Source organism: Podarcis melisellensis, assembly GCF_964234715.1.
Source record: "Podarcis melisellensis genome assembly, chromosome: 5".
NCBI lineage: Eukaryota > Metazoa > Chordata > Lepidosauria > Squamata > Lacertidae > Podarcis > Podarcis melisellensis.
The window spans coordinates 72,429,241-72,501,329 of NC_138537.1; the positions used below are offsets into that span (position 1 = coordinate 72,429,241).

At 42.1% G+C, this 72,089-nt stretch overlaps 1 long non-coding RNA gene across 1 annotated transcript; it reads left to right on the forward strand.

Moving 5' to 3' along the window:
- Positions 1-13,723: 13,723 nt before the first annotated feature.
- LOC309371269 lies at positions 13,724-40,959 on the forward strand. The gene is made up of 4 exons (XR_014168993.1): positions 13,724-13,762; positions 37,568-37,629; positions 39,606-39,722; positions 40,626-40,959. It is a non-coding gene; the product is annotated as an uncharacterized lncRNA (long non-coding RNA).
- The last annotated feature ends 31,130 nt before the right edge of the window (positions 40,960-72,089 follow it).

The following is a 72,089-nucleotide window of genomic DNA, read 5'->3' on the forward strand; positions in this document are numbered from 1 at the left end:
ATGAAACCAGATTCATGGTGTGACAGGTGTGTAGTGTGATTAGTTGAGTTCTCTTCCTGCGTTATGCCCTCACATAAATACACTCCAGTGAAGGGCAGAGGGGTACTCCCTCACTCCAGCCCATTGCCAATCTTGTGCCCCATTACATGTTGAGGACTGAACATCTGCAGCAGGGAGTCTGCTCTACTCACATAGGATCCCCGTGTGACTTAGTGTCAGTCTGCATTTCTTAGTACAGAAAATATTGGTCTGATGTGTAGAGATCTTTCCTGTTTTGCCTAGTTCAAGAGGGTTCTGGAAGGTTTCTTGTCCATGTGAAAGAAGGTTGTTGGGTTATTCCTTCTGAGAAGCTGAGTGCAGCTGGTTTAAACTGGTTCTGTTATCTTTCTGTCAAGATCATGCTGACTAGAATAGTCAGGCCAGAAGGAGCCTGGGTTTCACTTACTTTCCCTTTCTATCTTTTTGTTCTGGTGTGGTGTTCTGTATATAGTGTTAAGGTTTCATCTTATTATAAGTTCTTGTTAGTAATGTAAGTGTGCTGCAATTGGATTTCTTATGGACTGTGCCAATCCTGAATGTATTGGATTTGTGACCATTATGCTCATTTGCCTTCAGTAGCAGTAAAGCTCTGCTGGATGAAGTACAATTGCCTCTGGTCTATTTTTTGGGAACTCTGCAACGTGTTTAAGTTTTTCCTCCACACTACCGACACTTAAGGGACACAGGTGGCGCTGTGGGTTAAAGCCTCAGCGCCTAGGACTTGCTGATCGAAAGGTCGGCGGTTCGAATCCCTGCTGCGGGGTGCGCTCCCGCTGCTCGGTCCCAGCGCCTGCCAACCTAGCAGTTTGAAAGCACCTCCGGGTGCAAGTAGATAAATAGGGACCGCTTACCAGCGGGAAGGTAAACGGCGTTTTCGTGTGCAGCTCTGGCTCGCCAGAGCAGCGATGTCACACTGGCCATGTGACCCGGAAGTGTCTCCGGACAGCGCTGGCCCCTGGCCTCTTAAGTGAGATGGGCGCACAACCCCAGAGTCTGTCAAGACTGGCCCGTACGGGCAGGGGTACCTTTACCTTACCTTACCGACACTTAAAACCCTGGAAGATCAGAGCTCTAAATTGCACTGGTAGTTTACTTGAATAGAAAATATTCCCTTCTGATGGATTGCAACCCTCAGTATGTAGACGGCTGGAGGACTGGTATCCATGATACAAGAAAGCGAGACCAGGAGAACACCTCTGATCTCTTCCCTCATTCACATGAAAGGGGAAGTTACAGATAGGTAGCCGTGTTGGTCTGCCATAGTCAAAACAAAAAAGATTCCTTCCAGTAGCACCTTAAAGACCAACTAAGTTAGTTCTTGGTATGAGCTTTCGTGTGCATGCACACTTCTTCAGATACCTGAATCTCCCCCCTCCCAAATTGTAGGCAGGGCGTACACTCTGAGCTATTTAACCCTGTAAGCTCAGGTTCTCCTTACAGTGTGTAACCTGAAGCATATGTAACCAGAGGTACCATTGCATTTTTGTATTTTAAAAGAATGATGCACCAATTGCCGGAAAAGTAGGAAAGATTATATCCCATCAGCAAAATTTCCCACCTGGTTCTTTTAGCAGACCATCCTTTCAAAATCCATGTGGCATTTCCATTTTAACTGGAAAATATCTGCTCTTAATATCTGCTCTTTCATGCAGCTAAGGCCCAACGGTGTTTTGGGCTCACGTGCTAATGAGCATGCAGGGGGGAAGGAGTCAAGATAAGTGTCTAGCATTTCATCCATCTAGAATACCAATTCCCAAGGGGGGAAACTACTACAAGAATTACTGATGTAGAAAGCAGAGACCACCATTTATGACAAGCAGACATTATGTGTGAGCAAAGAGATGTCATTTGTTTCAGAGAGGCAAAATGAAGATTAGCATTGCAATGACACAATGTTCTCTGGAGCAGTTATTGTAGAAAGCATTGATGACAAAATATATGCTAGCTTGCTTTGGCCCTTAGCAGCCATGCCTAGGAGTGACAGGGCAGCCTAATTAATTGTGTTTAAAATGCATAGAGACTGAGGGTTTAAAAAGTCAAGTGAAAATCTTTTTGAACCCAGAAGGAAAGGAATCTGGCCAAGACGTGCTGATTAACCTTCTACAATTGACTGCCAAAGTGAAAAAGGACAACTACCAGTTTATACTCAGCCCTAACAAGTGTAAAAGACCCTCTCATCCCCTGTCACTGGTCCAGGGACAAAGAAAATGAAACCAGGGAGATTTAACCCTGTAAAGGAAGAAGTTAGGGTCAAAGAATTGGAGGCAAATGATGGTTTTTTCATCAGTATGGGGAAGCTGGTATGTGAGAGACATTAATACTCAAGCATGCAAACATCCCGTAGGCTGTGTTATATTTCATATTATTGATGTGCACTGCTTTGAGAAGCCTGCATAACAGGCAGTGTAGAAACATATAAAGTAATAAATAGTTTAAACCTCCAGCAGAAAACACTTTTTTGCACCCTTCATTTGGTAAGCAGCATTGGCCATGTTAAATACTGGCAGTAGTACATTAATGTTTCTTCCAGTAGCACCTTAAAGACCAACTAAGTTAGTTCTTGGTATGAGCTTTTGTGTGCATGCACACTTCTTCAGATACACTGAAACAGAAGTTTCCAGACCCTTCTATATAGTGAGAAGGTGGGGAGGGGTATTACTCAGAAGGGTGGTGGGAATGGGTGATGGGCAGATGATGGGTGCATCATCAGAGATCTACAACCTCTCCTGGACAATGACAGTTCTCTTTCTCAAGCTCTGGGAGGAAGACCTTTCATTGCCTACAGACAGCCACCCAATCTTAAACAACTCCTAACCCACAATAATACTACAACCAGACCTAACACGGACACTGGCACCAGAGCCTGCAATAAACCCAGATGCCAACTTTGCTGCCACATACACCCGGACAACACCATTACTGGCCCCAACAACATCACACATACCATCTTGGGACTATTTAATTGCTCATCGTCTAACATTGTGTATGCCATCAAATGCCAACAGTGTCCTTCAGCACTCTATATTGGACAAACAGGCCAGACCTTACGCTAAAGAATAAACGGACATAAGTCGGACATCAGGAATCACAAGACAGAGAAACCAGTAGGAGAACACTTCAATCTCCCAGGACATTCTATACAAGATCTCAAAGTAGCTGTTTTACTACAAAGGAATTTCAGAAATAGACTGGAAAGAGAAGCTGCTGAATTGCAACTTATCACCAAACTTAAAACCATGGAGAAACCTGGTCTGAACAAAGACATTGGATTCTTATCTCATTATACATGACAAAGCCACTTTTCACCTTCTCACCCCTATCTTTTTCCTGTAATACCTATTGCAGTCGTTAAGAGTCGTCAACAGGCTCATCACAGCTATCTGCCCATCACCCATTCCCACCACCCTTCTGAGTAATACCCCTCCCCACCTTCTCACTATATAGAAGGGTCTGGAAACTTCTGTTTCAGTGTATCTGAAGAAGTGTGCATGCACACGAAAGCTCATACCAAGAACTAACTTAGTTGGTCTTTAAGGTGCTACTGGAAGGAAATTTTTTTGTTTTGACTATGGCAGACCAACACGGCTACCTATCTGTAATTAATGTTTCTGTTCATGGAAAAAGTTTTCTCCTGCAGGAGAGCAAGCAGTATTACCTCTGCTGTGGTCAAGGGTGCCAACTCCTGGTGGCCAAATCCTTTTGGGCCTCCTCCAATATTTGTTTGGAGGGCTGCCTCCAATGTTAAAAAATAAAAGTTGTGCCTGCTTGGAGGAGCCAGGAATGTGGCAGCAGTGTGACTTAATAGCCCGCGGCTCCTCTTCTTCTTCCTCCTCCTCCTCCTCCTCCTGCCACCACCACCGCTGGGGGCTGCTGCTTCCTCCCTCCTTCCCCTCTGCAGCAGGAGAAGGAGCTGCCAGACGTTGAAGCTGTGCTGCTGCCGCATTCCTGGCTCCTCCAACCTGATGCAACATTGGGATGTCAGGATATCAGCATGATGCTTGCTTATGTAATTACCCAAGTCCAGCAAACTAGAAACTCCAAAAGGGGTGGACTCCTCCACAGAATCACTGTGGGTGATGATACTGGGCCTCAATAGTAATTTTGCATTGTGGATGTGCTATCATATCACTGATCAAAATGATCAGGGAGAACTTGAGATTACAAATGAAATCTAGGAAGCATCTAAAGAAGAAGAAAAACCCCAAACTGTTATTATCACAGGACCAGCCAATAACTTTTAAAAAGCTTTAAAAAATAAATAAATGAGTGTATGTTAGAGGCCACACAAAAAAACTTCTTGGGAACTGGATATGGCCCACAGTTATTCACCCTTGCTTTAAGCTTGTTCTTTTAGAATACTTTATAAAGTTTCCTGGTCAAACTAGCCTCTGATCTTCCCAGTATGAACTTTGCTTTAAAGGTCTATGACCCAGTACATAGCACGTACCTAAAATAGTTTCTGCATTTGATCTGGGGCATTTGCAGATATGTGTTGCATGCCCAGTGCAGTGTCAGCAGACATTTGACAAGTACTTTTTGCCCCTTTTAAAATGTGAAGTAGAGAGAGCAAACTTGGGCAATGCAATGCACACAGGACATCAGTGGGAAATGGACTTAGAAATCAAATAAAATTGTTATCTCTGCGCATGCACACAAGTGAATAGCAAGAAGCAACTTTGGCTCACCCCGGCATCCACCATACAATCGGCAATGAGATAAACTCTTCAGAACTTTTATCCTGTTGAGTAATTGGAACCGAACAGCCAGCTTTAAATTCAGGAAATAGCAGGAACTAAAATGCAACAGCGTGGAACGTAAGACACACAACCCCTGACACCTTTATGCTGGTGATATTTCACTAGGGCAAGCTGAACCTATGAAAATGATGAGTGTCTATAGAGCCAGACCCTATATTAAAAGACCTAGAAGTATGCCCATTCAAGGAGTGGGGGGGACGGGACTCTGCTGTTGTACAGAGAAAGAAAAATCTCTGTTCACATGCAGTACTTAAATAGTCCAGAGTAAATGGAATATTAGTAGGAAAGAACATGTAAATAAAACCCCTATTACCTCCTTCTACACCCCTTGTCTTGTACAAAATTAATCAGCACTGCCACAATCACGGTGCCCAAGAACAGGGCTCTCAGCACGTACCAGGTACTTCCTTTGAAGTTGCATTTTACTTGCATTAAGAGTCTCCACAGGAATACTAATTAGTATTCTAATAAATAAAGAGGCAGGAAAGGGAAAAACACCATTAAATAATCATAGTATAGAAGGAATAATGGCTCAGGCCAAATATATTTTTTTCTGCGATATTAATGACTGGTTCTCGTTAATGGCCCTCGATTACACTTCAGACGATCAATTCTCAAAGCCGTCATTAATCTCCAGGAAAACACTGAGTTTTGATCATTATTGCTTAATTACATGGAAAAACAGACAGATTGTTAATATTAATTTGCATCACACAACTGGTCAAGTGGGATGTTTGCCAAGACATCCTGAACACACTCTGCTGACACCACTCAACATGGATACAAGGAAGGGGAGGGGAGGGGGACAAAAATAGCCATTTATGGAGGCCATGTTGATTGGCATTGTGAAATTTCTACCCTATTGAATTTTGTTCCTCTGCATGAATAGCAAAGTGTGAGGATTTTTTAAGCAAACAAAGCCAATTTGTACTTCCCAGACTAAAACACTGATTGATACACAGTTACCTGTTGGGTTTCATACTTCTCTGAATTTTGCAGATTTCAGCTCAGAAGAGCACCAAAAATGGGTATCTTAGAATACAATGTACACAAAAATAGTGCGAATTTTTATGCAGCTCTTTTTAAGTCACAGATTGATGGAACTAACAAATGAACATACGTGAAACTGGCATGAACTGGAAACCAGCTGATCTCTCCATCCATGAAAGTAGCCACCTAAATGAAAACCATTAAAAGCTTCATGTACCAAAGTTTATTTTTAAAAGAACACAACTCATAATGCAGCTTCAGCCCTAATGTATGCAATTTGTTACTGGTGACTGCATGCAGAATTGCCTCAAGCCACAACAGAGCTCAGTCAGTACAGCATGAGAGTCTCAATCTCAGGGTTGTGGGTTTGAGCCCCACATTGGGTGAAATATTCCTGCATTACATGGAGTTGGACTCAATGGTACTCATGGTCCCTTCCAATTCTACAATTCTATGACTCTAAAGCATGCAGAGTCAAAAGGCACAGCTGAGTGGCAAAGCCTATACTACAATGCATACAAAATGCTCCAAGGTTCAATCACAGGCACTTCCAGTTAAAAGATCTGAGGATCAGTGGCGTAGTGTGGGGGGTGCAGGGGGGGCCGGCCGCACCGGGCGCAACATCTGGGGGGTAGGGTTAGGGGGCGCAAATCCACGGGTTAGGGGGCGCAAATTACTTGCCTTGCCCCGGGTGCTGACAACCCACGCTAAGCCACTGCTGAGGATGGGTCTACACAGGGGGGGGGAGGGGGGATGGACCCACTATAAATAAATCACAAATTAAATTGTTTAAACAAAATTTTTAAAACCCTTCTGGAAAATCATGTTTAAATATGTCCTGCTCACTGGCATCATCTAGTGTTACATGTTTATAGTACATTCAAATCATTGTTTCTTTACTAATGTAGCTGAGTCAGAGAGCAAGGTTAGGAAGAATCCCTTTCTGAGGCCAGCTCTAGTCCAAGTAGCCAGTAGAAAATAGTAGGCTAGACCATTTATGAAGCTTCATATGTACAACTTATTTGAATCCTTGAAATGCACTACAACATCGGTGCTGTTTTTTAATTGTACTAATATTAAAAGGCCTAATTTCAGAAGCACATATGAATTGAATAATATGAACCCTGAAGGTTTGCATCAAATGTAATATTTATGCAAATCTAATGCGCTTGTGTTGCAGCTTTTCTATAACAGGCAAAGCAAGGTAATTTGTGAGACTAAATATTCTAGGTTTTTTTTAATAAAGGGAAACCGTTAAGATCAGTTTATTAAAATCCCCCTTTGAAGCCAGTTTAGGAGAATCTATGGCAGAGCAAATGAATTACAGTGCATAGCAAGGAAAGAAGAGTGGCAATTTGGATAGCAGTGGCTTGGATAATGAGCCTTACTGAGAAAAAGAAGGCTGAAGTGTTATACCCCAGTATCGTAGAGTAAGTCCCACTGAATTCAGAAATGGAATGCTTCAAGGAGGGTGTAACCCTTTGCCTCACCATGTGGAGACCCCTGAAATATTCTGTGCTTTCTGAATAGGCTGTGCTCAGTTTGGAGTTGTGAACCACAAGAACACGCAGGCTATCATTCTACAGGACTGCAGAAAAAGAATAGCATATGGTATTGTATACAGAACTCAGCTAATTGAGAATGGCAGCTCCTTAAATAAATAAAAATTGTCAAGACCCTAGCCTTTATTCAATATCTGCTTGAAAAGGTGGACAAGCTGGCTAAAAGCTTCAGTTCCCCATATAGGTCCCTGCCTTCAGAGTTGCTAGAGGCAAGCAGAGAGAGAGAGAGAACCTAGTTGTCACAATATTGATGCAACTTTCTTATAATGGCCAGTGGAGTAAGTAGCAGGTCTGGCTGGTCTGGTGGGGCAATCCACCTTTCTGACATCGGCATTGCTGCACCTTACCTGGATAGCTCAGCATGGGATAGAGGGGGGTGAGCTATTCGTAAGAGAAGTTTGCCTGTTGGTTCCGGTTTTCTCGCTGCAAAATACATGATACACTTTAGAGGAACTCCAGAGTTTCTTGGTACAGATTTGAAAAATCACAACACTGCACCATACCATGGACTCTAAAAGGCAACATTTTCCTTGTCACATTCTAGATCTGCACTAATTAGGCCATTATAACCAGTTTGTGCTTCCAGGAGATAATCTTCTGGACCTGTTGTTCCCTGGCTTGCTGCAGTCCTTTGTTCACAATAATAAGAGAGTAGCCTTTTGCATTATTGATATCTCAGTCCTCCTCATTTTCTGAAGGACTGCATGCCTGTACACATCACCTCCTTACCCAGTAAGTTAAAAGCAAGTTGCATTCATTTAGCAAGGAGAAACAAAACAATACATCTCTAGAGGGCTCAGCTCATTTAATTCAGGTCAGAAATACACGAGAGTTTGAAATATGTGCAGATGATTTTTGTGACATGAAAAGTAATGAAAAACTGACAAGATGGAATGAAAACCCCTCACTATTACAAGTTGGGCTGACAAGTCCTTGGGTCACATTGTCTAGCATGGCTGGGCTTTGAAGAAAGAGAAAACTTTTTGCCATTCCGAGGAAAGCCACTTTTTCTGGAATCTCAAACAAAATTCCAGCAGGAATTCCTTGTCAAAATTCCACCCTTAGTTTCCTTGTCATCATGACCTTGATCACGTATATTAGGCCCCCTCAAATATGTACACTTTGGCAAAATGTCAAAACATTTGTAACCTATCTCTGGAGTTTGAACTGACAGAAAAAGAACAGTATACATGGTTTGGGTAATGTAAAAAAAGAGAAGAAAAAAACACCAAAAACTATGCCATTATGAGCAGAAATAGCAAATAGAAGGGAATGAGTTTAAAGGACAGGTGAGTGTGTTATTTTGGGGTGGGGGGATGTTACAGGAGAGGCGAGGGACACGTCATGCTACTTCTGGGGTAGTTTGTCCACCTTTGGTCCCCACCTTGCACTCAGCTCTACTTGTGGCTCCTAAAAGCTATCAGCATGTGACAGCAGCCACATCCTGGGAATGGCTACAACTGGCATCTAAACTAGATGAGGGCAGCAATGGGTCTCAACCATCAGTGAGTTCAGGACTTCCCCTACACGTGAAGACAGGCTCCAGCAGGTTGAATGGATGCGACCAATAGTGGTCCAAGGGTCAAGAAGGCAGTTTCTGCACATGCTGTAGAGGGAAGTGATGGGGCTCATCAACCTGGGAAAGTAGGCCATCTTGGAGAATGAAAACTGATCCTAAACCTCTGCTGCCTTGCGGGATATCTCTGGGAGAAGAAAAAGCTAAGGAGTAAACCCTACACATATCCAGAGTGGAGTCCCTAAGACGGTTGGATGGCACCTTGTACACCTCCTTCCGGAAACTCCTGCAGCCAAGCTGGTGCCAAACGTATTGCTCTGCTTTCCTTTGGACCACATCAGTGAGGCCAAGAGAAGGGTCTTGTCATCTGGGCAGCCCAGGACCTCCATACACACTGCCCAAGCTTGTGTCCTAAGGAGATCACTTTGGTGCTGCTAACACAGCAGTTTGACTTCACCCCAGAGATGCACTTCATTGTCTCTCGATACAGGAGAATGACATCAAGTGATACGTCTGTATACATTGTTCTAGCATTTTTCCAGCCTAACTAAAAACAGCCTCAAAAATAATTTTTAATACTTGTCAACTTCGTGCCTCTGTTGACAGAGAGTCAGAATACTGACAGCCAGATCAGATTGGAATGCAGGGAGGAGGCAGAAAAGGCAGGCTCCAGCAAAGAGCAAAGAGTTCAAGGAAAGGAAGGAATGCAACCTGGCAACTCAGGCTCTGGATCAGAGACAGAGAGACCGGATGTGATCTCTGCAAAAAATTGTTGCGCTACAAGACTTCACAAGAAGCATGAAAAAGAGTGGAAGAAACGGGGGGGGGGATTCCTTGTTGGAGGAGGGGGTGGAGCTCAGTCTGGGCAACTGCTAACTTGGAGGATGATGCTAGCGACTGAGCTCCATAATGATTTGTGTGTTTGAGCAATAAATCTGAGATAATTACTGCCGGAGTTGTCTCGCATTTATGGGAGAGACCCAAGCCAATGCAATACTGTATGTAAAATAAACAGACATAAGACATTTTTTAAAACACACACACAAACACAAACACACAAGATTAAGATATGTACCAAGAAATAAGATACATATGCCTACCTGCGTCTCATTAGTAAAATCAAACATAAAAGTGGTATAGCACATGCTTAAGGTGCTCATGCTTGGGTGACCTTCTGAGGGGAAGAGAGAGCCCCAATAGTGGAGCAGTCCTCAAAATGGCTTCCCCATGACATGACCTGGTTCACTGGTTACCCAAGTGGAATGCGGGCTGCTTTTCTGTAATCTGGTCCCACCACATCACTTCCATAATTTCTACTCTAAAAGATCACATTATTCCTTTCCACGATCTCCATTTTTAATGATGAATAGCTGTGCTGATGATGATATATTGATATAGATGATATAGATTATTGGTGTTACAACTACCCCTTGAAAGCCATGCTGAGAGTTCCCTGGGAACACAAGAATAGGGTGTTTAAAAAACCTAAATAAGATAACAAATATTTTCATGAGAAGGAACTCATCTTGTTGCCAATTTATGTGAGAAGCAGCTACAGTAATGTATGAATTGTATCTCAGTATGCTTATGATCAGGCTTAGTATGAATAATTTACAAAGTACTTTTTAGCAAAGCAAGTATTTTAAATCCTGATCATTCTACTTTGCACTAACACAGAACCTTTATTCTCAAAACAGCTCTATCTAGTAGGATCCAGCTGTCAAGTACGTCTTTAGAGGGTGCATGTCCTTGTCAGATAAATTTGGTTCACAGATAGTTCAGTTAGAGCTGTACTCTATAGTGCACTGGTTGTTACAGGAGAGAAAAATTACTAGCTATTGTTAAGCCAGTCAATGGAGATGATATAGTGTTGCTAATTTTATCATTGTATACATATCTGGTTTAGAGCATAGGACAGAGTATTTTTGTGACTATTGAAAGTAATAACAAAGACATGCATCAGATCTCTGAGGAGCCAGTGTTAGCACAGTGGTGATTGCTCCAAGCACGTTAAAACTTGGTTAGATTTGCATCTGCCCTCGTGCACCTTTATACAAACATTCCCCACAAAATTACTTAGGCTAGAATAAATCACTTTGAAAATAAGTGAATATTTTACTCACAAAGTTTCCAGATCTCTGTTGACAGTAAAATTAAGATAAAAAAGCCTCCAAATAACTTAAAAAGAAAAGAACTTGGTTTCCTTACAAAAAAGGATGATGTGATCTTTGGGTTAGTAAAGTTGCAGGCTGTAAAATCTTCTTTTACAGAGATTCCTTTCACTTGCAGGGAGCCATGGCCACATGGCTTCTTGCTTATTATTATAATTTATGTATTTATTTTTTAACTCTGTCTTTTCCCCTGACTGGACTCAAGACACCTTACATAGGAAACACAAAGAGAGGAGAGGCTGAGAAGAGGAAGCAGAGGCTGCTAAGAGCCTGCTTAACCATATACACTCTGGTAACTTGAGCTCAGGACTCAGGTTAACCCTTTCATGCATGTGAATCAGAAACTATATATCACAACAGTCTGAACCAGGAGCTGTTCTTAGCATTAACTATGGTTTAGTTAGTGGAACATGCTTGAAGTTGGCTTGTTTCACTAAACCCTAGCTAATACTAACCACGGTTTGTCCAGGTTCAATAATTATAATTGGAAATGGAAGTGAAAGCTTCCAATCTCCTCCTTACTGCTGTAGCAGAGAAGGAGAGGTGTGGTGAAGCCAAATGGGTCTCTCCCACACACACCAGATGACTCCAGCAGTTATTTAAGATTTATCGGTTTAACAAAAAGCCCCGGTTGGAACTCCGCTAATTTCAGTCTTCCTCCGATGCCACAGTTGCCTGGACTGAGCTCTGCCCCCTTCTCCCCCAACAGGAAAACCCTCACCTCCTCTTCCTGTAATTTTTGCGCTTCTCGGCTAATCTCCTGAGTCTACGCAATCAGGGTGATTGCACTCTCTCTATTTCTATTTCTGTGTCTGGGTCACTATCTGAGCCTTGCAGCTGAATTCCTGCTCTCTGTGTCTCTCAGTCTCTCTGTGTGTGTACAAAGGTTGAATTCCTGTGGCTAACTGCTTCTCCCCACCTCTTCCTCTGTGCCTGTTCTTTCGCTGGTTGTCAGAAAGTCCAGTTCTCTGACACCAAAGAGGTAAAAAATGGCCTTAAGTTTCAGTACTGGAGATATATTCAGAACCCACTAGCAACAAGTCTGTTATTAGAAAGCAAATAATGTAGCAATGAAAATGGGTTAAAGCAGATGCCTTTCTCCAGCATCTGTTCCTTCTCTTAATATATAAGAACTATTTAACCGTACACAGAACACAAAAATATATGAAAGTCTGTATACCCATTAAGTTTGCATCTACAGTAATTTATGACAGTACTGTGTTGCATAGAATTTGCTTATTTAAAATATTTATATACCTTGTCTACTAACCAAAGTTCTCAAAGTAGCTTACAAAATGCTTGAAATGCAATGGAACAGACAGCCAGGGTGCTAAGAGCTCTGGAGTCAAAACTCCAGGTATGTGTGTGAACAAGAGAGAAGATTTAGAACATTATTTGGAATAGGAGTAAAAATATAAAAAGAGTACGAACAGAAGAGGCAGTGTCATGGGACCTAGTATGCAAACTATAAAACAATGTTCATCTAATCATTAATCATATGTTAACGACCAGGAATTGAACACTGGGTTAATGAAAGGTAACAATTTGTTGGGGGGGGGGGGAATCAAACCAACCACATTAATTAAGTCTTTGTTCCGCCATATTTTTCAGTAAATAAGTTTTTCATACTGTTTGGGGGAAGAGCATTGCTTGGATTTTATTGCATTTATTTTTCATGTTTCTCTGCCTCCAAAATCTTTTTCTCAAGCCATTTAGGAAAGGAGTTACTGTCTCCTTTTCCTCTGTTTAAGTAGCAGATTTATAATACAAAATGTCTCTGAAACAGGTCTGAGACTTGCGGAGGATTACTTTCCTGCTCAGATAATTATTGACCTTTAATCAATAGGCCTTCCACACATTATAATTACACCTGAAAAATCTGTTCATAGCTGCCATTGAAGAAGAGATTAACTGCAGACACCTTGAGCTCTGACACAAAAGCACACCTTGATTTAGAGGGGCCAAAAGGTGAAAGCAGATACAGAGTAAGCATATAACACAGCAACCCAAAACCCTAATCGGCATGCTGTACAGGGTTTGGATGCAACAGAAGTGACCTTTTTTGTCTGGACCTGTTCAGCTACATTGGTCAGTGGGCTCTGTGAAAGTCGTTGCTAGGCCCACTGAAAGTAGCCAGCAGAAATACCCAAAACAGTCATCTCTGGGGTGGGAAGGGGCAGAGTTAGACTGGATCCTAAAGCTGGCCCAGCTAATGGCAGTGGTCCCAATCTGGGCCTCTGTTCTGCACCAGCCTGGAGCAGGCATGGCAAAAGGCGGGGTATCTGTCATAGATGCTTTATTTGGGATTCCAGTGTTGCTGGGGGTTGAACTAGATGACCCTCAGGGTCTCTTCCAACTCTACCATTCTATGATTTTATGAAAACCCTACCTCTCTCTCTCACACACACACACACACACACACACACACACACACACACAAACACCTTCTGCCTTGGCTGACATGAAATGTCAAACTCCTGATACAGAGATGCCTTCCACATTCCCTACAGATCTGCCACTGGGCAGATAGGAGTTAGGATTGTTCCCTAAAGAGTGGTGATCACAGCTGATTACTCAAGCTGTAACCAGTCCTTGAATGGCCACAAATAAAACACTGTAAAATAAACCAAGAGTATATGCACTCATTTTTCTCTCTATTCCAGATTTACACCATTTACAAAATTACGGTAGATGGAACATTCCGGGCTTTACCATTTCAAACTACAGGTGGGAGATCATAACACTGATTATTTTGCATTGCAAAACCAAAAAACACCTCCCTGTATGTAGACACTAGCCCTCTCCCTGATAGTTTACTACTTTCAGGTTTAATATGGCTGGGCAATCAAAAATATGGCACACACCCCACTTGCAATTCAAAGTGTTACAATCCACAATCATGCGATCACTTAAATTTGCATACAGGTAGATGAACTGTATTTTATCCAACGAGAATTTACAATGAAAATCTGTCATTCTATGGACTGGTACCTTGACTAGTAAGGATAACCCACATGCAAAAAGCTTTCTGTGCAGGATATCCTTCCTTGCTGGATTGGATCCCACACAAAGGGAATGGGGTAAAAAGAAGCAAACCTATAGCCATGGTTGTGTATTCATGAATCCATGTTGGTTTAGACCAATATGCCTTACAATGTGCTTGTGTATCTCCCCCCCCCCCCCCGGTGTGTCATGCTGAACTAGGTCAAGGTAGTGCATATTATTACTGAGCTAACTTCAAAAGACCTTATAATACAACCCTCTCCCGATGGTATTGTGTATTCAAAATTAAATCAAAATCATCTTGCCCTGCTGCCTTTGGGATCTTCCAGCTCATTCTACGGGATGGGAATCCCGAACATTAGCCCTAAAGTCCTGTCCTGACAGCACTCCCTATGAGACCGTAACTTCAATCTGCCTCCCGCAGAATTTCAGTCTATATGTTTCACCTTTGTCCTAGTTTCTTTCACTCTGTAGTGGGGATGGAACAGAGATTCAATTTCAGTTCACATTTAAAGGCCAATCTACCAATTTGCACTTTCCAAAATGCAACTGTTCTTTGAAAGTCACACTTCTCTGAATTTTGCAATACAATTCTCCAGTGGGGCAATGTATGCAAAAAAGCATGCACTAGGATAAAGTGTGCCTAAAAATGCACACATTAGTAAAAACAACATACTAAATATATTCTATTAAGGGATACTGTTTTACAAGTATGTCTATATTAAGCTAAAATGCATGCAAAACTGTCTATATTAGGAGAGGTTCACACTAAAATGCTGATGAATTTCCAGCAAGTTTGTGCATCACTATCCTGTACTTACTTTGTTTACCCCATAGGTCTCCTGAAATGCCATTTTGACAAATCTTAAAATCAATTCATCACTGGAAGGGGGAGGGAAACCGAAGCAGTTGTTTGCCTCACCTTTTGAAAGCATTGCCCTAGTTGAAAATGAATGGAATAGAAGAAAGTACTGCCAAAACAAAAGACTGTTGACATTTTAGAAAGGGATAGTTACACAGTTGTTCAAAAAATATAGCCTCAATTTGACCATAACAAAAAGAAGACCAAAAAAGCCCCATTATACTAAATCTTTCCCCATCTGGAAAGAACTCCACATTGTGAAACCATCAAAAAAAAAATCCATCATACACATATCGACAAAATGCGGAGTAATATAAAACTAACAGAGGAACAAGAAACATAAGTGAACTATTGGGAAAGTGTTACATGCCAAAGGGTCAGAAGAAATCTTCAGGACATTTTGTGAAACATTTCTATTATCTTCCTAAGTCAGTAGCACACAGGAAACCATCAATAAATGTCCAGAGGTGTTTTATGGGGCAGCTGTCCTCAGCCCATTTCAATTTAAACCAACTCACGAAAATAAAGTGAGTTTGGGTATACGGCCACCTAGGAAAGGAGTTGCAAAAGTTCTTTCTCCTAAAGGAAAGAGTGTGGTATAGCTACACATTCATACGGCATTACAAAGCACATGTCTTGGCCTCAGCAAATGCGGCCATTGGGAGGAGGTTCCTTCACAGGGTTCGAAAACCATAGGACATGTAGTACCCCTCCCTAGTATGCAATATTTTTCCATATCCTGAAGGATCTTTTTTTTTAAAAAAAAAATACACCTTACTCTACCAGAGAAAGCAGGAATATTCTAGCTGGGATATGTCCTGTTTCAAGAGAGAGTCAAGACATTGAAGCCACCTCTGTTTCTGTGCATATCAGCTTCTCATGGACTATAGACTCCATGGAAAGTGTGGGAGTGGTGCATACAAAATGCTATGGAAAGAGTTAATGTAGTATATAATTCGGTGATGTCACCCCAGTAGGCAGTTTTTCAGTTAGGTCTGCTATCCACTTCAGAATATTAGTTAGTGAGTCTTACTGTGAGAGCAGCAGGAGTCTGTTTTATGCTGCTATGTGCCTCAGAAGAAGTCTGTAAAGTCTCAAAAGTCTGTCAGTCTCTCTCTCTCTCTCTCTCTCTCTCTCTCTCTCACACACACACACACACACACACACACACACACACACAAAGACACATGTAAATGTTTTAGTATTCCAAGTACAGTAACATGTTATGTTTAAACTCTAAACAGAGATTACGGTATTGTGCAGTCTTTTCCAGGACAGAAAAAGAGAACTTTTTTAAAGCGTCAAATGACCTGGGGCAGTTTTTGCACTTATAAATACCACAGAAAGGACATAGTTAGGGCTTCCTGGGACTGCCTCCTTCCTTTCAATTCAAATTTTCTTACCTTTTCAGTGTGGGGCCTGCTATCGGGATGTTTACCAGAGTTTAGCCATGATGGCTGCCCAGCAGAGTGTTTCCTTTCCATTTCGGGAGGAGTCCCTCCTTGTTCCAGTATGGCCTGTGAATTGTGGAGACCTTCCCCTGCAGAGCGGAGTCAAGTTTCAAGAAGTCCTGTCCCCTTATTCCTCTCCTTCAGATACCCTCTGTAACTCTTACAAGAACAGGGCATTTATGGTAAATTCCCGTTTTCTGTCCCACAAGAAAAATAAGTCACTGGAGGGAAAAATCAAACTGTCATAAAAGCTGAGATACAAGCAATGCCAGGAGCTTGCTGCCTATTATCTAAGCACAGAGAGCCTGGGAGCTTAGGAGAAGCCCCAACCCGTAGTAATATATTTGCTGGGGACCCTGCCTGTCACCCAAGAAGAGGTACGTCCCAGGAGAAAAAAAGGTGCCCCACCCTGGAGCAACTGAAGGAAGAAAGAAGTGACTACCGGCTAATTCTGGTTGCCATAGGAACTAGAGAATGCTGAGAGGCCAAATAGAATCCAGGTGTGGTGAGAAATAAGCAGCTGCCAGGTTTTTCCTCTTGTTGCCAGAGAGCCTTCTAAGCTTACATGACAGGAGAAAGGGGAGCTACCATGGGAAGGTCAAGTAGGGCTATCTTCACATAGGCCCCAGCCAATCCCCCCTCATCATGGCCCCAGAACCCAAGTCCTTAGGCTTAGAGACCCCAAGCAGTAGCAGGTCCAAGGAGGTGGTGGATTCGTTCCCCATCCCACCCCCAGTAGGCCTGCCAACACCAGATTCTTCGCTGAGACTCCTAAACCCTGAAGGTGTAACTTTGACTTCCAGCTTCTCAGAGAATCAAGAAAGTCTTGTGGAGCATCCACTGACCAGGTCCCTGTAACCCCCAATAACCACCATGGGAGGGGGGGGAAATCAGGTAAGCGTGCATTTAAAGCCAAATCTAATAAAATTAGCACTTTCTGGAACAATGTGTGGACACAGTTATCCTTTGATATTTGCACTTTTGTGATAGAGTTATCCAATGTTTGCAAAACTGCATACATCGGGGAAAGCGTGTATAAAAACAAAGGTATTAGTAAAAATCTCACACAAAAACGCATTGCGGTGGGGAAAATTGCTTTGCAAAAATGTGTACGTTAGTCAAAACTGCATATAAAAATGTGTATGAAGAGAAATTCACACTAAAATGCTGATGAGGAGTCAACATCAGCACCAAAGGATACTGACTCTTAAGTGACAGGGTAGCATTTAATTGGCCATCATGGGACACAGCAAGCCTAGGATGTACTCTGTGGCCCATACCTCTTTCTCGGAGATATAGCTTGGACTTCTTTTTATGAACACAGGTAAAGGGTGGGGTTATACAATGACTGTGCCTCATCCTGAACACACGATAAACCCTGCATCAGCACTAGTAATAGCAAGCTATGGGCCCTGGCATATGCTGACCACTGGCACCAGGCTTAGCAACAGGCTACCTATAGCCACTAAGAAAGTGGGGAGGGGCAACAAATACCCCAGGTCACCCATCCCTGCTTCTATACATAAACCATCTTACCAGTTTCAGGGGGAAATACCAGGTTGTCTTTCTCCATCCAGATAGATATTCCTTTTTAGTCTGGGGAGGAACTCATAAGCAGCATTGTTTCTCTTTTCCTGTTCTTAGCATTTCACTCCCTTTTTTTATAGAACAGCATTCTTTTAAACATTGGTTTGCAGGACAAATCTTTAATTAAAAGCTTGGAATAAAAGTGTGCACTTCCAAAGGTTGAGAAAATGCCCAGTCTTATAGACTGGCCCTTTTATTGCCTTTGAACACTTTTAGCTTTGAATTTTTGCAAATCATTCTAAAGTGTAAAATTGGGTTGCAATTATGAATATTGCTGCCACTGCCGTTGCTGCCGCTGCTGCTGTTTTGCTATGCAACTTGGATGGGATCACTTGTTTCTTTGATATTTAAGAAGCTACGGTACGCAGAGTCAACACTTTCATCTCAGAAGAAAGGAAGCAGGTTCAATAGGCAACCAAAATAGCAGCAGCAGCAACTTAGTATAAAAGCTGGAAAGAAGGAAATGAGTAAACAAATCTGGCAAAACCCAATCACATTAACAAAAGCTACATACAGCAAAGAAAGTGAGGTCCCGATTTCTAATCCTCTCCCTGCATAGCTGTGTCTCCTTATTGTTCTACATACCCTGTATGTTGTATTCCAAACATTTGTATTTCCCTGAAGTGCTGATAAAGAAGAACAGGGACATTTAGAGTGAAAAGTCATATCCCTTTATCTTTATCCGAAATAAGAATGTGGTTGAGAACAAAGCAATCTCTCCACTGTGCTTTCAGGCTTCAAACTTCTTGTCTTTCTTTAGCAGCTCTTTCCTAAGCTTTTTGTACAATACACTTGAAAGGCTTACCTTTCAAAGGATTGCCCCCGTAATATCCAGAGTACAGATCAGGGAGGTTTTGCAACAAGTCACAGCATCTGAGATCAAGCACTAGCATTTTCACCACCAATGTTGAATATGGCTTCCAAGTCACATGGGACATACCTTCCTAGATCTTACCAGTCAGCATAACAAAATTCAGCAGTCTGGGCCCATCACGCAAACTGTTAATGGTAACCCAACAAGAATCTTTGTGATTGCCTGCTCCATTTTTCACTTGGGCAAATGAGGCAGCACCTGAAATTCTAAAGTAATGGCTCACCCCACGGCTTAGTTTTAACAGAGATGATTTTCAAAGCCTTTTCTGCTGAAAGGTTACTGCCATGTATTTTATCCTTCCAGGTAGCATTTATCTGGCAAAAGAGGAACAAGATTGCTGTCACTTAGAAGTTGTTATCTAGACCACTATTGGCAAATAATAGTGACAGGAAGGTAACAGGAACACTCTATTTCCTTTCTTCTCACCTGTGTCAAGGCCAGTAATATTGGTATCTGCATGAATAGACACAAACTCAAATGACCATGAGTCCAGAGTTATAGCTTGACTTTCAATATATTACTCAATATTCATTGGAAACAAAGAGAGACAATCTGTCCTAAAAGCCAGGTTGAGTGAGTGATGAGAAAACAAAAAGAACCTCTAAGTTTACCTTTTTCTACTGCAACTTTCCCCAGCCTGGTGCCTAGGCATCGGAGAAAAATCTGATTCAGTTCACAATTAAAGGTGAATTTACCTAATTCACACGTTCTGAAACAATACACAAACGGAAGCGCAGCCATCTTTTCAAACTGGCAGTTCTCCAGAGTTTGAAACACAGTTCTCAAGCAAAAAATGCATGTACAACAAATGCATATACTAGGGTGAAGTCTACATGAACATGCATATATTAGTGAAAATAACACACACAAATACATTTTATTAGGGAAATTGCTTTACAAAAATATGAGGCAAAATTGCATGCAAACTGAATTCACACTAAAATGCTGGTGAATTTTCAGGAGGACTTAATAAAATACAAAGTAATGTGTAATGATGGATGACATTGGAGGCCCTGCCAGGCCTCTGAACACAACTTCCAGTAGAAACCGGAAGTCACATCAGAGGTCTCGCGACGCCTCAGACATAACCTCTGAGACCCTGTAAGACCAAGGAAGCACTGCCGTGCCATTGACACAACATGACGTCATGATGCCATGACGCCACATTATGTCACAGGCACCATTGGGCACCCATAGCCTGGGACCCAAGTCAGTGCCTCTGTCTAGCCCTATATACTTTCTTTTTTTAAAAAAAAATATTTCTAAACTTATTTTATCCAAAAATGGGCATATTGGTACATTTTTAGCCAATAATTGCACTCCAAAATTTAGAGATGTACAAAATCTGAATAACTATGCTCTAGAATCTGCACATCAGTCTAGAGAATGCAAATTGGGTTGGTTCGAGTTGGAATTTACAAAGATTGAATTCTACAAGTACCTCTGCTTCACTCTCAATACAATGACTGCTCTGTGTTCTGTTTCTACCATCGAAGGCAGAATGCCTCTGAATACCTGTAGCTGGGAATCATGAATGGGGAGAGTGCCACTGCGTTCAGGTCCTGCCTGCAGGTTCCCCTTAGGCATCTGTCTGGTCACTGTGAGAACAGAATGCTAGACTACGTTGGCTTTTGGCATGATCTAGCAGGACTCTTCTTTCATTCCCTATAATTTAATCTGTTCACCACTGGCTCTGTGGCAATAGCAAAACATATTCATTAGAATTCTGAACATTGCCAAGGTCAATTTCCCCAATAGGTACTTCCAACAAAATGTTTGCTTCTTTCCCTCTAATAAGAAGGCGGCAACTGGCTTCCAGGCACATCGAGGCAGGCCCCCCTGGCTGCTGTTCATTTTCTGTAATCATACATTGCTTCAGGTGCCACTTATTTCCATTCTCTGGGTTTCTGTTTATTTGAGCTCATCGTACTTGCTTAGCACAAGCCTGTCTGACATTGATCAATCATTCAGATCTTTCTCAGATTGACAATCTAATGTATGTTTATCATTAAATTACCATTCTATTCGGGGGGTTTCTATTTGTGTGTTTTTCTTCTTTCTTTTCTTTCTTTAATAAATTTGCAATTTTTATTTAAAATATGTATATTTCTGTTTTGTAATAAACTCCATATTCTTCTGTTCTAAACTTTGGCCTGCCATCTTGTGGCTTATTCCCCCTTCCTTGCAGAATTTGCTCTGTGGCACACCATGACTCCTAGCTAAAGACAAAACATGTTCTTCCAGTACATGCGTATTTCTCAACATATGTGGACAAAGATACACAGTAGGAACATAAAACAAGATTAAACACCTTCACCACAGCACCAGTTTCTTGAGCTGATTGTCCCTCCATCCTACATAGCAGCACTGAACAAAACAAGTGTGAGATGCAATCATAGATCTCAGTGTCTTGCCTATTTTAACTATGAATTCATTTCCTTGCACACAATGAAACTCTAGACATTTTAATTAACATCCACTGAGTTCTGCTTTCAGCCCAATCTATTCCCACTTTCTCTCCCACTACTTCATTAATTCCGATACCTTTAACACCTTTATATGGGTGACCAAAGCCTCATATTTGGTTCAAAAAGCCGTGTTGCTTATTCTGCAGTTTAATGTGCCTACGTGCATTAATTATCCACATGTATTTATTGAACAATCAATATTTAGCTTCCTCCCCCAATATACTCCAAATATGTTATACTGCAGTGAAATTCTCATTGTTTTATGTAAATGCAGTAACCAAGGAGGAAGAGATTTTTAATATGTTGGGGTGTTAAATATATTGAATTTTAGCACTTTTAAAAAAATCTTACTTGCTTCCAAAATCATAAGAAGAGGCTGCTGGAAGAGACCAATGGCCACTCTCCCTTCTTCCGCCATGCAGCATCAGCATGAAATCACAATGGTGCCTCAGTGTGACTGAAAGCAGATAGCAGCAGCAGTATGTAGGCACAATCTCTCTCTCTCATACACACACACACACACACACACACACACACACACACAGGCATATAGTTGGCTATATACAAGAGCATGTAAAACAGTTTCCAGTCCACAGATATGGAGGTAGTTCTCAGGGACAAGTTCAACCAGCAATTTCACATTTGAATTCTTTGAGATCTCTCAAGTGGATGCCCTTCAGATCCAACAAATTTCCCTTTTTTATTTTGCCTATTAGGCCCAGAACCTTGTCTCTCATCACCACCAGTTCTTTAAATACCCTTCTAGCAAAAGTTAATTCAGGCATAAGGGCCTGCCTTATATCTTCTGCTGTGAAGACTGATGCATAGAATTCATTCAGCTTCTGTTTCTCTTCCTTTAACACACCTTTGATTCCTTTGGCATCCAAGGGCCCAAATACCTCCTTGGCCAATTTTCCTATTAAACATTGAGGTGTATGGTGTGTTAGCGGAGAAGCAGTATCTCTGGTGGGGGACATGACATGCTCCTTCTGGGGCAGCTCACCCACCATTTGTCCCCCTCCCTGCATTCAGCTCTCATCTGTGGGTCCTAGAAGCTGTCAGCTGACAGCGGCCATACCCCAGGAACCTTCTATGTCCAGCTAAACCAGGTGAGATTAGCTGATGGGTCTCAACCCTCAGTGAGTTAGGGACTTCCTCTGCATGCAAAGACACACTTTGGTGGATTGAGTGGACGAGACCAATAGTGGGTCCACAGGTCGATAAAGCTGTTTCTGCATGTGCCATAGAGGGAAGTGAGGGACAGATGGAGCTCGTAAACCTGGGAAGGTAGCCCATCTATGAGAAGGAAGACTCTGGTCCTAAACCTCTGCAGCCTTGCAGCTACACTAATACATGACAAAGGCTTCAGGAGTAAACCTTGAGATAAAATATGTACCCTGCTGCCTTGCAGGACATCTTTAGGAAGAAAAGGCTAAGGAGTAAACCTGACACAAATCCAGAGGAGAGTCACTAAGATGGTTGGATGGCATCTTCTATGCCTCCTTCTGGCAACTCCTGGAACCGAACTGGTGCCATATGTACTGCTTTCCTTTCGTTTGGCCCACATCAGAAGGGGAGAGAGGGGGGTCTTGTCGTCTGGGCAGCCCAGGACTCCCATACGCACTGTCCAGGCTTGTGTACAGGACAGGTCACTTCCAACAGCTTGACCTGACCCCCAAAGGCGCGCTCCTCCATTGTTTCCCAAGACAGATAGATGCCAGCTGGTTATTACACACTGCTATTTGTTATTGATAAAAAGAATCTCACAATTCACTTAACATTTAAAAGATAAATCAAACCCAGCATTCTCAATTTAAGCAAAAGCCTGCTAGTAAATAAGAAAGCAGCAGCAAAGTGGTGATTTTCTCCCCCTTATTTCTAAAGGAAAAAAAATATTCTTCTGAATTATGTGCTGCATCTCAAGACACCTGTGGAGGCTAACAATATATATTCCTTCAATTTAAGAATCTCACAATACTTGCTTGTTTTCTTGAAAAATTAAGTAAGCTATTGCTGAGCCAATTTCTCTTTTTCGCTCTTTTCCATTACGCTTTCAAAAGCTATGTTACCCTTTAGCTATTATTTTTGCAATTATAATCAGAACCATGGACAAGTCCATGACAGCAATTCCTTCAGAAGCATCCAGGCATTTGGAGTGCTATATTTAATGTTGCAGCTTTTAAACTTTCCAGGCATTGGACCCATTTTTAGGCTAAATCTGCAACCAACTTTCATTTTTTACACTATATTTATGGGCTTAAGCTGCAACGCTAACGGCATCTACACAGAGGCAAGTCCCATTGAATTCAGTGGTGCTTACTCCCAGGTAAGTGGGGTTTGGATTGCAGCCTTACTTACTTACTTACTTACTTACTTACTTACTTACTTACTGAACATTTGTAGAGTATGTTTCATCCATCATGGAACCCAAGGCAATGTGTATGTGGTTCTGCATGGGTCACCCTACCCAGACACTGACCAGATCCAGAACTAATTAGCTTCAGCAAGGTGGAAGCCTGATGCACCTTCAGACCATACCCTAGCATGTTTCTCTTGTATTGTTGTTCTCTTTCTTCCCTTAATAAAGTGAATGGTTGATCAGCTGATTTGACCAAAGGTACGTGGGAGTGACCCATTTGTGAATCCCCCAACCTACCAGTTGAAGGCGAATGTCTTAGGGAAAAAATGACAGTTCTTATTAAGACTTGCCTTTCTCTAATTTTGTTAGACCCTGCTTTTTTCTGCCTCTTCACTCTGAGTGATATGAATGGTGCCACTGCTGAAATATTTAATCAAACTGCCATGTCTCCCTTCTCCAGTTGTTTTCCCCATTACAAATGGCTATTCTTTGCCTTCTAAAGTTCGAAAGTACACTTCATTGCTTCTCATTGATCACTCAAACTGGAGAAAATAAATCATTATTGAGCTCTCAGTAAATCACTCAGAGTGTACAAGAGGGCTTGAGGAATTTACAGTGCAGAATTGCAAAATAGAGAAATAGATTTCGGAAGTAAATTCTGTTCCCAGTCTGGGACCATGGAGAAAGGAAAGCTCAGGATAGGAGGGCAAGCACAGAAGAATGTCTGAGACTTTCATGCCAGTATTAGAGACTAAAAGCATATTTGATAAGATGAGGGGTGTGTGGAAATTACATCCTTTTTCTGGGTCAGCTAAACCAAGACCGCTGTAGGTCATTATTTGCTCATTCTGGAATCAAATATTTAAATATTTCCATACATAACTTTTGGTCTGGTTTAAGTGTGGGGAACCTTTGGCCTTCCAGATGTTGCTGAACTGCAATTCATCAGTACACACACAATGTTGCAGTTTTGTAGTCCTCATTTAAGAATTTTTTTTTAATACATTTTTATTCAGGTTATGCAAAAACAAACAAAAATAAAAAAGAATACAAAAGAGAATATAACAGTATAAGTACATAAGTTATTATTTCCCTTCCCCAAACTATACAGGAAAAAAAATCATCCTCATTTAAGAATTAGAAAGGCAATCACAACTGAGCCACCAAACAGAAGATGCACCTATTTTAAGTACCTCAATTAACACCCCCAATTCTGGGAGTTTGCAGCTTAGTCCCCCCTGGGGGAAATCCAAAAAGAACGACCAGTGAACTATTTTGTGGAGTATGGGATGAGGCACTAGTTCACCAATCCTCCTTTAATATGACCCTCCAGGAGAAGTAACCAGATCTCTTCAGACTACTACAGCTCTGCTGTAGTATATATGACACTTGGACAATTCATTTCAGTGGGATCAACGCGAGGTTCTTTCATATCTCATACCCCATAAAAGTTGCTTTATTTGCCCAGTATTGCCTATTATGACTGGCAGCAGATCTCCAGCATTTCAATCATAGGTATTTCTCATCACCTGTTCCCTGAGCTTCTCATAACTGCAGATGCCAGGTTCTACCACTGAGCCTCCATGCAACTCACACACACCACAGACACATATCCAAACCTCACATTAGACACTCAACTTAATATGATAATTTAATTTCAAACCAAAAGAAGTCTTCTTTTTGACGTTTCAAATGCCACTTTTCTAATTACAAAACTACTCTGCACAAAATGATGCTGTCTGAGGCAAGCCTAAATCAAATGTATCACTTCTGTGAAGCCATAAGTATGCAGAAAAATTCATCAAAGGATAGAAACCTTTTATATTTCCTAATGATGGGGAGAAAACACCACAAGGCTGCAGCAAGAGAACATACATTTTCTTCCCTCTCCTTTATTGAGCAACTCTGCCTGGAATAATAGCTAGAAGTGCTCCGGTGACCCAGCCCATTCTGTATTACTGCTCACTTCAATTACTTGTTCCATGTGTCTTCATCTTACAACCCATTAATTCATAAGTTCTCAGTTTCACTGAAAAAGTCTCAGCTAACAAATGGACTCCTAGTTCCGTGGAAGTCAATTCCACACCAAAATGATTCTGAATTCCTTATATGTAGCATTTCTGCATTGCCCCCTCAAGCTGAAACAGTATTTTTTTTGGGGGGGGGAGAAGGACCAGCTGCTCCTCAGTTCTCCAAAAATCAACAGGTGATACTTATATAAACTGGACAAGATCTTGTGTCATCTGGCCACCTGCAGACACTAGGAAAGTTAGGATGTGATCAAAATATTCTCATGCAATTTCATTAAAGGCCATTGTTCTACATAAGGTGATTCCTTTGTTGGTAACCTCAAGACTTGACTGTTGCAATTACCTCTGTCTCTGTCCGACCCTTGGGCCTAGTCTAGAAACACCAACTGATACAAAATGCTGCAGCTAGATTGTTGGCAGGGCAGAAAACTACTCGTATGTAACCTCAGTGTTTAAAAACTTGTACTGGCTGTCCATATGTTACATGGGCAAGTTGAAGGTTCTAATATTAAATTAAACATCCCTTAACAACTTGGGTCCACGATACCATAAGGACTGTCTGATTTTTCATATCTCTGCCTGGACATTGAGAAGTCTCTGTTTTAAATAGCCTTTTCAAATCTCCTTTTTGTTCTACATTATTCTCCATGGGTCTCTGATGCTTTCTCTCCTTAAGCCAGGGCTGCTAACCCTTCAGTGCTGTTCGTCCATTAGAGAAACGACTGACAGGCAAAAAGCAAGAATGGCACAGAGAGGGAATGGTTACCAACAGAAACCAGAGGGCAACCATTCCATATCCCAGAGAGCTCTGATGGATCATGGTGCCCTCCTGCTGCTTTTAACAGAAAAACAGATGTCAGGAGATCTGCAGTGTGAATATTAGCCTTAAGTAGCTACCCACTTAAATACTGTAACTTAGAAATAATTAAAATCATACCATACACAGTCTTCAGTGATAAGATAACTAAAGATGTCAGTCAAATGGAAATGTTTGGGTTGTAACTCGTTGAAGACTTCAGAATTCAACACTTATCCCAACTTCATGACTATGTCGGAGAAGGATCACCACTCTACTGAAAGTACAGCATATGCTTTGCGCTCAGAACATCTCAGATTCAGTCCCTGCCTTCTCCAGGTAGGGATAAGAAAGACCCCTGCCTGAAGCCCGAAGGGACCAGAGTGTTGGCCGCTGCACTAGATTGGTTCATCTAGTTTAGACTGACTTTAGGGCAGCTTCCTGTGCAATAAGGAAAACAGAACATGATGAGAGTAGTCATAAATCTCCCTGCATAACTATGGTATAGACTAATGATCTGACTCAGTATAAAGCAATATCTGATGTTCCTAAGCTTTGCTCCAATGCAAAGAATAAAGTGATAGCAATAGGAATATCATCAAAGTGCAGATCTGTCATTGTTTGCACAGCTTGTAATCATGTCTAGATCTCATCATAGTGTTAAACTTACATGAGGAATATTGGGGAAAGTACAGGTTCACTCTCATCCCATGATGATTGCTTAGCTTTGATGAAGCAACATATGATAACTAGACTAATACATGGTTTTCACGGTTTTACTAAGTAGGCAAACACAAACGATATTTGTTGCCACCAGGAAATGGCATTCAGTATAGCAGCCACTGAGGTGACGGAGGTGCAAGCTCTCAACAAACCAGAATATTATTTTCACCTGTCAATATTCAGCCTTGCACTTCATTACAAGGTTGCAGAGGAAATGCAGTACCTATGCTGAAGTCACATTAGCAAAAAGGAGAGACTTCAGGATGCTACTCCTGCCCAATTTGAAAGCCACTGACTCCACAAATGCCTCTAATGTCGTCGCAGAAAAGAGCTACTGTCTCATAATATCACAAAGAAGAATGAAGTGCTGGAATACCTTGCAAGTGGGGCGGGGAATAAAAAAAAATCATTGCAGAATGTAATGAAGCTACTGCCTTGCACGGTTCAGCTGAGTTTTTTCATCGTTTCCATGTGGAAACGAGTTCTAAAATTATCTTGTATGTCATCAGTGCCACAGAGACGGTTCCCCTCCCCCCACATGCAGATGTTTTAGTGCTTTCTGCAAGACTGTCCAAAACTACTGTAAAAAAAAATTCTTTCTTATTGCCGCTAGTGAATCAAAACATTTCCTATTCCTCAGAGGTATGTTCCTACTGCTCAATTCATGAAAAGCTACTGTGCTCCCAGATTTCCATGCTTTTTCATTATAATGAACCAACTGTATGTAAGACATATGATATACCTATACATAAAAATCACTTTGGGATGCCTCAAAGGAAGTTAGCTTTAGGCACCAGGCAAAAACGTTCCTCTTTAGCCAGGCCTTTGGCTGACTGACACCTGACGCACTTTTAAATGTGTTATAGAAGTCCGCTCACCAATCTTGGTGTGGCATCATTGCCGGACAGAAGAGGTTTTACTGGGGCCCCAATGGTGGAATTCAAACGGCAGTGCCCTTCCTAATAGGCGGAGGGGGCATGTGCCCCCACTGCCTATCAGGAGCTGGATCTTAGCCTTCACCCTGCATTGGCAAATGGGGATGCAGACTGGAATGTGGGCGGAGCCAGTGGAGCCGACGGTGGGCTTCCCTCTGATCCACCCCCTGCCCATTTAAGCAGCCCGCACCTGGGACACAGCCTGTTTGTTCCTGCGCCGGGTTTCTCTCCCCCCCCCATGGTTTACCCTGATAGGCAATGACTTTGCTGTGGCTACAGTGGTCGCCGTTCTTTATGGGGCCGGGTAGGAATTTGCCCACCAGGATAACTGGCTCTTACCCAATGGTTTTGCCTACTTCATAGCAATTCATCACAACTGGTTGAGCATAGGGGGAATCCCTTGTTTTGGATGGAGGGGAGGTTGTAGTCCCTGCCTGCCTCTCCAAACACTGGGGTATTCCGTTAAAGAGATCTGGGGGGAATGGCCATGTCTGTGTGCCCAGGGGGGCCAGAGCCGAAGGCACTCCCCCAGAAGGAGGTCCCTGCGATGTAGGTCTTAGGAATCCCCTGGATTGACCACGTGTCACTTCCGGCGGGTGGGCCAGAAGTATTTAGATTGCCCCATGCTCAAGCCAAACCTCTTTCATCTGTATTCAATACAAAACCCAGTCTTATTGGTCTCTTATTTATATGGGTTGGGGTATGGGAAGTCTGATGCCTTGTCCCGCAAGGGAGGGATTATTTGTCTTTGATCTTATTTTTATTATGTGTTTTGTGTTTTTCATATTGTAATTTTATGTTGTGAACTGCCCTGAGATCTAGGAGTATATGGTGGTATACAAATGTAATAATAAATAATAATAATAAATAATATTCATAGATAAATATAATAGCAGCAGCATTGTAGATGTATTTCAAGCATTGGGTTTTGTACATATTTCTTGAACATATATAATTGTTATATAATTGCTCTTGCTCAATTATATCACAAATTACATTTGTGAATGAAAAGATACCTAACTTGATCTAGTTCCAATTGTCATGATGTCCACCAACCAAAAGTACTCTGAAGGGAATGACGCCATTGAACTCTGGTTCTGTTGATTATTTTTAATCAAATGACACCTCCCTTTTCTATCAAAAGCTGCCCATGGAATTATATATGTACCCAATACTGACATCTTCAACAACAACAAAATCCTGTCTAGGCTTCAGGGTTGTTCTACAGTGGAAGTCAGTTTAGAGGCAGAATACAACAAAAACGTGTTTTAACAACAGGAACAACGACGTAGAACAAGATGCTACACATTACTAAGACTGATGCTTGTGGTTATTTACTTCCAGAATTAGCCTGTAGGTATGTGTATTTGAAACTTAGCAAAGGAACACTATACACAGGTTTTATACTAGTTTAACAATAATAGCTTCCCATAATCCAGGGTTCACCAACCACTTGTGGGCATATTTGCAAAAGGGAGAGATTGTCATGAGAAGCACACACCACAACGAAGCACACATTGAAACCTCTTCTATTGGCTATAACAGAATGCTACTTTCAAGCCTAATTTCAGTGGTGAAAGCAGAATGGACCCTGTGGGCACCATGGAAAGCCACCATAGACACATTTGGACCCACAGGCACCATGCTGCTGACCCCTGCCACAAATAATCCTGATATCCTATTTTGTTTCCCTAGCACCCCTCAGAGTTTTCCAGATCTTCTGGCAGAACTACAGGCCATAGAGCTCCCTCTGGAGACCAGACTCCTCCAGCATATCAACCATCCTGTGCAGTTTTGGGCAATAGTTGGGAAATTAGAAAATTGGCTTGGACTAGCTCTTCCTTTTTCTTTACACTAATTCAGAAAGCCAGAGAGTGAAAGGAACAGTGGACGGCTAATTTGCTTAAAGCCTGCTGTTCTGCAATATCCCTTTTCAAGGAAAAGCTGGGAAATAGCATTTGACATCCAGAAGCAGCTTATATCAATTGAGATTGGTAAGAGCAAAATGTGCAAAAATAACAAACCATGTGAAATCAACACAATTGAATCCCTGCTTCCAACCCCATCTCCTGCTTCCACCCAGCCAAGGAAGGCAAATTTTGGATAGTTAATTCTTTATTGACAAATGCACACACTTACAGCTGCTCCTAAGCTGCAACCAAAGCACACACACACTCCTAGAGGTCTCTTTGTTGTTGTTTAGTCGTTTAGTCATGTCCGACTCTTTGTGACCCCATGGACCAGAGCACACCAGGCACTCCTGTCTTCCACTGCCTCCCACAGTTTGGTCAGACTAACGTTTGTAGCTTCGAGAACATTGTCCAACCATCTCGTCCTCTGTCGTCCCCTTCTCCTTGTGCCCTCCATCTTTCCCAACATCAAGGTCTTTTCCAGGGAGTCTTCTCTTCTCATGAGGTAACCAAAGTATTGGAGCCTCAGCTTCAGGATCTGTCCTTCCAGTGAGCACTCAGTGAACACCATTTCCTTAAGAATGGATAGGTTTGATCTTCTTGCAGTCCATGGGACTCTCAAGAGTCTCCTCCAGCACCATAATTCAAAAGCATCAGTTCTTCGGTGATCAGCTTTCTGAGTCCAGCTCTCACTTCCATACATCACTACTGGGAAAACCATAGCTTTAACTATATGGACCTTTGTTGGCAAGATGATATCTCTGCTTTTTAAGATGTTGTCTAGGTTTGTCATTGCTTTTCTCCAAAAAAGCAGGCCTCTTTTAATTTCGTGACTGCTGTCACCATCTGCAGTGATCATGGAGCCCAAGAAAGTAAAATCTCTCACTGCCTCCATTTCTTCCCCTTCTATTTGCCAGAAGGTGATGGGACCAGTGGCCATGATCTTAGTGATCCATGAAGGAGAGAGTTTTCTTAGCTGGCCTTAACTCTTCCAGGTTCATGCCCCATGGAGCAGCTGAAGCAACAGTGGCACAATGCCCCCTCTCAGGCTTATGCACCCTCATCTGTCAGAGAGCACACATGCAACCTGAGACTTCTCCTGCTTAAAAAAGGTTGCTGCTCTTCCCTCTTCAAGCCCCTGCCAAATCTAGGAGACAGTGGGACAGGGGATGGCAAGGTTTCGGTCAGCCCACCACTCACCTGAACAGTCTCTTCCCCCACTTCTAACCTGTCTTGTGCTCCCACCTTTGTCTCTGACTGCTCCGACCCTTCCTCTCCGCCCCCCATCCGGGCTCCTGTCTCATGGGTGGCACAAAACCCCATAAATCATTGTTCCCCTCTTCTGGGTCAGTATCCAGTCCCCTTGCCTCTGCCAGAGCACTGCCAGTCCCTGACACCCTATCTTGCTTTACCACACTTGCAACGGTTCTAGCTGGGAGAACAGTTTGGCTAAGTAAAAGGGAAAATTGGACGGTTGCCATTAATAAGTTGCCATTGCACTGTCCCAAATTATCAGGCTTCTAGCTGAGAAGATGATTCCCACAGACTGATGCAACAATAGCATTCTTTGGGCTTTTAAGAAAAACTTTTCTATTGAAAGCATCCAAAATCAAAACAGAGTTCTGTCTGGAAAATGTTCACAAGAAGCCCTGTCTCTTCAAATAGATGCTCTTGCATACTTAAGTACATGTAACATCTAACAACAACAACAACAAAACACCACCAGCTCATCTTAAACATAAAAATAATCTATTAATTCTGACTTAAACCTATGTATTTACCGTATATAAGCAGTCCATATGTCCAAACAGATATCCAAACAAAACTGGTACATGTTCAAACATAGAAAAGGCAGTGAAAACTTCAGACCACCAAGTGGTGGATGATGTGATTTTTATCCTTCCAGCCTTTGAAGTATTTTTTGCAACCATAAGGGCTTAATAGGATCCACCTTTGTTGTCCATCTGTTAATCCCTCCATTGCAGGAATACAATTTAAAAATGTGTGAGCATCTGCAAATATCGAGAGTTTTCCAAAACAAAGGTAATATGAAAAATAATTTCTGACCAGAAGGAAAATGCAGCATAAGGAACACCCACATCAAATCCTTCAAAGAGGCATTATCAGCATTACATCATAGAACTGTAGAGTTCGAAGGGACCGTGAGGGTCATCTAGTCCAGCCCCCTGCAATGTAGGAATATGTGCCAGCACCTATCTGATCTAGTCAATTCCTTCCTATAGAGGTGCTTATGTAAAGCGTGTTCTCCTTCATGGAGAGCACGTGTTGCGGTGGGGGCCACCAGGACACTCCAAAGTTGGGGGCGGGTGTAGGTGAGGTGGTATTGGAATTCACCTGTGGCAGAGAGTCAAGGGGACTGCTTTTGCAGGACGTAACTTTATCCCCTTCGGAGGTGGTCCTGTTTATCTGGAATTCGAAGACAGACCAGTTAGGCAGGGGTGCCACTCTTAGGCTGCCTGCCACTGGGAATAAGGGTCCTTGCCCGGTGGAGGATACCTCCAGGTATTTGGATCTCAGGCCACGGGGGAGGGTCCATTCCTTATTCATGAGGATGGCGCCCCATTGGCTAGGCATCAATTTGCTAAGGAGATGCGGAAAGCGATTGCAGCTTGTGGTTTGAAAGCAGCAGGTTACGCCCCTCATTCTTTCCGCAATGGTGCTGCCACTACAGCAGCTCATTGGGGACTGTCTGTAGAAAGAATTAAGAACATGGGCCTTTGGAAGTCCAATGCATTCTGTGGATATGTGCATAGACATCGTTGATCACCCATACTTAATTTTGCTTGTCTTCTCTTAGCTGTGGCTGCTGTTCGCATTGTGGGCTACAGCATTGACTACTGGGCCGGTATCAGAGCAAGGGAGTCTAGACTTGGACTCAGTCTTGGCCTTCCTCAACACGCGCAAGTGTCTTGGCTGTCCAGGCGTGGAGTGCTGTGGGCCGAATTGCTTCCCCTTGTTCGGAAGCATGTGAGGTTGGAGGGGCCCCCTACAGCTATCGTGCTGCAGTTAGGGGGAAATGATCTGCCTGCCACGGACTGTTGTTCTTTACGTTTTACAGTTCAAAAGGACCTGGCTGAATTGGCAGAGTTTTTGCTGGGTGTGAAAGTTTTTTGGTCCCAGTTGCTGCAGAGGCGCACCTGGCGTGGCAGTCGCTGTCCAGCTGCCACTGAAGGAGCCAGAAAGCGCGTTAATAAGGTGGCAATGAAAACAGTCATTGCTCATGGTGGTTCCGTGATTGCGCACCCCAATATCACCTTCAAGGAGGCCGTCCTTTTCAGGGACGATGGTGTGCATCTTTCCCCGTTGGGAAATGACACAAGGTTAAATTCTGTTGTGTTGGGTTTGAAGGTGGGGTTGCAGCTGTGAGTGGTTGGCGGCGAGCTTGAGTGCTCGGTGGCGGTTAGGCATTGGTTTATGGTTTGGTTGGTTGAGGGGCATGGATTGGCTGTGCCTGCCCCTCTAATGCTGCTGCTGCAAGGGATTCCGTTAAAGGAATTGGGGGCTAACTATTGCTTGTCCACTCTGTCAAGGGGGTTCGGGCCATAGCAATGAGCTCCTGGTTGCATTTGGGGTGAGGGCAGGTTCCCTGCTCCGCGTAACCCCCAAGTGTATTCCCCCATTCTGACTTTCACATCGTGCGGAATGTCAGTCTGTCCCCCATGGTGGGGGCAGATAGTCGCAACCAATGCCTGGTTGCATTTGGGGTGAGGGCAGGTTCCCTGCTCCGCGTAACCCCCATTCTGACTTTCGCATCGTGCAGAATGTCAGTCTGTCCCCCATGGTGGGGGCAGATAGTCGCAACCAATGCCTAAGCAACCACTCACAAATTTGTATTTTAATAAAGTTGTGGCCAAAATTATGCCAAAAACCTTAAACAAAAATTCTGTGTGATGTGTGAGTTATTGGGGTGGACCTGGGGACCTCGACACGCAACTAACTGCATGTTGCATTGATTGTGGGACTGGCATCCACATCACAGGATTCTTTTTCAAATATGCAATCGTAGATATAGGGGTGGGGCAGAGATTTCCGCAGGGACCATAGTGTGGAGAGAGGGGAGGCTGGACCCTTATCTCTGTGTCTAATTGTTGACATGCTGCAATCAGCCTTATGGTAGGGTTGCCGTATTTCAAACAGTGAAAATCTGGACAGAAAAGAGTTGTTGAGCTTTTTTTATGGAAAAGTGGCAAAAACGGCACTGCCGAGATGGTATGTCCAGGAAATTCCAGACATATGGCAAGCCTACCTTATGGGCAAAAGCTACTGCTGGCATGCCACCTCTGGCCAGCTAGTCCAATGGGGAAGTGGTGCAAACCTATACATCCTCCTCTTCTATTGAGTACAATGGGGCTTCCTCCAAGGTACAGTGGTACCTCCGGTTACGAACTTACCGTAATTTGTTCCGAAGGTCCGTTCTTAACCTGAAACCATTCTTAACATGAGGCGTGCTTTCGCTAATGGGGCCTCCCACTGCCGCCGTGCCACGTGACTTCCGCTTGCATCCTGGAGCAAACTTTGCAACAAGGAGCATCTACTTCCAGGTTAGCTCATTACACGAAAAGTTCGTAAGAAGGACAGTACATAACCCAAGGTTCCACTGTAAATGGGTTCAGGGTTGCAGCCTACAAATATAAGGAGGGAATTTGAAAATCACTTGCAGAAGCCATATTTTCAGGGTGAAATGCTATACTATGCACTGCAGCAATGACAAAACCGCAATATTGTAACACTGCAGGAAAAGCATGACATCTTAGAGCACATTCAGATTTATATTTTGAATTCCTGCTGTTAAACAATCTATAGCACTTGATGAATTTGGATGGAGGAGAAGGAGGAGAGTTACATCTCCATCTGCATCCACTGGCTACTAAGGGCTTCTCCAGATGACCTCTTTATTGAGCACACATCCTGATTTCCTTACGCAGAAATTAGATTAAAGCTTTTCTTTATGAATCATTTGTTCCGATTTGTTTGTGTGGAGGCTTTATGACAGTGAGTATTCGCCATGTATTCATCCTCCATTTGTTTTGTAAAGTTGATTTATTGTGCTGCAATTTCAGGGCACTTTAAATCCACCTTAATGGTGAGAGCCTAAATTTCCCAGTTTGTGCTTGAATCCCTCTAACTAAACACTGACAGTCTGCAGGCACCCTAAGAAAGGGAGTTTAGTATTCTGGGGAGATGTGGATAATTACTGATCTGCGTACATAATTCCATGTCACTGCTGCTAATCTTATGTTTAACCTACACCAATAAAAAAAACAGCATTTGCTACTGGCAACTCAATAACAAAAAGCCCCTATCATTTGCCAGCTCAACCCTACTGTTTGTCAAACCTATTTGGGGGGGGGGGGATGGTGTCATTTACAGCACTTTTCATTTTGTGTTGCCCTAAACACTAGCAGCTGGATTGAGATTGCTTTTTCATAGTTCACAAGGGACATTTACAGCTGTCGGATCTAAGCAAGTCTTAACAACCATTTCTCAAAGCAAGATTTATTTGAGGGCTAGCATCTGGTGACAAACGCTGGCAGAATAGAAATATACCTTGTACACTGGGTGCCTTGACCTCCTCCCAGTTTATTAATGTTCATCTCTTCTCATAACTCAAAACTATAGCTCTAGCCAGTGCAGAATGCTTCCCATTGTGGACACACAGAGAAATTTGTACTCTCTTCCTTGGCCTCTTCACATGACAAAAATGCTTTCATTAAGAAGGAACACACCTGTTTTCAACAAATACATAAAATATTTTAATTTTTCTCCTCATAGAAATGGTATTGGACCAACTAGCTTAAACCTTTGCAAGATCTCGTTTAGACAGAGCCCGTGCATAGAGAGATGGATTTGGAAATGCAAAAGAAAGAAAGCCTTATTATGTCTCTGTGGGTTGTCGGAGAATTCCATTGGAAATGGAAATGAGAGTGTAAATTGCTTCAATTTGCATGTTTGTCTGAGGTCAGGAATGGAAATTATGCAAGAGAATATGAGAGGTATCGCTATCATTGTTTTTCAGTCTGCAACTGTTATATAAATAATTACACTGTTTTCTGAATTGGTTTTGACATTGGCATGCACTGAAATTAACCACATAATTAATTACATTAGTTCCGTGGATAGCAAGACAAATAACGTAGGTGTTACCAGAAACTGAAATGTGGAAGAATGGAAACCGTGCGACAAACACAAGATGGAGTGGAAATTGCTGCTGCCTTTTACCTGTCCACCTGACTGGGGTGGTGTTCGTAGAATGAGGAGGCAGAAGTGAAGAGTACAGGAAATGAGACCTTGTTTACATTGCTGTCCACTATGGCAGGAAGCAGCTAGGAGGATTACAAAAAAAGGAGATTGTTTCAGATTTCACAATTTGGATTTTTCTGATAAAATTTGGCCTTTAATTCTGAAATGCAGGATTGAAATTTAAACCCAAGTTCAAAATGTGAGATTCAATTGTTTTGAGGCAGTGTGTGTGTGTCACTTTTTAAAGAAAAGCTTTCCTTATTTTTCATTGGTTTTTAAACAAATACAATATTTTCCTAATTAGCTGATGGATGAAAGTTAGTTGCTTGTCAAGTACACATATTGGCAAATATCCCATCTGCTGCTCTAGGCAAGATGAACAGCAACAGATATAACCAAGGAAGGAAAGTGATCAGTCAGACACACATCTTCTTCCCAAAGGAAGGCAGGCGTGGGGCAGGTAAGCACTAAGTCTGTGCGGACAACCAAAGTAAGGGAAGCCTCAGGGTTCTGTCCTTCAAAAGGGGCCTGGTTTGCATTAAGACACTCATTACATGCATTCTCACCTTCAATTTTACTGCTATACACAATGCACTTGGGCTTCATCGCTGTGACTGTTAAATGTGCATGTGTGCAACTGATTTCAGTAAAACATCTGACCTTAACAGTGAATGCTATACCTTTGTTTTCCTCACTTACTCCTCTTTAGGCACAAGCTAAAGCTACCTCTAGGTAATAACACCAAATAGGTTAGTGAGTCTATCAGAATATTTATTTCATGTGCAACAAAGGGCTTTAATCTTACATTTGAGAGCCGTGGCAGTGCTCCTTCTTCCTGCGATCCTGGGATAATACAAGATGCCACAGGGCATATAGAAAGAGTCCACACCCATGCTAACTTCCCCATGCTAACTTCATCCCTCAGAAACTTGAAGTGGCATTGGCAGTATGAATTTGTCCAACGTGCCCCACGGATTCTAGTGCCATCATGATGATGCCAACGTAATATGACATTCAAAGATCACCTCTTAACTTAAACTGCAATGGCTGAGTTAGTGTTGATGCACTTTATTGTTTAATGTATCTGACTGGTTTTTATTTTAGTTCTGACTGATAAATGTACATCCTCTAAATGAAGTCATACATTAAAATAGCAAATGCTTTCATTTTTAACATTTGTGGAAATATGGTACATGAACGTGCTATTCCACACTTATTCTTAAATCTTGATACATAAACTATTTTAAAATGCCTCCTCTCTCTTTATTTCCAGGTTGATCTTTCTTGTTTGATAAGCAGCCTCCTGTGTCTTTTCTACTGGACCCTGAAAAAATGGTGGGATGTCAGGAAGAGTAATGCCGTAATTTATGGACCATTAATATTTATTGTGTGCCAGTCGCTGGCATTTTGAACACGGCAGCTGTAAAGAAGTTAATAAAAGTGGAGGGGTGGGAAGCTATATATTTAACAGAGCTGTGTAAAATAAATTTATAGTGAATAATTCATTTGATGAATTTATCACTTTCTACTGTTGACAAAATATCTGGATGGCAGTGCCCAGATCGGTAGATTTTATTATTCAGGATCTGCAAAGTAAAGTACTACAAATAATTTCTCTTTCATGTTGCTATTCAAGCAGATTCTGCTTTCCCCAACTTATTTGTAACACATGAGCCATCCGCTCCTCAGACAAAGGGCAAAACAGAGGAATAAAATTATGATAAACTCCATCTTCTAGCTGGTCATTAAATCTTGCAATGGAATAAACTTATAATTAAGCAGTCCAGCATTAAGCAGCAAAAATACAAGGCAGAGAGATACTGCTATAGTAACCAGGTTACTCCTGGTTGGGAATGAAACCAGAAGGGAGGACATCAGATATCTCACCCCTCACAGACATACCTCCCTCTCCCTATCACACTTTAGATTGTGGCATCCAAAGTCTTCTCCCCAATCTCTTCAATTCCTCCTCTCTGCCGAAAAAGCCTGCACCGACACTCACACTGCCAAAAATCTAGAATCAAACACCACAAAGCCAGAGAGCTTTGAAAAAGAAATAAATCCAGATTGTTAACACAAGGACAGAAATTATTTATTTATAAAAGCATTTATATATTGCTGTATCATGCGTGTGTGTGTGTGTCTACAGCGCTTTTTTTCTAAAAAAAATGTTTAGGGGTACTCTCATTTTCCTAAAAGGTAAAAGGTAAAGGTACCCCTGCCCGTACGGGCCAGTCTTGACAGACTCTGGGGTTGTGCGCCCATCTCACTTAAGAGGCCAGGGGCCAGCGCTGTCCGGAGACACTTCCGGGTCACATGGCCAGTGTAACATCGCTGCTCTGGCGAGCCAGAGCTGCACACGAAAACGCCGTTTACCTTCCCGCTGGTAAGCGGTCCCTATTTATCTACTTGCACCCGGAGGTGCTTTCGAACTGCTAGGTTGGCAGGCGCTGGGATCGAGCAGCGGGAGCGCACCCCGCAGCAGGGATTCGAACCGCCGACCTTTCGATCAGCAAGTCCTAGGCGCTGAGGCTTTAACCCACAGCGCCACCTGTGTCCCTCATTTTCCTACTCCTATTGAAATACTGCCCCTCAATGAGGCCAAACTTAGATTCACAAAATGTTTAGGGATATGCGTCCCCCCAGAAAAAAGCACTGTGTGTTTGTGTGTGTTACAGAGGTTTACAACAATATAAACACATTATCTAGTCTGCCCACCTGAAAGAGGCTACTCTCAGTAGCTCATTCCCAGGTCATTCTCTCACCATGGACTTGGCTCTAAGCAATCCATCGAGTGTACACCATCTCTTCCCTTCTTCACAGTGGGACAAGGATCCCACTCTCTTGCCAAGAAAAATAGGACACTCCTGACCTTCCCTTTAATAGCATCTCCTTTGGGCCCCACCTGCAACAGACCCTGAAAACCCCTATCCCAGAAGTGGAAGGATGATCGATTCTGACTTCCCCCACCCTATGTGCTTCTGAGTAGACCAATGTTATACTCAGATGTAAACCCACTAAAATCAATGAGTTGAATCTGCTTTATAAGATTTCTGAAAGGCTTCAGTAAAACTTTCAGATGACTGCGCAAATGAAAACAAGAGTGCAATACCAGAATGAATAAATTATCCCCTGCGGAAAACTAAAGTGCACCTTATGCTCAGCAGCAGTCAGTCACAGGCTTTCAACTTAGAAAATTAGAAAAATTAAATGATTAAATCAAAAGATAAAGTGTGACCACATGCTGAAGGATACAGTTAGAAGAAATGCAAATATTGAATACCACACCCAATTGTGTTTGTCTTTTTTAGGATTCCAGAGCATGTTTCCCGATAGCAGAGGGAGTTATGAAATGCTGGGGCTGAGGGATTTTTCAATCCAGGTGAAAAGCTGCAATTTAGTTTGCCTGGATTTCCATATGTTGACAGGTATGTACTGACAATTACACAAAACGAATAACAGAATATGTGTCAAGATGTTCTAAAAATCCCCCAAATACTAATGAAAGCCTGCTTTGCATGTATTTACAAATAGACTTTTAATCATACTCCTAAGTACACAGAGAAAAACATGTGTTGTGGAGAATGACAGGCCTGATGCTGTACCTATGGGATCATGAATCTCAAAGAAAGTAACAAACTCAGTAGCGTGAGCAGCTGTCATTTAGCTTTTCTAGTCATTTAACTAGGCAATGAATGCACAAAATCAGGATTGCTGATGTGAGTTGCATTTTTAAAGGCAGATGCAATGCAACTTTGAGTCTGTCACATCCTGGATGGTTGTTGCATTGATCATTAAAATGACTCTCCCAAATAGTTTCTCACCCAAAGAGCCTGTTTGCTCCACCTTCAAAGGGACCTGCTTTAGAAATCCCTTTAAAAAATAATAATCAAGGTACATTACGATATGCAAAGAACATTTCTATAAAACAACCTAGCTCAGGAGGTAGGTCTATGCTTGTCCTGTTTGGTCTTTAGATATTTATGCACTAGAGCCCTTTTGCTTACATACGGTTGCCATATTTCAAAAAGTGACAATCCGGACACAAAAGCTGTAGACTTTTTTGGGGAAAGTTGGTGAGCTTTTTGAAAAACAACAACAACGACAACGTGAGCTATTTTTAATGAAAATCTACAATTCTGACATGGGCTGCCATATGTCCAGAGTTTCCCAGACATTTGAGCAATCTCTGCCTGGACACTGAATACCAGCTATGTCTGGGGAATTCTGAACGAACGGCAACCCTAGCTTACAAAAGGGAGTTGGATAGATGGGATGGGAAAACTTGTTCTAATTATCAAGTAAGTTTTTGAAGGGTTTTTTTTTTTTAGTTTATCAGGTCTGTGTGCACATTTTTAAGCATACTTTGAGGGAGAAGAGCTACTCTCTGACATGGAGAAGGTCCCCAACTCTCCAGGTCAGGGTCAGAATGCTCCCTGTCCGAAACCCTACACAGCTACTACCAAAGAGTGTAGGCAATACTGAACTAAATGAGCCCCTGTTCCAACTCTACCTGAACAACTATGGAAAGGTAGGATAGTTCTTAATAAATGCTATGCATATTTTCAGTTCTATAAGAATTCAATTGCCACATTTCTTCCCTTTAATTTCTGAAGAAAAGTTATAGATTACATATAAACTTTAGATACTGAACTGGAATGATGTCTACAGGTATACCTAGCTCAGTTCACTGATGCAAATGTGAAAAATGCAGGAAACTGTGACTGGCAGTTCAGAAAAACCAAAAATTCTGAGAAACGTAAAAAGCAAACAAAACTGTGACCGGTGTTTCAGGGAAACGGACAATTCAGAAAAAGGTGAAAGCAGGAAACTGTGGCTGGAGGGTCAGGAATACCCAAAATTCCACAAAATGGGGGAAAGGCACAAAACTATTATCAGTGGATTAGGAAGACTGAAAATTCAAAGAACATATGAGAAGCAAACAAATCCATGGAAAATGGGTCAGGAAAATGGAAAATTCCAAAATATGTGAAAAATGAACAAAATGGTGACTGGTGGGGTAAGAAAAATGGAAATTCCAAAAGAAAGAAAGAAAGAAAGAAAGAAAGAAAGAAAGAAAGAAAGAAAGAAAGAAAGAAAGAAAGAAAGAAAGAAAACCTGAAAACCTTGACCTGCAGGTCACAAAAATTGAAAATTCTGGCAAAACTGAGAGCAAACCACACCATGACCAGAGGATCAGGAAAATGGAAAATTCCTGAAAACTGAAAAGTGAGGTCAGGAAACCTCTCTCCCATTAACCCAGACTATTGACGATACTGACTGGGCTGAAGGATGTTAGAGTTCAGCAACATCTAGAGAGCTAAACATCTCCTATTGCTGCTGTACATCTTTAGAAACGAGTACAAGAAAATGTCTTTGTGCTGGCAAAGGGGATCAGAGTTTTATTGAGCCTCTGATGTGTCTGATGGATACATAGCTCACATATTCAGAGGCTGCATTTTGCTTGATGGGTTAACATTCTGCAAGGTTGAGCTACCTATTCATTTGTCTGTAGATTTTGCTTACAAAAAACAGTGCATTAACATTTTTTGGATATTCACAATGAGATGTGGACTGAGGTACCAACTCCTCCTACATACTCATCAATCCCCAGAAAACTTCTGCTAACAGCCATTGCTACTCAATTGATGACCTTGAAAGAAATTGCTGCAATTTATCTTAAGGCTATTTCCTATGAAGCAAAAGTTGTTAAGGCTAAGATCTTGCTACAGATGTGGGAGAATAATATTCTGTCTTTTCAAAGCGTATCATCTGAAAATGCAAATACATTTCAAATGAACAGTTAATTAGATTCAGGGTGTCACTAACACAGAAATACAAGGTAGCCAACTTCTAGTCTATTATTACCAAATATGTTAAACTGAAAATAGTATTTCAATAAAATGTAAGATTCCTGAGGTCAGATGAAACAAGAAAAGAAGCATAAATCAAAAGCATGCATTTCAAATGAACTGTGAATCTCTTACACTCTTCAGTAACATGTTTTGGGTAGATTTCAGGCTGCGAAGTTGACTAGACTCCTTTACAACTAAAATGGTAAGATATTCAGTGCAGAACTAACAATATGACAGGCAGTGGATAATCTGATCTAACAAAACTGTTCCATTTTGTCAAAACATTGCTCATTTGCAGTACAATCCTATACAGGTCTGCTAAGAAGTAACTGCAATGGGACTTGTTCCCAGACAACTATATAGAAGATGGCAACCATAATTATGGATGCAATACTATACACCAAACTAAGGCCCGGGGGCCCGGATGTGGCCCACCAGGCTCTTTAATCTGGTCCACGAACCTTGCAAACCCTGCCACCCACTCGGTCAGTCCCCATACTAAACTGGAGTGGCGCGGAGGCCTCACTGCGCGGGGACTGACTTCCGCAATGCTGGTGCAGCTTTGGATTGGCCGCAGGAAGCTCCTGTAGCCAATCTGAAGCCGCAGATGCCTCTGGGCGATGCCCCTTCCTTCCCACTGAGGTGGCCACATATGGCCAAGAGCCAAGCGGGAGGAAGCAGCGGCGGGGAGGCTGCCTTCACCGCCCAGGTCAGCGGCATGGGCTCTGTGCCCCACAGACCCCTGGCCAAGGCAAAGGACGACAATGACGCTGCCGAAGATGAGGCGGCGGTGGGGGTCTTTTCGGCAGGGGGGTGTTAGGATATAGTTTCGTTCCACCTTAAAAGGGAACAGGCTGTTGTGTGTCACATGCCTGTTTATTTCCAGCTCTCGCTTGGAACAGGGGGTGCTTTCGGGAGAGGGTGGGTCCAGCCCCCCATAAGGTGTGAGGGACAGTGGATCGGCCCCTTTCTGATTTTTTAACATTCTAAAAACAAATTGTGGCATTCTATTCAGCAGAAGGACTGGCATAAAGTGAGACAGTAAGGAACAGGAATGGGCAATACAGACATGGGTAGGCATGAATAAAGCAATATCTATTTTAAATAACTTTTTTGCTCACGGATGCTGTCACCAAAGAAATTTTGTTCAAAAGGTGGGGAAGGGCCCCATGGCTACAAGAGATTTACAAGTGGAACTAGTAAATGCTTGAAGAACTATGTGGTTGTGGACCTACCCCCCAACCTATGCATGCTTCCATGGAAGTACTGAGTGCAATGGGGCTTGCTCCCAACACTGAACGACAGCCTGCTGGGTCTCTGGCTCTATAGTCAAAGGAGTTTGAGGCTTTTCTACTGGGCTCCTGACATTTGAGTTTGAGGCCACAGCACCTACAGCTGAAGGGCAGGAACCTGCAGAACAGCAAAACTGGAGCCACGACCCTCACAAGCATCTTCCCTTGAGCCCAAGAATCACCATCCAATGGCACAGGAAGCATGCCAAGCAGGAAGTCACATTGAGAGTTGCCTGCAACCCGGGATGCTGGTCCTTTAAGGGTCATCATCCTTCAAAGGGGCTTGGGGTGGACTGGAAGCAGAAGCTCACAAGGCTTCAGTTCACATCCAGTCTCCATTGGCTTACCTTGTTTGATAGGAGCTGTCCTTAGTGGTGTGACTAGTGGTCACTTTGCCTGCATCGCTGGTGTGCCTCATGAGTGCTAGTCATGGCAAAATTATTACATAGCCTTAGACTTTTGCGGGCTTAGCCAAGTATAAGAGAAGCATGAGCTGCCTCTCCTGCTATTTGCTTCACCAACCCATTTCCACATTCAGAATTTAAAACTGCTGACATGTAGCTGCATTTATTCTTCTGAAACAGCATGCAAACAACTTTGATTTGAAAACATGTCATGTATCACTCTGCTAGTGTAAATTGCCAAGGCTTTGCAATTTACCATTCAACCAGAGTATAAAATTTGTCATAAAAAAGAGAGAGGAAGACCAGCTGTAAAAACATAGCATATCTCATCTATAAGTATGGCCTCTGCCCTGGCTGGCAATTATGAAAAGGTTGACATCAACAAAGCAATGTGAAATTATTAGCTAGTAGGTCACTAGGAACTGCTAAAGAAATAACATACTTTTCAACACAAGGACAAGAAAATCATGCAGTATGTTAAGAAAAATAAGTCTTGCAGATCAGACACTAATTATTTTCAGAGGTAATGCTGTACCTAGGCTGTAACACAGCATGTCCACTGAATGAACTGCTTTACAGTTGACACCGTAGATTCTGGCTATCATTAGAAAAACACAGGTGGGCTCAACAAAACTTTATGATTGCATCATTTTAGTCAATTATGCAAAAGCAATCTCTCCAACATTTTTTCTGTCTTTGCCTCTGGAACTGAGGCAGAGACAGAAAACCTTCCTGGGAATAGCAAAATGATGGACAAAGTGTTGGACAAGTGTTAAGACATTATTGACCCCCTACAAAAAATCTAGAACTGATGTGTGACACAGTGACTCGGTTTGCATGTCACACTGAGCCAAACATACCTTGGTTATAGTTTGCAGTTAGTCTGGATCAGAGCAGTCCAATTTTTCATACCAAGTGGGCTGCAAGAGTACTTCGACACGGAACTTGTGGGCCACACTGCTGCAATGTTTTTGTCTCGTTTACGCATTTTTGCAAGCAATTTCTCTGTGTCAGGATGCAACTGCCCAGACAATTCTCCTTGCATCATATTTCTCTTCTGTGCATATTCTTTACAGCCAAAGCCTATTTTAAAACAACACTCAGCAAGCAAAGTTCCGATCAGCGTATTAGCATTGAAAAGCCTTGCCGCAAAGCTACCCAAAACAGTATGTACATACTGCATGAATGGGGGAAAATAAGAAACCATTCTTACTTGTGGTGCCGAGATGCTGTTGTTTTCTCTCCAGGTGCCCGTCCACTACCTGCTACATGTCCCACACTGTTCTATCTTTCTGCTTCTGCTCTTGGCTTTTATGTGTCCCTGGCTGACTGGGCATGGGAGCAATCAATACTCAATCAGCCAGTGAGGCACTGCCCATTAGGAGGGGCTCTGACCAGTTTAATTTGACTTTTTGGAGGGCAGTCCCACCCTGCGACCTGGCTGGCCAGGGGAATTCCTAAATGGCCGACCCAAACCTGTATGCTCAGGGAATGGTGGCCAAACACGAGGGGCCACAATTGCCGCCCATCTGAGAAAGGGGTAAGCCGTTCTGCACATATTATTTATAGCCAAAGCCTATTTAGAAACAACACTCACCCAGTATCCATTCCCTGTTCATATTTATTTCACCAGGCTGTCTGCTCATGGTGCTTTTCTGGAGCCCAGTCTAACAAGACTGTCAGAGTCCAGGGACAGCTTCATTTAGCTTGACAATTATACTGACAGTCCGTATGTACAAATGTCTCACTCCTGATGTTCCAGACAGGACCAGCTTCTCTGCGTTTCTTTCCCTTAGGGAGGGGGTGTGTGGAACTTGAAATAACCTTTAAAATAGAAACAAGTGATGCTAAATCCCTACCCCACACCCCTCAGCCGCTGACCTTAAAGTTTGAGTTCATTACTCAATCAAGTTTAAACTGCCATGGGTAGATCCTTTATTTATTATTTCCAAAATTATAAAGGCAACTGGCAGGCTTGCTTTACAAGTCATTCATTTCATTAGGGAGCAAAAACTCACATTACTTACATGAGCAACCAGCTCCAAAAGGTTGCTTTTTCCTTTCTGTATGACGATGTACATTTAAACTATTTTAAGAGTGCAATTCAATTTAATTTATCTGTTAAGTCCCACTGAATTCAGTGGGGCTCGCTTCTGAATAGGTGGGCATAGGAATGCTCTGAAAAAGATCAGAGTGCAAAGATTGTCTCCATTTAGCAAGACGATCTGCCATGAGCCAGCCATCTAGGATCCCAATCAAACCAAAGATGTCAATTCTTGAGGCTATAGTGGCAGTGATTTTACAGCAGGTGTGTATGTAATAAAAACAGCCATGTCTTATTCTATAGGATGCTTTTACACCACAAATTTACTTCACTGTATATGAGCAGCTACTGTGATGCCTTGGGAAGATAATAAATGACTGTCAATGCATTTTTTCCTATTCTGATTTAAAGGAGTGTAAATGGAGTTGTTTCTTATTACTAGTTTCAGCATTAGTGCTTCTATATTATCATAGAATAACTCAAGGTATGGGTTGGGGGGGTGGTTGGATTGTTGGGATTTGCTTTGGTTCAGCTATGACGTGGTTTATTTTGGTGGCTGCTTAGAAGCCTATGGTAGGGGAAAGGGCTGTATTCTGGTTCAATGGGGCCGTGGGTTAAACCACAGAGCCTAGGACTTGCCGATCAGAAGGTCGGCGGTTCGAATCCCCGCAACGGGGTGAGCTCCTGCCACTCGGTCCCTGCTCCTGCCAACCTAGCAGTTCGAAAACACTAAGTGCAAGTAGATAAATAGGTACCGCTCCAGTGGGAAGGTAAACGGCGTTTCCGTGCACTGCTCTGGTTTGCCAGAAGTGGCTTAGTCATGCTGGCCACATGACCCGGAAGCTGTACGCCGGCTCCCTCGGCCAATAAAGCGAGATGAGCACCGCAACCCCAGAGTCGGTCATGACTGGACCTAATGGTCAAGGGTCCCTTTACCTTTTACCACCATTAATTCTCTTTAGGTTTAGAAATGGAATTTTAGTGGTGGGTTCATGTTATGCCTAAAGTTGAACTTAAATTCTTTTGTTGAGTAGCCAGCTATCACCAAACTCAATTGGTTTTTTACCCCTCTTTATAGGCCTTCCCACCCTTTTGCTACAGGGACGTGTGCACTCTGATTTAGCGCTGCCTAAAAATAGCTCGCTTGATTTCGGGAGGTCAGGCTAAAGGTTCTCTTTGTCTGATAGTGTTTTGCTAGACCATGATGCAGGAGGTACAGCGGTTTATCTTTGCTATGTGTTGCTTAAAGTTTTTCATTATTCTTTCATTGCTCCCTTGCGGTACTTATAAGGCTGGGTGGTGGTGTTTAATCTCATTTACTTTACTAACCTAGGTAAATGGTTTGGTTTAATGTATAGTTAGGTGGTTTTGTAGGGGTTTAGTCGACTTATTTTGGGGCTCAAAAAAGTCGTGGTTGTGCGACATTCCCTAGTTGTAAGCTGGGTGCTTCAAATAAGCTACTTTTTGTTAGTCCAAGCACACCTTTTGCTACGCTTACCATGTTACAACTTACCTCCTCTGTTTTACTACTTTTAGTTTATAAAGGTTGAATTTGGTTGTTGAGGAGGGTGAGGGGTGGTGTGCGTGCATCCCAGAGCATTGTTAAAAGAGATACTCTTTATCTATTTTACTACTAAATTTGCCTTCATGCAGGGTTTCATAGTGCTTTTCGTGTTTTTTTATAATTAAAAATGTAACCAATCTCTTCCCTCACATTTGCTACACCTTGACCTGACGTATTAGCAGTGGGGCTATTGTGTCTACTATTGTGCCCTTATGGGGTAGACTGTCGATGGCAGTATATAGGCTGATGTGGTCGATATGGGCACCCTTTGAGTTTCAAGTTTTTCACTTGTAGTTCTCTGGTGGAAAGCACTGTATTATGGCTCATCAATGGAAACCCAGCGAGATGGGCGGGGTATAAATAAATAATATTAATTATTATTGTTGTTGTTATGAATGTAAGATTATGGAGGGTAGTGATTGGTGGATATTCATGAGTGTTTACAATAATGCATGAGATAGATATAACATTCTTAAATCAAATAAATAGGTTGATAATACGTAATTAATAGTCATATGGTATATAATATGATGTACAATAAACAGTTGTGTATTATGTAAAATTTATAGATACCAGTTATTAGAGAATGAGCTCTGTTGAGACAAATTGGTGGGCCTTTTCCCATCTAGGATGTGGAACAATAGGCCAAGGGGAGCTTTCTGTTTGTTACGTTTTGGCTGATTCTGGAAGCTGGAAACACAGAAGGCTGTTTTGCTCTATGCTAGACCCAATGCTGTATAATGTCAGCATTGGATGGAAGAGCACACATCATTAATAGACTCTAACAGATCTTGCCTCCACATCAGGTTTCCAGGGAAGCCTTAAGGCATAGCTGGAAGGTACCCACAAATATCATTCAGACTGACACTGCAAACCTGTAATAACAGTAGCAGTGTGGAAGTACAGACTGTCTCCTCTAAAGAAGGAAGAAATGGCAGATTCCAAGAAGGGCAAGCAATATGATTTGGGTACAAAGAGCAGTTCTGTGGCTCATGAGTGATGTGCCGGTGATGCCAAACACTCCAGTCTAGTCACTGCTTCTTCTCATTGAGTCATAAAGCTGAGGAAAGTGCATTGAAACCATGGTTCCATTAGAGCTGAGAGTCTGTTCCTGGAAAACTGAAATGTATGCAATTACCTTCCTTCCCTGCTGCAAAATTCTCCTAATGAGACCTGCATACACAGAGCGGAAGAAGAGCAGTCCCGCAAGCAATGTTTGTAAAGACAAATAAACAGACCTTTTCTTCCTTTCCATTTCAACACATCTGTCTCTGATCAAGGTCTATTTTTCATCTGTATGCCACGCCAACTCCCATTCCCCTGTCAAGTGTCAAGTACAAGTAAAATTGTGTTAGTCCAGTGTCAGTGTGCTGGAATTATGATTGCTGTACAGCTATCAGTATACTGAAATCTATACACACACTTCACAATGGAACATTTGGGATCTTTTCAGCTTAGCAAATGATAGCAAAGGGACTGATGAGCCAAGCTTTATATAAGATTATTAGCTAAGAAGGAGGAAGATTAAAGATAATTAATGTGCTTAATGCATTTGCAATATGAAAGTTGGAGCACTCTGAGAGGATGGTGTGGAGTGAGTTAATTGACCTAATTGAGGAACAAGCATTCAAGAGAAGAAGGCAAAGTCAAGGGGGAAGGCCTGCCTCAAACTAAGACAGCAGGTGAAACTCAACATACCAGGGGGTGGAAAATAGTGTTAACACCGGCTAGCTCAGTCAGTAGAGCATGAGACTCTTAATCTCAGGGTTGTGGGTTCCAGCCCCATGTTGGGTGTGAGATTTTTAAAGGTTCATGGGTGGCGCTGTGGTCTAAACCACTGAGCCTCTTAGGCTTGCTGATCAGAAGGTTGGCGGTTCAAATCCCGTTGCTCTGTCCCAGCTCCTGTTGCTCTGTCCCAGCTCCTGCCAACCTAGCAATTCGAAAGCATACCAGTGTGAGTAGATAAATAGGTACTGCTGCAGCGGGAAGGTAAACAGTGTTTCCATGCGCTCTGGTTTCCATCACGAAGTTCAGTTGAACCAGAAGTGGTTGAGTCATGCTGGCCACATGACCCGGAAAGCTGTCTGTGGACAAACGCCGGCTCCCTCGGCCTGAAAGCAAGATAAGCACTGCAACCCCATAGTCACCTTTGACTGGACTTAACTGTCCAGGGTTCCTTTACTTTTACCTTTACTGGTAGCAGAGCATGTGGGAAGCTGAAGTAGGAAGCCCAGAAGGATTAGGATTGCATACGACATTGGAGCAGTTTCACAGGGGGAATGTTTGATGGACTGACTTGAGAGCAAACCAGAATCAAAACTGAAAATTCCACCTGGAAGGGAGTTAGGACAAGCATGAAAACAGCAGGGCAAAGAAGTGGATATGGGGAGAGAGATGGGGAGGGAGAACAGGCACACAGAGAAACTTGGAACACCTTAGGGAGTCACAACCAAGGCCAGAGTCTGTTGCCTAGGCAAAGATCTGGAAATATTTGTAGCCAGGTCACATGGAACTAATGGCCTGCTTATGCATGTTGCAGTCATGCCAGGATTTGGAAGAACAAAACTGCCTCTTTCTTATCACTTTTACCACCTTATATGGACAATAATTCTTTTTCTCACAATCCTTGCTTGACAGGCCTGTCCTCCCTTAAAAGACATACCACCAAAATCTAAAATGACTCCTCCACAGTAATAAAAGGCCACCAAATAGAGATGCTGAGTATTTCATACCTAAATATGTTGCTAGAGTATGCTAAAAGTCCAACTTCCAGTTTGCCTAGATGCAACCAATCACCTGGATCCCATAACTTCCAAGTGCGAAGTTCACAATTCCTTTGAAGGCACCACAGGCTCTGCTTTGTCCTGGGACACACTGATTTGGCACAACCTGCAGATGGGGGGCTGCAGAATCAGCTCCTGCGGTGGCAGCAGGATTGAGGAGGCATGAGAGCTCCTGCCCTTCCCCACCAATATGACACCCTTCTTCTCTACTACAGCTCCATCAGCTCATGGGAGAGTGAGGCCCACTGCTGGCGCTTGCACACACTCCCAGGATGCTCTAAGGAGGCCTCAGGTTGCCATGGTGCAACCTGGGTGGGGGACATGGTGCAGTGTGCATGTCCTGATTTGCCCTCCAGAGATGTTGGAGGTCATGGGATCCATTTCACTCTGGCCACCAACTTGGTTTTGGTACTGAAATTACTCAACTGCCCTAGTGCTGGGATCACCAGTGTGGCACCCTTGAGGACTTCCTCTGGCATTCATGAAGCCCAAGGGCCCACCAAACACACCCTTTGTTCCCTTTGCCATGAGGTGGCTGAGAGTGGCTGCCCCCTGCAGCGCCGGATTTAGGTTTGATGAGGCCCTAAACTACTGAAGTCATGCTGGCCACATGACCCGGAAGCTGTACGCCGGCTCCCTCGGCCAATAAAGCGAGATGAGCGCCGCAACCCCAGAGTCGTCCGTGACTGGACCTAATGGTCAGGGGTCCCTTTACCTTTACCTTTAAACTACTGAAGGTAATGGGACCCTTTATATATCCAGCTGTCCTTTGTCAACATCAAATTGGCGGTGTTTTTTGTGTTGAATATATGCTATATGATAATTTATGGACCTAATAAGTATCTAAAGCCATTTGCATGTAACAAAATAGAAGCCTACACAACACAAAACACTATTGCTGTATGTAGGTTTTATTTTATTTGTTTTTTATCTTATATTTTGGAAATGTACATCCAGTGTTTTTTCCTTTAATATTTTTTTTGGGGGGGGCCACCTAAGCTATAGCTTGTTTAGCTTTTATGTAAATCCGGCACTGGCCCCCTGTGAAGAGCAGGTGGAGGTAAAAGAGGAAGTACAGAAGACTGATACTTTCCTACTTCTTATTTCAACTCTATATACTTTTCAAGGTTTAGCTCCCCACTCAAGCTGCTGATGTGAGATTTCCAAAGAATATAAAGGTGAAATAGGACATGGGGAAAGTATTGCTCTTTCACCTTTCTCTGCACTTGAAGGATTAGACTGGCACATGAGAAAATAAACAAAAAGTGGAATTTCTTGTTTTATATAACTTATATACCAAAATGGCTTCTAAGCAGTTTACAACTATAACATCAATCCCTAATTAAAACCCACAGTATCATTAAAACATCCTTAATTAAAATGTACAATAAATGTATACAGGAAGAAGCCGAACAACCCACAATGCTGTAAGCATCCCCAAAGATGTCTTTTCCTAGAAGAGAGTTGATCAAACAAACCCTGGGCTGAGGCCAGCTTGTCTGGGACAACAGGAGATCAGTCTCAGAACTGGAATGGCTTGCCATTGCTGATACCGAAAAAAGAGAGTGAAGTGCCATCTGTGCGAGTGATGCAGTTACAAAACATCACAGCAACAATGTGCTTAATGTAACTGTTTTGCCTGTTCTGCTCCTGGAATTGTGAATTATGGTGATTGTGCCTTGGTTGCTTGATTTGCAAAAAGAGAGAGGGGGAGAGGGAGAAAACAACCTGTGCAGCCATAGCTTATAAATTACTACAATGAGATTTGCTCCAACAAAATTTTATCTTGTTATTTTTACAGGAGCTTTTCATTTTCTAAAACATGTTCTCCATTGAGGAAACTTTCACAGGAGCTTACTATTTTACAAAACTTGCTTCTCGGATAGATAATAAGGATTTCCAATATTTATCTGCTTTGCGTTATTTGCTTCTTCGGCATTTGCAAATATATTTATACATAACAGCTACATCTGTAAATATATTTATACATAACAACTCCCATCAATTACCGGTTTTCCTCACTGATAAACCCCTAGCCTTGTTGCTTACCCAATCAGGTAGACTATATAAACATGTAGTCAAAGTGTTCAGATTAAATTAATTAAAGTTGATACAAACCTCTTTTTATTCTCCTTCATACAAACAACACTAGCATTCAAATTATATTACATAGGATTAATACAAACCTTATTCTGTTGGTGACTGACCTATCCTCCCCACTGGTGCCCTAGTCACTCCGACTAAGTTTGATGCTATGACTCTTAATATGCCCTACTCTCGTATAGGTATAGTGTAATCACAGTCACATACTAGCAGTTAGGCTTATTGAGTTCAGGCTCCAAAATTCCCAAGTCTTTCTTAAAGTCACCACAGTCTCACTGGGCAATTTTGCAAGAAACACAAGAGGTCCATTGACGTGTTCAATTCATGAGGCACTTGGGCTCAAAGTCTACAGGTGAATATTTCCTCCACAAGATCCACTTTATTATAGGAATGTTCTTACATGTCAGAAAATTCTCACAGATGTGATAATCAGACAAATAAGCTGCATATAAACTGTTATATTTTATGTATGTTAATGACACATTTTTGGTGTGTTTAAAAACCAGTGGGATCAGTTAGATTTTTAATTTTTATTTATTTATTAAATTTGTATTCTGCCCTTCATCTGAAGATGTCAGGGTGGTTCACAGCATAAAAATACAAGACAAAAACACAAAATACATAATAGAAACAAGAACAAAAATAAACCAAACCAATAACCCCCTCTCCCACAAATACATTTAAAAGCATATAGGATGCTAATCAGTCAAAGTAATGTTTTCGCCTGGCGCCTAAAGGTGTATAATGATCACATATTGTTTGTGTGGGTTTTTGTCCTTTACGTCGGGGTATTGTGGACCCCAACAACTCAATATTGTTATATTGAGACCCCTTTTCTAGTAAAGACATCATTTTCTAACCTGCTAATGGTGTCATGCTTAATTACCTCTGCCAGGTATTTTATTTGTATGGATTTCTTGGGGTACATTTGAATTGGAGTCAAATGACAATGGATTGGTACAGCCATGTTATTTTTAATCGACTGAGATTAAATCTTGCTCTTTCAAATTAATCAGACTGATAAGAGTTTTAAGTTAGGCCGAGTTGGGCCCAATATTTTATACAAAATTTAATCTCCTAGAGCTAGTTATAAAACTTTCCCACTGACATTTTTTCCCCCTCTTCAAATTAATAAATGCACAGGAGACAGAACTGTCTGCCTACTTCAGTTGTCATTATGAATGGGGCTTGGCAGCAGCAAGGCATATTAAAATCTCAGATGTATTTTTCTTGGTGCTTTTAAAGGGACCAGCCCTTCTAGAAATTATATATATATATATATCTTTTTTTAAAAAAAAACCTTCCAAAGACAGAGCCTAGGGATAAAATCTTCCTCGTCATACGTTTTAGACTATGCAGTGAAGACAGTTTCATGTCACTGCATTATCAGATCTGAGAACTCTATTTGCATAATTAAACATCCATCCACTTCTTATATCTGCCATCCCTTTCTATGAAAGATGCTAATTCTACCTCCGCTTTGTGCACTGTATTCATTTCCTGCCAACAGAAAATGTAACGCTAACTGGCCTCCTGGAATTGTATTTATTTAGCTAGTGATAGAAAATGCAGAGGTAAATGGATTCTCACTATAGGGTACAGCAGGGGTGGGGGACCTGTGACACTCCAGATGTTGCAGGAGTACAACTACCATCATCCCTGAACACTAGCTATGGTGGCAGTGACTAAGGGTGGGGAAGAAATACTGTGCAATGTGCATTTAAAGGTGATTCTAGTGCACAATTTTAAAACAAAGTGCAAACTGAAAAGCAGCCATCCTTTGAAACTGGCACTTCCCTGAATTTTTCAATGCCATTTTGCACCCAAGTGAAGCGTACAAAATGTGCATTCAATTGCATATGTTTAAGAAAATAACATAGGAAAATCCGTAGGGAAAGCTGCATACAAAAATGTGCATATTAGGGGAAATTGCACTAAAATGCTGGAGATTTTTTATGAAGACTCCCCCCCCCCCCACTAATGTGGAAAACTGAATTTAAGCTTGAAAAAATGAGAAGTTGAGAGAGACTTCCCCGGTAACTGGCGTTAAGTAGCATACTGCTTCTGATACAGGCGGTAGGACACAGGCTGGATCTACAATGATCTTATAGAATGTTATATTTAATAACGTTCAAAACCTTTAAGGCAGTTTCCCATTGCTGGTGGTTTGCTGGTCTGCAGCACCCTCTGGTTTTTATACATTTTAATAATGTATTTTAACGCTATAAATGACGCGTGTAGATCTGCCCACAGTCATTGTGACTAGTAGTCATTGGTAGCCTTATTCTCCACGAATTTATCTAACCCCCTTTTAAAGCCATCCAAGTTGGTGGCCTTCACAACATCCTGTATCAATGAACTCCACAGTTAAGCAATACACTATGTGAATAAGTACTTCCTTTTATATGTTCTAAATCTTTCAACATTCCACTTCATTGTCCCCGAGTTCTAGTATTATGAAAGGGGGAGAATAGCTTTGATTTACTTCCTCCACACCATTTTTATACACCTCTACCATGTCCCCACTTGTATGCCATTTTTCTAATCTAAATCCCGTGACGTTTCCTCTTAGGAAAGTCACTACATCTCTGATTATTTTGCTTGTAGTTTACCACACCTTTTCTACCTCTATGATGTCTTTTTTGAGGTATGGCAATTAGCACACATTATTTCAAGTGCATTGTCTCATAGATTTGTATAATGGAATTAGGATCTTGGCAGTTTTATTTTCAATTCATTTCCTAATGATCCCTAGATTGGAGTTCACCTTTTTCACAGCTGCTGCATGCTGGGTCAACATTTTCGTTGAACTATCCCACCATGGCCCAATATCTCTTCCCTGGCCAGTCACTGTATAAGGTAATTAGGATTTATTTATTGCCCCAATGTGCATCACTTTTACACTTGCTTATTTTGAATCCCATTTGCCATTTGAACACTCGTTCACCTAACTTGGAGAGATCTTTTTAGAGCTCCTCACAATCCCTTTTTGCATTTACCAAACTCAGCAATTTGCTGTCATTGGTAGACATGACTACCTAACTCATTCCCAAACTCCAACTCATCTATTAATCAGTTAAAAAGCACAGGTCCCAGTATCAATCTTTGGGAATCCCCATTTCCTTCCTTTGGGAGAAGTCCATTCATTTATCATTTCTGTTTCTTGCTCTTTAAACAGTTACTGATCCATAGGAGGATTTGTGCCCTTATTCCATGACTACCAAGGTTCTTCGGGAACCTTAAGGATTGCATCAAAAGCTTTTTGAAAGTCCAAGTGCATAATGTAAGTTGGATCCCTTGCTGATCCTCTCTAAGAACTCTAAAGGGTTACTGAGCCAGAGAACTGGCCTTTGCAAACATGCTAGTTCCCCTTCAGAAACACTTGTTCTTCTATATGCTTGGTTGTTTTATTGTTTACAATGCTTTGTACCGGTTTCACTGGAACAGACATTGAGCTACCTGACCTGTAGTTTTCCAGATCCTTTTTTTAAAAATTGGTGTTACTGTGATCTCCTTGCCATGATACAGGAGGCACCAACAGCAATTTGTTTCTCTTGCTAAAAATGTATGTTTACACAGGCTTTTCCAAGTCACTGGGTGCCAGCTTTTAATTAACCTGCCTGCTGCGGAGGCTTTTTTAAAATGATGTTTCATAGTATTGTTGCTTTTGTTTTGTTTTTACTGTAGAGCACATTGAGATTTGGAATGAAAAGTGGCCCCGAAATATTTAAATGAAATGAAATCAGTTTACAGCCTCTTGAGCCCTTCTGTGTGCCTCTCACAGTTCATCCAAACATCTCCACTTTTCTGCCCTCGCCATAATCTAACAATTTCACATCATGTCTGCTTTCTCCAGCATTTTTGGGAAGGCGCTCTGGCTGCTGCTCCTCACGGTTGGCTGGGCATCTTCCTCATGAATGAATGACATTAGTGGAGAAGGCTTCGCCTGCCACAAAGCTGCTCCACCTGGACGGCATACTGGTCGCCTGTTGTGTTTTCCTTTCCTCCTCCCATGTGTTGGAAAGAGGCAATCATCAGAATATAGATTTGTTGCTGTTGCCTACTCCTGGGATGTTGAAGGATTTTGTGAATCAGGCTGTGCTCTGAGGGTTGCTTTTTTATTAAGAAAATGGCTCATTTGAATATGCATTTTCTGCTCCAAATCTATTTTTCCTGCAAGATTAGAGCCAGAGGACTAGATCAAGCCCTGAATCAACTGTTTTCATTGAGAGGAGATACTTCATCAGATTATCAACCCAGCTACTAGCAATTTAGTATTACAAGATGGGTTCAGGCAGAGAAGTCCTCTTTATGTTTTGCTATTTTAATGATGTGGACATTTTTGCTACCAGATATACGATGATTTAAACATATTTCTAGCTTTCAGAATGCTTTAATATCCCTGTGTTCACTCTGACATCCTTCTTTAGTGGGTTACCAGTTTAGGGACTGAGCATTCAAACTGGAGAGAACTGAGTCACCAACTAAGCAGAGAAACCTCATGGGTCCAATTCTAATGCTCAGACTATTCAACCACACCAACACTTAATTACTAAATACATGTAATATTTAGCTACTGTAGGTAAGGCATCACGGGTAGCTGCTGTTTGACAAATGCCAGGTCAAACCCCACTTGGGAACATGGAACTAGTTGTAAGGGACTTTGGATCATGGCTAGATTGGGAAAGTGCAAACTTGTCATTATTATTTTTTACAAAACCCATTAAATGCCAGTCGCCAACAAATATTTAAACTGTATATCCTTTGCTGCCTTGGCAAGCAATCTTAATAGGTTCATTGGATGGGTCGTTAGATTACGTGGCAATACTTTTAGGTCACAGAAAAGATTCCATGAAGGAAAGCAACTAATAGCAAATACGCTGAGATTCATAAAGTTGCCATTTCGTTTCAGTTTATAGCCTTTCAAAACCTTTACATAAATTACAAAACAGAGCTAAACTGGTGAGGCATGCAGATTTCATATATATGAGACAACAAAAAGAAGAAAAGATCAGCCTGAAGTCTTTTCATTTTGTTCAAGATGCAAATACATAATTTCCACCACCATGAGTTGCATTTATTGTGAGCTATATGTTATTGTGGAACTTCGTTTTATAGTTAATTTCTTTTTAGTGGAAATTGTTGACTTGTTATTTTTACTCTAGTTAATTAAATTATTGTTTAAGCACACAAGAGCTTTTGCTAGGTATAATTGCCATTTACATTCATTTGCCACTGTGTGCATACTCAACAAGGACCCCTTCCCAACCAGAAGCTCTTTGGCAGGTTTAACTGCATAATACCCATATTTGCTACTCGTACACTTTGCTATGTACACTGAAAACACTTTAGATGCACGTGTTTCAAAGGGATGGCTTATGTTTTCAGGGCTCATTCTGTTCTCTAGACAGTGGTCCAGAAGCTCAAAATGTGCTTTGTCTAGACTCCTTCACAAATGGGCAGACTCCCTAATAAAATTGGCACCATCAAGCAGTAAAGGCTTCCCAGTTAGGCAGTCTGTCATAAAATTATACACAAATATGCATATTTACACAGTATGTACAAAATCCAAGAGGGAGAACTAATTATGTGTGGGGTTTCTGTATGTCTTACTGCAGGAACTTTTCTTTTCCTTGCAAGTGAAGCTGAGAACTTTTGATCATGCCTTGATTAAAATTCATCAGGACTGCCAGGGACCAGACAATATTGCTCTGAGGGCCAGATGTGCCCTGCACACTGCCACTTGCCCATCCCTTCTCTAGCCTGTGGCCACAAAGCACCGATTTGTACCTGCTGACGTGCATAACTTCTCACATTGCTGAAGAAAACCCCGTGTGAAACCTTACGCAAGAAATATGCTCCACCTAATCAACTCTATTAATTTCATTCCAACACATGCAAATTATTTTTGACATATACATGAGGTGCTCTAGGGAGTGCACCAAAATTGCTTCCATTAACTGGATGAGCTGACAAGAACAAAACGACACTGCTTAAAGCAACATCTGGCAGCCCGCTACTATTTCAGACAAGAATTTTCCCGAGGCCCAGTCCCTCAAATGGGCAACTATTTATCATTTTCATTTGAATATTGGAACAGCAAAGCATCAATATGTCAGTGCAATGCTTGGGCATGTCACTTGAAGAGACTACTAGTTCTTGCCAACAACTTCTTTTTCAAGGCAATTTTGAAATGCTCTACAACAGTGTAGCCAAACTTCTGAGTACTTTGCTGCAATCTTCTCTTACTGCCCTGATCATTGCCTCCACCTCCACAAGAATGGAGAATGTCTATCTCAAAAAATCAGTGATGCCCAATGTCTTCATGTCTACTTTTCTTTTAACCTTCTTTCAACTAGATCCTGGAATCAAGTAGATCCACCTTCCTACATAAAAGCCAAGGATGGGGAACCAGCATCCTGTGGGCTGCCCCAAGAAGTCTTCCCAATTGGCTTTGTAGCCTCTCAGCCTCTTCTTTGCCCACTGCTTCTTATCATTCTTAGAATGATCTCTCTCTTTCTACATAGCCAAATTATAGAATCATAGAATTGTGGAGTTGGGAGGTACCCCAAGGGTCATCTAGTCCAACCCCCTGCAACGCAGGAATCTCAGCTAGAGCATCCATGACAGATGATCATCCAACTTCTTCTTTAAAACCTTCAAGGAAGGAGAGTCCACAGCCTCCCAAAGAAGACTGATCCACGGTTGAACAGTTCTTCCTGTCAGAAAGTTCTTCCTGATGTTTAGTCGCAATCTCCTTTATTGTAAGTTGAAGGCATTGGTTTGAGTTCTACCCTCCAGAGCAGGAGAAAGCAAGCTTCTTTCATGTGACAGCCCTTCAGATATTTAAAGATGGCTATCATATCTCATCACTCTCCTCTTTTCCAGGCTAAACAGCTCCTTCATCTGTTCCTCATAAAGCTTGGTTCCCTTGAACATCTTGGTTGCCCTCCTCTGCACATGTTCCAGCTTGTCAACATCCTTCTTAAATTGTGTTGCCCATAACTGAATACAGTATTCCAGGTGTGGTCTGACCAAGGCAGAATAGAGTGGTGCTACTACTTCCCTTGATCGGGACATGATGCTTCTGTTGATGCAGCCTAGAATAGAATTAGCTTTTTTTGCTGCTGCTGCATCACACTGATGACTCATGTTAAGCTTGTGGTCCACTAAGGCCCCACATTGCTTGGCTCCTGCACTCTGCAGTGAGAAAGGGACTCTTAACTCTCACCAGCCACCACTCAACACAGAAACTCTCTCGCTCACACACACATCCCTTTACCTCCCTCTCTTTCCTCCCTCTCAACCTTGCTGTGTGTGTGTACTTGTGCATGTGTGTGTACATTAAGAGTGTGTGATTGTGGCCACTTATGGGGCTTCTGCTTCTCCCACCCAGTTTTCCACAGAGGTAACATGGCCCATTGTCAGATAAAGATTCCCTGTCTCTGATTTAAGGGAGCTAGAAGAGATACAGTAAAAGTAACCAAAAGACAGATTAAAGGAAAAGGCTTCATATGAAAAATCTGATTCCAGAACTGGCAATATAGGTTGCTCCGTGATTTGACTGTCACACAGCGAAGCTTGGAGGGCATAGTCTACTCCGACCACTTAGCTATTGCCAGTCCACTTGAATTGCTGATTTCCTTTCATATTGCTCCTTTATCAGAGAGTCCAAGAGTCAGCATTTGACTGTTCTGTATTGCTACCTAGAGTTTGCCTCCCTATGGTCATCTCTTTGAGTTGTTTGCTTGTACATTTATTGCTCTTTTTCACTTTAGCCTCTTAATGGGATTATATTTCCCCTGCACTTTAACTCAGTTCTTCTCTTTCATCTTTCAGAATACCTCTCAAGACCTAACCTTTTCTTGTAGATTGTCGGATAGCCAGCACCAAACAATGATTCCTAAGGTAACCATGCACTCTTCAGCTCTCTCATTCGTTCTCTCTCTAAAACTATTTCTAGTTTGCAGTCTCCTCTCTGACTAGAAAGGAGAGGATAAGGATGAAGAATCTTCTCCAACCATGTCCACACCTAGGCATTTGACCTATAATTCTCCTACCAGAAGGTGTTCCTGGAAACTATATAGTTTCAAGTAGTCCTTCTGGCTCCATTAATCCATCCCTGTGCTAACCCCACAAACTTACAATACATTACATATTTTTGCATAGCCGCATGTCCCTTCTCCATATTTCTCCTTGCTCTTTCCTGATGCTTTGCCCTTAGCATTTATTTATTTAGATTCATTTCCTGCCTATCATCAGTTTTATGACCCCAGAGTTAATAATAGCTTGATTGTAAGCCTTCAAGCTGGCATGACGTTTCAGTTATGATTGTGATATCTGTGGTTACGGTATCAGTTTAAGCGTTATAGAAACAAGCAAACAAATAAAGGACTAAAAAATAGTCCAGTAGCACCTTAAAGACCAGCTAAGTTTGTTATAGCTGTAAGCTTTCACGTCCATGCACACTTATTCAGATACACTGAAAGAGAAGTCACCAGACCCTTATATATAGTGGGATGGTGGGGTGGGTCTATATATAAGGGTCTGGTGACTTCTCTTTCCGTATATCTGAAGAAGTGTGCATGCACATGAAAGCTTACACCTAGAACAAACTTAGTTGGTCTCTAAGGTGCTACTGGACTATTTTTTTATTTTTAATTTTGACTGTGTCAGACCAACACGGCTACCTACCTGAAAATAAAGGACTACTTGCTAGATTATAGGCTGTATTCTTGCCAAGATGGTTTTAGAAGAATGAACCACTATCAAATCCACTATCAAATCCAGGCCCCTGTCAGTTTAGGAGGAAGAAAGTAAGAGAATTAGAAAAGCAAACAGAAGGAACAACTCTGTGACTCAGAGGAAAGCCACAGATTGAAGAAACAGCAATTTCTCAGCAAAGAGAGAGAACAGGAGGGACACAGCAGAGCTTAATAAAAACAACAACAACCCCAAAACAGTTTGTTCTCTTGCAGAAGGAACTACAAACTAATAGAATATTAGGGTTTAGCGAAAGCAATAGGATTGGCAGAAAGAGCAGACTGGTTGAAGAAGAATAACTGACTGTAAGGAGTTGTGAATTAGGTAGAAAGTAGTTAAGAAAGTAGTTATTTTAAAAATGTAAATTGGCAAGGTGCCCAAAAAACCCACCCAACAACCCTGAAAACACACATGATGATGTGCTATCATCAACAGACGCTCATCCAATATAACAGATCACTGTTCTCACTTTGCAGCCTTTTTTGTATGTCATCTTGGCTAGGAAATTAAAGTTTTGCTTAGGAGTATATACTTTCCTTTTTGCTGTAAAGGTCAGTGAGCATCAAACTTCATCTGACATCTAATTATGCCAGTAAAAGTATGTGAACAAAGAAATGCCAACTTACTTAAATAGCATATAACAAGCACTTGTCCCCAGTGTTAATGAACCGGATAACAAAGGCAAAACTATGCAAACACTATAATTTACAGACAAGATGACACAGATTTACTTCAATTTACTTTTCCTTGCAATGCACTTGATTTTGAAAGGCCATTCCATTTTTTAAAAAGGCCATATTTGCTCACAAATTCCCCAAAAGCTTCCCTGGAACTTGAAACCTTCCAATCAACATATTTTAAAACAGAAGGAATGTTAATTTGGGCTTTTCTATGTTCTTGTCCCTAAGGGACGCGGGTGGCACTGTGGGTTAAGCCACAGAGCCTAGGACTTGCCTATCAGAAGGTTGGCAGTTCGAATCCCCGCGACGGGGTGAGCTCCCGTTGCTCGGTCCCTGCTCCTGCCAACCTAGCAGTTTGAAAGCATGTCAAAATGCAAGTAGATAAATAGCTACCGCTCCAGCGGGAAGGTAAAGGGCGTTACCGTGCGCTGCTCTGGTTTGCCAGAAGTGGCTTAGTCATGCTGGCCACATGACCCAGAAGCTGTACGCTGGCTCCCTCAGCCAATAAAGCAAGATGAGTGCAGCAACCCCAGAGTCGGCCACGACTGGACCTAATGGTCAGGGGTCCCTTTACCTATGCTCTTGTCCCACAGTACCAATATTAGTAGTGAATTGCTTGTGAAACTGCTCCACTAAAGAGGCCCACCAGGTCTGGTCTTTGATAAGTTTTAGGAAACTGGCAAAGGCATTTCTGTTGCATCTGGCTGTCAAACAAATTGCTTTTAATTGTCTCCATGGTTGACTATTCTGTTATCTTTATGCAGCTTTCTTTTTAACTATCATTTTCCCTACTTGATTGATGTAATTTTAAGTTGATTCTAAACAGCATATAGGCAGCCAGTGCAAGCTTTTGAGCACAGGAGTGGTGCGTTGATGGTACCCTGTACCCATCAACACTCTAGCCACAATATTTTGCAGGGGCAGTGACATTTGGGACAAGATTCGCCTTCTCACCTTCTCTCTGAATGTACAGATTCTAATTTCTGAAGGGCTTTTAGTTACATGATTTTAAAAGAAATTAAACAATTTAAACTATGCATACCAGTGCAGGACTGAAAGAATGAGTTCCTCCGTTACCTGTCATGTGGAGAGGTAGATGAAACAGGTGCCCTCAGCTTTCTAAGGCAACTTGAGCAGCAGATGTTATTTAGAAGTAGCAAACTGGTAAGAAATATGTAAATAATCAGTGAGCAGTTTTTGGAGGTGAGGCCAGAGAAGCACTTTCTCCTAAGTACCTTGCCATTATACCCTCAAGAACAGCTGGGAATTTGAGAGTCTCCAGCTTCCAAGCCCACTGGTACTCCACCCTGCAACTAATAGCTGAATTTCAACTTCTTTCTTTTGAAAAACCTTCTGAATTATTTGGCAGATACAAAAGGCTATGTATTACAATTACTCAAGGAACTCGAAGAAGAAGAAGAAGAAGAAGAAGAAGAAGAAGAGGAGGAGGAGGAGGAGGAGTTTGGATTTGATATCCCGCCTTTCACTCCCTTTAAGGAGTCTCAAAGCGGCTAACATTCTCCTTTCCCTTCCTCCCCCACAACAAACACTCTGTGAGGTGAGTGGGGCTGAGAAACGTCAGAGAGAATTGTGACTAGCCCAGGGTCACCCAGCAGCTGCATATGGAGGAGCGGGGAAGCGAACCCGGTTCACCAGATTACGAGACTACCGCTCTTAACCACTACACCACACAGAAACTGGGGCACTGTGTACAATTAATTTCACCCTAGCTCCCAACTTCAACCTGTCCCAGATAATTAAAAAAAAGCTAAATAAAAATGTATTAACATTATATATAGTGTTAGAGTGCTCACCTGTGATCAGCATGGGCAGTAAGAGATTTGTTGCAGTATCCAGTGAATTTAGTATGGATTGCTTTACTTTTGTGGAATCAAGCCTGACAAGAGTTGTGAAATGGAGCTTAATCATGGAGATTATCTTTTAAAAATCTGAAGGTATTTTCTTTCTTAATATGCAAAAAGAAAAAAAGAAGATTCATCTAAATTATAAAAATACAGAGATTTTTTTAAAAAATTGTGGTCAAAAACAATATGGGGGGGGGAGTAGGTCAAGAAGTACAGAAATTGTAATGCTACACATATAAAAAAATCAATGACTGTATTTCATAAAGACTATACTTTCAGAGGTAATTTCTATAGAGTCAAACTGATGGTAGCTTTCTTAGCATTGGTCTCATTGGCTTTCCTCAACATTTTGCTAATAGAAAAGTCTACTGACTTTGCTTTCTGCAATCCACATTTTCTAAAAGTGTTCCGAAAATGCCAAATGCCATCTGACAAGTCAGGCATGAGATGAGCATTTTCTAAGACCTCTTCTCCTGAAGCCAGGAACATCTTGTCGTCCGTAATGCTCTTTTGCCCCTGGCAGCCAGCAATTGAGAAATCATCCCTGCTGTTATGAGACACTTAGTTGCCATTTGAGCCATGAGGCTGAATGACTGCTGCTGCCCTTCTGAAGGCGGCTTTGTTAAAGAGGATGGCATGGTCTCATTCTCCATAATCAGGTAGTTTGCCGCAGGGGACCAAATGCAGCTCTCCGGGCCTTTCTAGCTGACCCACTGAATTCGGCTCAGGCCACACAACTCTCCCTGGATGCTTTGCACCAACCATGAGAGTTTTTGCCTGGCTGGAATGTGTCCTTGAACTGTGAAAATGCCTCTTGCATGCCTGGATTGAGGAGAGAGAGGTGGGCCTATGGGATTTTTGACTTTCATATGACTGGGATGTAACCTACTGTACAAAGGAAAGAATCATATCTGTTGCTACACCCCAGTCTTTGGCCCTGCCCACCTCTGGTATGAGGGAATATGACCATTGGATTAAGAAAGGTCCCCTATCCCTAGTTTACTGGCTTTGTGAAAAGTCCTGCCAACAAAACGTTATGGATTTTATTTTTTATTTTTTTTGCACGCTGTTAGAACCTGCCTTTAAGGGCATCTCCCACTGTGTTCCAGTCACACACCAGAAACATCTGAAAATGAGTGGGGTATATTTCAGGCATTATCTAAAAAATAATAAAGGTAAAGGTAAAGGGACCCCTGACCATTAGGTCCAGTCGTGACTGACTCTGGGGTTGCGGCACTCATCTCGCTTTATTGGCCAAGGGAGCCGGCGTACAGCTTCTGGGTCATGTGGCCAGCATGACTAAGCCGCTTCTGGTGAACCAGAGCAGCGCACAGAAACGCTGTTTACCTTCCCGCTGGAGCGGTACCTATTTATCTACTTGCACTTTGACGTGCTTTTGAACTGCTAGGTTGGCAGGAGCAGGGACTGAGCAACGGGAGCTCACCCCTGTCGCGGGGATTTGAACCGCCGACCTTCTGATCGGCAAGTCCTAGGCTCTGTTGTTTAACCCACAGCACCACCCACGTCCCTAAAAAATAATACTTTACATTAATTAGTAACTAGAATTCAAGTCAACACATAATAATAATAATAATACCCCCAATCTGACTGATTTGCCCCAGCCACTCTGGGTAGCTTCCAACATATATAAAAACATAACAAAATGTTACACATTAAAAAGCTTACCTATGCAGGGCAGCTTTCAAATGTCTTCTAAAGGTTATATAGTTTCTCATCTTGACATCTGATGAGAGGGTGCCACTACCAAGAAGGCCCTCTGCCTTATCATTTTACATTATCGTGATCACTTGAGGGTTTTTCCCCTATCCAAAGACCCTTGAAATATTGATTTGAAAAAGAACCTAGTGAATATGTGGGACTATACTCACAGTTCAGCAGGCAAGAAAATAATGCTCCAGATCGCGATCAGAGACATGGCCAGGCTGCAATGCCACCTGACCATTGCAAGGTAGGCGGACTTCCCCAACTGCCTACCCTCTCTGCCCTTCCTTTCAGATGGAACAACACTGTCTGGTTTAAACAATGGCTTTACATCGTATCAGTGGGGCGACGGGGACGGGGGGCAGTGTCACTGTTTTTTCAAGTGCAGGCAAAGCTGCAGGTACTTCTGTCTCTTACACTGTTTCCCTTCACAACCACCTCCAGTTTTCTGTTCCATCCTTTACTCATGGCATGCAGCCCTGTTTCCATTCCACAGCAGTTCCCCCTCCACACACAAAAACAACATTGTTCATCTTGCTGCTGCGGCAAAACTATGTAACTTCCATAATTGTCATTTTGTTATTCCACCTGGTTTATTTTATTGCAAAGAAAACACAATGCAAATTTGGGTGGGTGAGCAAGTGTGGGAGAACCTAATCAACTACATACCATTTGTGGATTGAAAGCAACAGTAGCAGCAAATGTCAATAATATTCACTGGATTGATTACTGTTCTGGACATGTGACATGCAAGCGATCACTGGGAATTTCCGCTTCCGTTTTCATCAGAATTCTCTGATTTCCCTACTCAGTCAGTAAATCTGACTGTGCACACTTAAATCTTCTTCAATGATCTTGCGGATTCCCTCGTACTCTTCTGCAAAACTCTTAGGATTCCCTCACTTTCAATCACTGAGGGATTGATGGTTAACTCTTCAAAATTTCTTGTTTCATAAGCAGCCTAATTCCAAATCTTCTACCTCAAGAGACCTACTCTTCCTTCACCGCTGGCAGCTCTGCCACATCCCTCATTGTCAAAATTAAGACTTTAAGCTCCAGTACCTATAAAGCAAAGCACCATGTGCTTTGCTGCATAACCCAGACTGTGTGCATGCAATGAATAAGCTGGGACATAGAAAGAGTGTAGAACATGGTATTGGCTGCAAAATCCAACTTCCTGAGAACCTTAGCTTTCATTTGAATGAAGCAAGTTTTAGCCCTCATTGGTAAACAAATACATGTTTGAAATTGAGTGGGCAATGCCTGCTGAAATCTTAGAAGCCAGATAAGATGAGATTGCAAGGTAAGATAGCCAGTGATCCATAATACAGGCACAGTGATCTACAGAGCTTTATGCCCTTTCCCATGACTAACAAAATAAGAACTGTGCGCAGGATAAGCTGCAGAGGAATGTAGGGGAAACTACACAAAATTATCTGATCTGTATCATAGATAAAGGTCACAGAATTCAACTTTCCCAGTACAGAGTTTGAATGGTCATCTAACACCCACACTATTTTTAATATATAAAGCTCTATTGGCAAGGCAGCTACAGCAATGGCTCACCTCTCCAAAAGGGTATGGAGAGGTGAGCCATGCTGGCTTGGACATGTCCAGAGAATGGAAGATGGCAGGATCCCCAGGGATATGCTCTATGGACGGCTGATGTCAGGCACCAGGCCCATTGGCAGACCAGCTCTGAGTTACAAAGATGTCTGCAGATGTGACTTGAAGGCTGGCAACGTAATCCTACCATGTGAGAATCCCTTGCAGATGATCATAGTGGCCAGAGACAGGCAGTCAGGTTGTGCATCCATAGCAGTGACCAGAGGAAGAATGACCTCTGAGAGGAACATAGAGAGAAGAAAAGCCATAGCAGGACAGCCAGACGCTTTCATCTGCCCCAGCTGCAACAAAACATGTCTCTCTTGTATCAGTCTCTACAGCCACAGCAGGTGCTGCAACCTTCCAGCAGTTTGACTTCACCCCCAAAAGGGCACTCCTCCATTGCCTTCCAAGACAGACAGATGTCAACAGCAAAGCTCTGATCACATCTTGCAGTGCTCAAACATCAAATTTCAAAGGAAGAAAAGACTGCAAACCCTTATGCAAGGAGGGCTTTTAACTCACCTTTAGGAATCAACCATGTTTTTTATTTCATTGATCCACTGAATCTGGTAGTAAGGATTCATAAGCAAGACCTCAGAGGGTGAACATACATTCCAGGGAACTTCAAATGCATAGCAACAACAAACAGTTTCAAATCCCACTGATGAGCCAGATTGGAATCCAGCCTATCTGCAGCCACTTTAAATGCCTCTGAAAAATGGCAAACAAATGCAATTAGTGTTCAATAAGTATTTAATGCTAAGCAATGCATTTAAGTACTTTTATATGGCATTTTAATTGGAAAACACTCTTCCAATTACATTTATTGCACATTTCTGAACCTACCTGAATAAAATATTAAACGTAGCACCTTGAATGCTGCTGTTCTACCACAATGCCAAAAAACTGAGGGTCAGAAAGTTTGCCATAAGCCACCAGAAAAATGGTACCATCTGAGGGATATCAGCCCATAAGTTTCTGCTATGTTCTGGAACTGCATCATATGTTGGGTGGCCAGTAGATTTTAATGGATTTCCCTTTCCTTTTGCAGTTAGCTCCAACTCATCCTATCCACCCCAAAACAGGGCATAATATTCTAAGAGCACCATCAGGGCTGTAAAGAAACTGTAGGCAATTTAACCAAATGCACCGTGTACCATGACCCAGTATCCTCCTTGCCTGGATCATTAGGTGACAGCCAGAAGGCAGTCCATGCTACTGTTTGATATAAATCCCCTAGTTCAACTGCGTTCCCCCAGTCCATACCCATTTGACAGACTCAAATCTGTGTTTCTACCACAGGAACCCAAGTTTCCTCACCACTTTGAAATGACAAGGTGTTTTTTTTCTTTGCTCATACCAATACTGAAGTCATGATACAGGCAAAGCTAGATGTACTGTCACGTTAAGACTAATGCACCAGCCCAACTGGGGCCCCTGCTGTGGTTCGATTGCACGGCATTTCCAAGTGGTTGAAAGTGTGTTTCTCCCCATTTTCAGGTTTCTTTAAAATTCTCTGCAGCTTAGAAATATTAATATAAACCACGGAAGGAGCAACCATGTTCTAGGCTTGAGAGAAATTAGAGTAATGGCGGGCTGGCCAACATTTATTATTGCTGCTTTACTCTTCAGAAATTTAAAATTCAGTATTAAAAAAAGATGGAACAATTACAGTAGCATGAATACAAACTAGAATAAAGGTAAAGGGACCCCTGACCATTAGGTCCAGTCATGACCGACTCTGGGGTTGCGGCGCTCATCTCGCTTTATTGGCCAAGGGAGCCGGCGTACAGCTTCCAGGTCATGTGGCCAGCATGACTAAGCCGCTTCTGGCGAACCAGAGCAGCACACGGAAACGGCGTTTACCTTCCCGCCAGAGCGGTACCTATTTATCTACTTGCACTTTGACGTGCTTTTGAACTGCTAGGTTGGCAGGAGCACGGACCGAGCAACGGGCGCTCACCCCGTTGCGGGGATTCGAACTGCCGACCTTCTGATCGGCAAGTCCTAGGCTCTGTGATTTAACCCACAGCGCCACCCATGTCCCATAAATAGAATAGTCACTCCAAATAGCAAGCAGGCCCACTGAGAAGCGAGAGGAAATTTGGCATGCAAACCCTGAGGTTTGCAGAAGCTGTTTAAAAGAAAAACTGAGAGCCACTCCCCACACACACACCAAAAGCAACAACAATATACCCTCCAACGTTTCTAGGATGAGGGATCCAGAAAATGCTAAGGGCTTTACAGTTTAATCTTATACAAGTCTGTAGACCCAATTTTAAGTCCCACTGAGTTCAGTAGGGGCTTATTCTCAGGTAAGTGGGCAAAGGGCTTTGCAGCCTTAATCTGAGCTACAAGTCCTGTTTTGGATTAGAGTGCCTTCTCCCCTGGAATGTAATAGTTTTGGGCTCTGTGCGTGTGTGTGTTTTAGAGGTTACCAACAGCAAACCTAGTCAGAGCAGAAAATTCAAGCCGTTTATAATGCTCAAATCCCTCAATACAACACAGCCAGCCACAGGTAGTGTGACTGAGAAACATATCACCTCTTCAGTAATACAAAGGCGTGATAGCAATCAATGATGCAGCCTCTGGGTGCATTTCAGATCATGACATTCCATTCTGTTTCATACAAAGGGATGCTTTCCTTTATGCAGACTGCAAAATACACACACTTCTTCCTGTATCCTGATTTTAAAAACTATTTGTTATCAAGCCTTTGCTGTGCTATTCTTATTATAATTGCATTGTTCCTTCTTTCTACCTAGGGCTCTGATGAGAATCCCTGTGCATCAGTCTAGAATATATAGTCTTTTATTAATCATAACAATGTAACTATAAGAACGTAAGATGAACCTGCTTGGTTAGGCCACTGGCCCACCTAGTCCAGCATCCTGTTTTTGTCAACCAGATGCCCACAGGCAGCTCACAATATATGTATCTCTAAGGCTGGATCTACAATGACCTGTTTAATGTTATTTCCTCCTATTAGAACTGTTAAGTTGTGGGCGAACATATCAGACGACACAGCGATTCTTCAAACAGCTCTTCTTTATTCTGAGGCCAGAACTGAACTGAGCTGAAGGGCTCAGTCAGCCTGCTTATATAGAGCTCCAGTACCTTGTTACTGTAACTACTTTCTAAAACTATCCAATCACTGAACATCACTTTCGATCCTTCATTTCCATAACTATCTACAGTATCCCCCTGCTGGCCCAGGGTGAGAACTTCAGTACATAACAAGAACAATATTAGATATGTCGTTCTAAAACATCGTAGGGCATGCTTGTTACTTAAAATGTTCTTTACCTTGCTTTTTTCTGTCAAATGTAAGTAATACCCGGCCACACCATTTTCTAATACGCTGTTTCTATCTGTGCTGCTGGTTGCTCTTGTGTCCCATTTTAATTCTCCCTTGCTCCCATTGGAGGGGGGGGGTCAGTTTGAATGCAGTAAAAAAAAAAGGTAAAACACTACGTAGGGACATATGAGCAGTGTTTCACCAATATAGCAGCATAAAACGATAAAAAATTAAGCGATAAAAAAGACAAGGTAATAACACATCGTGAACATAAAAGTAGAACGTCATGTGTCCATCTACATTATCAAAACCATTCCTTAATGTTAAAAACCTTAAGTGTAGACTGCCCCAAGTCTGCAATCCTATGCACACTTACCTGGAAGTGAGTCCCATTGAACTCAGGCACAAGACAACAGCTATGAGATTATATGGTAAAAGTGTCAACTCCTAATAATGTTTGCTCAGAAGGAAGGTCCAATGTGTTCAGTGGGGTTGATTTCCTAGGACCGTATTTTTCACTGTATAGGACGCACCAGACCACAAGACGCACCTAGTTTTTGGAGGAGGAAAACAAGAAAAAATATATTCTGAATCTCAGAAGCCAGAACAGCAAGAGGGATCGCTGTGCAGTGAAAGCAGCAATCTCTCTTGCTGTTCTGGCTTCTGGGATAGCTGCACAGACTTCATTCGCTCCATAAGACACACACACACACATTTCCCCTTAGTTTTTAGGAGGGAAAAAGTGAGTCTTATAGAGCAAAAAATACGGTAACTGTGATTAGGATGGCATTTTAAGGCTGAAATTATTTGCATACTTACCTGAGATTAAGTTCCATTTCAGTCACAGGACTTATTGTTGAGGAGACATGCATAGGGTTGGGCTGTAAATCTAATTCACTGTTTTTATTCTTCTTAAACCTTTGAAGTAGCCCAGCATGTTTTTTAAAAAATTAAAAAATCAGATGACCATGATGATTTTGACTTGGAGATGATTTTCCCATTTTTGTTTGCATCTGCCCAGTTGTAAAATGATGTGACCGTGTTCAATAAATGCTGTTGACACATTATGCTAAAAGCATAATCCTGATGAAAGTAAAAAGCCTGGGAGAAAATCTCACTGTGTAAGTGAGCAATAGCATTGAAAAGTCATTCACATTATTGGGACTATGTTACTCCGTTCCTAACAAGAGATGCCAAGTCTTTTAAAAAACAAACAAACATGGGTGTTAGCCTGGCTAAAAGAAAGTTGCATGCAGCGATTACAAATTTTGCAGCCTGGCAGCCCATTGAGAGAAAGAGCCAGAATTACATTAAGAATATTTTCCTGTAGTTTATCTCTTACTGCCATCTGCAGGTCATGTACAAACATTGTTTGTTCATTTTTGCATTTTAGAGCATTTTTATTTAGCTGTCCAGTGCTTCACACAATTATCTGAGGAGTGGGTGGGAATGGGATGGGGGGGTCCTCCACTAATGCTAGCTGCTAGTTTTTAAAAATTGAGGTGTGTGTGTAAAGGAAGCTCCTGACAAGCAGGTCCCCCAAGACAACAGGGCACAATTAATTGAGCATTTCTTCTGCAGAGGCCCCAAAAGAATACATTTAATTGGAGCTTCTTCAAGAAAACTTCCCAATGGACCATAGTCATAATTCTTACTGCGTTTCTGTGGTATTAGAATGGGAAGCCATAGCCCTCTGAGACCACTCCAAAATAAGTGATCTGAGGCTCAGAGCCAGAAACGCTCTCAGATGTGTATTACCAACAACATTCACTTAGAGCATGAACACTCCACTTCATGAACGCCTTACATCTTGC